Raw genomic sequence first — 70,159 nt, 5'->3', positions numbered from 1 at the left:
ATAAACCTTCCTTTTATTTTGCTTCTGCACCCTGGGCACTTGACTATTTCACTCATATCAAAACCTTCTCTGTCAATAATACATGATGAGAAAAAATGCAGGACATATATCTCTGAGGCTACTTTGCTTATGAACTAAAAACAAGCTGTAAAGATGGTTTGAGGAATTCTAGGCAAAGTTACAAGACCTACAAATATTCAAGTGTAGCCTGGGCAAGAAATTACTTCACAGGACACAATATCTGGGGTTCTCTTGCAGCAGTTTATTGCTAACTGTTGCAAGTCCTGAGTACAGTCTACCTGGCAGACAAGCACAAAAAAAAAAAAGATGAAAGAAACAATAAAAAATACAGCAGTGGACTCTCTGAGCAGTTCCTTTTTACATTCACCAGCAATCAGTTCCTATCACTACTTAGAGACCTTGGCAGTATCAGTCCAGACCACATGCAGGCCTTCTTTTTTATTGGGACAAACTTTAAATCATCAGAGGCTAGTTTCTTACTAGCAACTTCCTTTCCTTTCTAGTTAGATCAAACAGAAAGAGGGCCAAAATGTCTCTGATAAAGTGTTTGCAGAAAAGGTTTCTACTCCTGGGACATGGCCATCTGGTGGACAAGATTTACAACATGGCATCCTTTCACATCTCAAGAAATCAAAACAATGAAAACTGCAGCAGAGGATAAACAAACCATGAATGTCACAAAACACAACAAACCACACTAGAACATTTCTGAGGAAGACTTCCCATGCTTAAGAAATTATTTTAGTAATTTATTACCTGGATACACAAGCTGAAAGACAACATTCTTCTTTTTAATCGGTAGCCGTACCAAAGTAAGAAAAAAAAAGGTTTCTCACTATTTACTCATTCAAAAGCAGAAGAAACCAATCTTGGGTGGGGATGGGTTAATGGAGGAGAACCTACGGGAAACAATAAAATAGAATCTATCAATGTTGTACTCCCTGTAAATATCTACCTATAACAGACGGTTTGGAGAGGGAGTCATAACAATTATTACCATTCAAGTCCAAGATTATAACATAATTTAATCAGAAATCAAAATTTATAATTGAAATAGAAGATTTTCCTATATAAAACCTGATTTTGCACATCTACAGATAAATAATACACTTTTACGACCTAAGAAAAGACAACTTCCTTAACTGGTTGAGAGACTTTGTTTCCAAGAGAATAAACTCAAGGGATCTCACACATCAACATCCATCTGGTATGAAAATAGTTAAAACTCATTGGAGCTTCAGAATCAGAGAGAGAAAGAAAGCGAGAAGAGCAGACAACATATTTTACAGTGCTGTTCAATATTGCTGTCTACATCAACTGTGGACAGTACAGGCTTGACCATCCATTCACTATGGACTTTTTCAACTCTGCTTCTGGAAAAAATATCACCTTTGTCCGTCCTGCATATTTTATAATAAGTGGATTTATTGGTATACCCAACATGAAGTATTACTATGTCTTTCTCTTTTTGCTTTATATCGTTTCAGTACTGGGAAACACAGCTGTAATGGTTATAATATACCTGGATCATAACCTAAAAACCCCTAAATATGTTGCAGTTTTTAATCTTGCTTTTGTGGATTTGTTAGGTAGTTCTGCTCTAGTTCCAAAGGTGATAGACATCTTTTTATTTAATCACAACTACATCTCTTACAATGACTGTTTGACATTCCTTTTTTTCTGTTACACATGCCTTTCAATGCAGGCTCTTAATCTGGTTGCTCTTGCTTATGACCGACTGGTGGCCATCATCTATCCCCTGCACTATCAAATGAAGTTGACCAACAGATTTATGATCTCCTTGATTGCATTTTTCTGGATTGTTGTGATAACTGCTACACTCACAGCAGTTGGTCTTCTTACACGACTTTCCTTTTGTAAATCTTCTGTTGTTATTGACAGCTACTTCTGTGACCATGGTCAGATATTTAGACTTGCATGCAATGACTGTACTCCAAGCCTAGTCATTGGCAAATTGTTGCCAGTTCTTATTCTTTATCTTCCCTTTGCAACAATTTTGTGTAGTTATATTTTAATCGGCAAGGCTTTAGCTAAAGTAGCTACAGTTCAAGAGAGAGCAAAGGCTTTTAAAACTTGTACAGCTCATCTTTCATTAGTGGCAATCTATTTCACCCCAATAATTATCACATTTTTCATGGGTGCAAATATACATCCAAATGCCAGGATTATAAATTTGTCTTTGACCTCAGTTTTTCCTCCAATGTTAAATCCAATTATTTATGTTCTGCAGACACAGGAAATCAAAGTATCAATGAAAAAAATTTTAAAAGTCACTGGGAGACCCAAAGTGACAAATAGAAATGTACTGACAAGGTGAATGAAATAAATCAATATGGTGTAAAGAAAAAGTAAAACCATAAGTCGTTTCAATACAAGTCTGCTAAATCAAAATATGTTGTTGTCTGTGTGACATATTTTTGATTTACAAATGAACTGCCTATGTTTTTAAATGAATGAAGAGCTTTTGTTTTCTGCTACATACATCTTTCCATATGAACAACAAAACTGTGTGAGTGTTTTATCAATAAAGTAAAACAAATTGGAACATATTACATGTTAGAAATAAAAAGTGGAATAATGTTTTATTATGTTTGCTGTCACTAAAGGACATATACTTGACTTATTCAGTGTGCCTGTTTACTCTTTATTTAAATGTAATTCTGGAGTGTCTGTGGTAAGCATTAGTTTTTTCATTTAAAGTTACTCCTCTACAAACAAGTATGATTTTTTTTTGTGTCACGTCTGATAAAGCTCATACAAATTAAACTTTTAATGACATGGCATAGGTTTAAATGGATGTTAATTATAGAAATATGGACTTGAGTCTGGGACTCAGACTCCAGTCGCACTTAAGTCACGTTTCTAAAACTGGAGTGTTTTGAGACTCAGTTTGGACTTAAACTAAAATACTTGTGAGAAAGAAATCTTTTCATTGTGCTTTGTATGCTTGTGTAACCATAAATTTGCTCATGTGTTGTGGTACTAATTTTAATTTGAACAGTATGAGCTCACCTGTCAAGATATGAATGGCCCTGAAGACAGAACAGTTTCATTTTCCTCCCTCTGTGGGTAAATGTTTTTTGCACATCATCTCTATCTTTAAAACCTCACTGGCCTCTTTGAGCTTCTGTGTAACTCTTTTTGGCCAAGTTTCATTTGTTATTTTGAATAAATATTGTTGAACTTCACAGATCCAGACTTATGATCATGTCTTTACAGCAACACTTGAAACTCGACTCGGTCTTGTAATTTGAGACTCCCGAACAATCTTTCATTATTTTCTACATGATCTCCTCCCTGTCTTGATCTCGTGTCTGCTGTCATTTCCCCAGACTTAACATTGCAGCACCATTGTCACTTTTTGGTATTTAAGACTTAAAACTTAATAAAAGTGAATCAGTATGAGTGCAACAAACAGCAATGTTTGTGGTTTCCAAGATGGGTCCATCTTGATCCACCTTAAAACACACCTTGAAAGGTTGGTCACTGGATTATGAAAGCTAATGTTTCAACTGTGTTCAGAATGAGCTAAATGAAAGCATCATAACAGTAAAGTAGCTACAGTTCAAGATAGACAAAAGGTCTTTAAAACATGTACAGCTCATAATTCACTAGTGGCAGCCAAATTCATCCCAGTATTAATTACATTCACAATGAGTGCAAAAATATATCCAAATGCCAGGATTATAAATCTTTCTTAGACATCAGGCTTTCTTCCCATGTTAAAATCCAATAATTTATGTTCTACAGGCACAAAAAATTAAAGTATCAATGAAGAGAATATTAAAAATTAGGAGGCAATCCAAAATTATGGCAAAGTGAGATCTACCCTGAATTATTCCTTGAATGAATTATCTGTTTTCAGGCTGGCATTTATTATACTTTGACTGAAGTTACAATAGCTTTAGAAAGGGTTGAGTCTTTAAAGACATTTATAGATCTTTTAATTTGTCAGTCCATTTCAGTTATAATTTGGGCACAAATAAGTATTGGAACGGAGCCCAATGTGTCTGACTTCATTCATTCTCTTTTTATGTTCTACACATTCATCAAGAATATCCTAAATAGTTGCTCTAGGATCAACACAATAAAAAAGTGACTATAACTAGAGATACTCGTCTTGTTAAATATTTTATTGCACACATTGGACTTTTGTTTTAGTCACTTACACAAAATAAATAAATAAATAAATGTAAATGTAATTAAATTCAGCATGTATCTCTTACTGAAATGTTACAAATGTTACATGATTGTACACTACTTTGTAGTGTATAAACTGTTACGCTATATTACTTAGACTGTAATGTTATAACTATGTGCTAGTTTCATATGAATATAGACATGCCTCAAAATGTTGTCAATGTGTATTTGTCTTTTAAGTAATTCCACAGAATATGTTTGCTCTATTGAAACGTTCAAATCTTTTTATACAACAAATTGTACAAAGAACTTTCACACAAGATAAAATATTTTTGAGTTAAACCACACACTCAAGTTAGAAGAATTAGAAAACACACATGTAATTATACTTTCTCTTTCTCTCTCTCTCCCTCTTCTACACACAGAGAAAACACACCTCCCACCAGCACCTTGCGCTCTTTAAGAATCACATTTAATAAACATACTGTAAATACTGTCAGGAAATTTTAGAGATCACATATTTAAGAAAATTTAACAAATTAGATAAAATGTGAAGAACCGACTTGTTTATTGCCTATACTTTTAAATAACAAATAAAAAATATATTATGGTTTATGTGTCACTTTAAACACATACATTATCTGAAAAATGTGTATTCATTCAGGCAGCTGTTTCATTAACCAAACATGTCATCACCTTGCAACTATAAAGTAAAAAAAGAAATCAAAGTTTAGTAATATTAATAACTTAACCCTTGGGCTGCACGGTGGCATGGTGGTTATCACTGAGGCCTCACAGCAAGAAGGTTGCTGGTTTGATCCTCAACTGGGGCGAGGTTTGGACAGTGGCCTTTGCATGTTCTCCCTGTGTATGTGTGGGTTCTCTCAAGGTACTCCAGCTTCCTCCCACCGTCCAAAGACATGCATGTTAGGTTGATTGGTTACTATCAATTACCCTTAGGAATGAATGTGAGCATGAGTGGTTGTTTGTCTCTGTGTGGCCCTGTCGATGGACTGGCAAGCTGTCCAGGGTGTACCCTGCATTTCACCCAAAGACTGCTGGGATAGGTTCCAGTTTTCCTGCGACCCTTCATTGGATTAAGTGGTTAGGATAATGAATGACCCACGTTCTCTAACATTACCCATATAGCAGCTGGACCGTAATGTGTCACCAGGACCCACTATTTCATTTCTACATGACGAAAGAAAAAAAAAAATTGACCAAGATGCCAATAATATTGCTCCAGCAAAAACAGATACATAAATATAATCATTTTACAAACCAACATTCAACAGACACACAGTTATCAAGTAGTGCCTCTGCAAAAACCTCTGCATCCCGCAGGGAAGAGAACACCTTATCAGAATCACTCAGATTAACCTGGAGCTGCACCGGATAGAAAAAACCAAGCCTTGGGCCTCATCGAAGTCTTGGTGTTACTTCATTACCTCTGCAGGGAAATTGGGAAAGAAGTGCACTGTCTTGTCCTTGTTGATATAGGTTGACTGATGATAACACAACTGTGGTATCTTCTCCTTTACTTGAAAATGATGCATCCAGCTATCACCATACGCGACATTGGCTGTGACCCAAGACGATGCGCCTTATCCACGATCATATACTGATGAAAATAACGGCGAAGTGGCCAGTTACGAACTTGTCAAGCAACTGTTGTTGACCTTCTTATGTAAGCAAATAATTTTAGTATTCTGGCATCTGGAGTAGGCCTTGAGATGAATCACTTTCGAGTGACATACTTCATTGTCAGCATGCATTTTCACACAGGCCTGCTTAAAATGTGAAGAGAAAACTGCTGACTCAGCATAGATGCTGCGAGTGCTGCTGTAGCATGTACAGCTACTGCACATGGCAATTGAACTAATTTGATCTTTTTTCCAACTTCTTCCCACAGTCTGTCTTTGGCTTAGTCATCATAAAACTTCAAGCATAAAAGAGCCAGCAAGTATCTAGGAAAATACTGTGTAAATGACTAAATGGTTTGAAGTATGGAGAGGAGCTCAGCACACACGTCTGATGCATCACATGCTCACTACTGATTTTTTTTAAATTTTTGGTTTAATTTTGAATTTTAATAAACATGTTCCTGTTTAAGAAGGGGGACCGGAGGGTGTGTTCCAATTACAGGGGAATCACACTCCTCAGCCTCCCTGGTAAGGTCTATTCAGGGGTCCTGGAGAAGAGGGTCAGCCGGATAGTCGAATCCTGGATTGAGGAGGAGCAGTGTGGTTTTCGTCCTGGTCGCGGAACAGTGGACCAGCTCTGTACCCTCTTTGGGATCCTGGAGGGGGCATGGGAGTTTGCCCAACCAGTCTACATGTGCTTTGTGAACCTGGAGAAGGCATTCGACCATGTCCCCTGGGGGCTCCTGTCGGGGGTACTCCGGGAGTATGGGGTACCGGACCCCCTTGTACGAGCTGTCCGGTCCCTGTACGACAGGTGTCAGAGCTTGGTCTGCATTGCCAGTAGTAAGTCGGATTCGTTTCTGGTGAGGGTTGGACTCAGCCAAGGCTGCCCTTTATCACAGATTCTGTTCATAACTTATATGGACAAAATTTCTAGGCGCACCCGAGGTGTTGAGGGGATCCGACTTGGTGGCCTCAGGATTGGGTCCCTGCTTTTTGCAGATGACGTGGTCCTGTTAGCTTCATCTGGTCGTGATCTCCAGCTCTCGCTTGAGCAATTTGTGGCCGAGTGTGAAGCGGCTGGGATGAGAATCAGCACCTCCAAATCTGAGACCATGGTCCTCAGCCGGAATAGGGTGGATTGCCCTCTCCAGGTCGGGAGTGAGGTCCTACCTCAAGTGGAGGAGTTTAAATATCTCTGGCTCTTGTTCACGAGTGAGGGAAGGATGGAGCATGAGATCGACAGATGGATCGGTGCAGCGTCTGGAGTAATGCGGACTCTGCGCTGGTCTGTCGTGGTGAAGAAGGAGCTGAGCCAGAAGGCGAAGCTCTCGATTTACCAGTCGATCTACGTTCCTACCCTCACCTATGGTCATGAGCTGTGGGTCGTGACCGAAAGAACGAGATCTCGTATACAGGCGGCTGAAATGGGTTTCCTCTGCAGGGTGGCCGGGCTCACCCTTAGAGATAGGGTGAGGAGCTCGGTCATCCGGGAGGGGCTCAGAGTAGAGCCACTGCTCCTCCGCATCGAGAGGAACCAGTTGAGGTGGCATCTGGTCAGGATGCCTCCTGGACGCCTCCCTGGTGAGGTGTTCCAGGCACGTCCCTCTGGGAGGAGACCCCAGGGAAGACCCAGGACACACTGGAGGGATTATATCTCTCGGCTGGCCTGGGAACGCCTCGGGATCCCCCCCGCAGAGTTGGCAAATGTGGCTGGCGAGAGGGAAGTCTGGGCTTCCCTGCTTAGGCTGCTGCCCCCGCGACCCGACCCTGATAAGCAGCAGAAGATGAAGATGAAGAAGATGAAGTTCCTGTTTAGGGCTGCACGGTGGAATGATGGTTAGTACTGTGGCCTCACAACACGAAGGTTGCTGGTTCAATCCTCAGTTGGGGTGACGCTTGGACAGTGGCCTTTCTGTGTGGAGTTTGCATGTTCTCCGTGTGACTGGGTTCTCTCTGGGTACTCTGGCTTCCTCCCACTAGCCAAAGACATGCATGTTTGGTTAATTGGCTACTTTAAATTGCCCAAAGCAGTGAGTGTCAGCATGAGTGGTTGTTTGTCTCTGTGTGGCCCTGCAATGGACTGGCAAGCTGTCTAGGCTGTACTCTGCCTTTCTCCTGAAGACTACTGAGAAAGGCTCCAGCTTCCCCGTGACCCTTCATCGGACTGAGCGGTTAGTATAATGAATGGTTGTTGTTTGTACTGACCTGTAACCCTCAAACCAAGGTATGTACCGAACAGTGATTTCAGTGTACTGTTACTATCCTAATATGCACACATATGTAATTGCAAAAGAATGTTCATGACAACTTCTATAAATATATCTAGATACACACACACAGTGTGAATTTCTTTCAGTTTGACATACTGTGAGATTATCCTGTCTCTGAGTTATGTTTGTTATTAACTTTTTTCCACTGCTGACCTGTCCAAGACCCTGCCTCTCACTCAGCGATTGCTGGGATATTCTCAAGCTGACCCACTACATTTAATGGGACTAAGCCGTTAAGAAAATGGATTAATGAACAGATGGATGTATAGTTTTTTTCCACCATCCTCAAACACGTGAAGACTTGTTCAGTTGTTCAGGACATGTTTTTCCAGGATCAGTTGGTCATTGCAGTCTGGGTGTACTGACACAGGAGACATTCAGGTGCTTGCTGAAAACAGGCAACTGGATCCCTGTGGATTGCAGCTTAGATGGAAAAACATGCAGACTTGACTTTAGGGATCACAAACTCCAGTCCACAGGGACTACTGCAGGTACTGTATGTTTTCCTGTTGCATCACACATGAATCAAATTAATGAGTCATTAACAAACTTATGTTGAACTAGATAACGAGCAGTTAAGAGAGCTATTTTATTTTGTGCTGCAGCAGGAAAACATCTCAAACCTTCAGGACAGAAATCCTTGAGGACCAGAGTTTCTGATCCCTGCTCGTCATCAGGTTTTTCCATCATCAATGTCATCATCATGATGAAAAATGAATGCAATTCTGAACCGAACTGAATGTTTTTCTTGAAACTTCTCCAAACTCTGACACAACATGCACAATCATAGATGCATTATCAAGGTATTCAATAAAAAAAGGCAGCCCAGTAAGTGAGGTGAGGTCAGCATTGTATAAACAACCATGTAAGCGAATAATCCAACAGTTTGAGAAAAATGTTACTCAATATACAGTTTCAAGGAATTTAGGAATTAAATAATCTACAGTCCATAATATCATCAAATGATTAAGAAAGTCTGGGGAAATCTTTATATTAGTAGCAAGTAAAATCAAAATTGAATGCCCTTGACCTTTGAACCCGCAGGTGGCACTGCATTAAAGACTGACTGTGAAGAATGCTTGCCTCTGAGCCGCTGGAATCAGTAACATCCACTCAAAAGACTCCAATTCAAATGTCTTTATTTGTTTGGAGAGGTAAGTATTATGACCAGGGGCATCACCAATGGTCACCAGCAGCCCTCGCCTCCACCAGCAGCCCTGATCACCCCAATGGACTTACTTGGTTGGGCACAGTGGGTCTCCCAGCCAAAGTGGGCACTCTTATTCCCCCTCCTGGCTGATGCGAAGACTTCTGCAAGGTGAGCCGCTTCTTCTGCTGTCTTTAGATCATGTTCACGAATCCAAATCTCCAACGCTGGATGGACCATCCTCAAGAACTGCTCCAGGATTATCTGCTCAACAGTCATTTTTTCAGGCTTGATCCATCTCATAAACAAATCTTTCAATCTTACATAAAGCTCACGTGGTGTCTCTCCTTGTTCAATTCTCAACGACCGGAAGCGGCGGCGGTAGGTATCAGCAGTTATTTCATATTTAGCTAGAATTGCCTCTTTCACTTTCTCATAATCTTCAGTGTCCGCAACATCCATTAAAACATAAGCAGTGCATGCTTTACCTGTCAGCAATGGTATCAGACAAATAGCCCATTCGTCTCTGGACCACCGACAAACTTGGGCCATTCTCTCAAAGGTGGTGAGAAAATGTTCAATGTCATCCTCGGCAGTTAAGGGGAGCAGTCTGGGCTCATTCTGTGGCCTGAAACCACGGCCTACCTGGCTGGTTCTGCCATCCAACTCATCATCATAATCATCTGTTGTCCCCCTGTGGAACCGGACCCCTGACGGAGCTGGTATGTCCTCCTGTATGGTGCTGACTTGCTTCTGAATTTGCTGGAACTGATGCTGCATGCCTTTCCATCTTTGCTCCTGGCGAGACAACTCCTTATCCAGTTTCTGATCTCTCGCTGTCTGTGTCTTCAGCAGAGATTTTACCAGGTCTGTCAATTCTTCCAATCTCTCTTCTGAGGTGGATGCAGCCATGACTCCCTGGTCAGCTGTCTCTTCCACTGTATCAAACTCATCCTCTTGGCCTGACTTCTTTCTCCCTCTGGTCATCATACTGGTCACTGTGGCATGGATCCCACTTCTGATACCACTTGTGAAGAATACTTTCCTCTCCAAACAAGTAAAGACATTTGAATTGGAGTCTTTTTGAGTGGATGTCACTGATTCCAGCCGCTCAGAGGCAAGCATTCATCACACTGAAATTATTGTGTTCAGGATATGTGTAACTGTTGATGTGCTTCTCTCGCTGACAAACACCTGAAGCTGTTCTGGATGGTATTAACAGTCCTTTTATTTCCAGCATGTAGGTAGCATCTAGACCTGCATTTATGACATGAGAGGACATGAGGGGCAACAGTGATGATCTTCATCTAATGTGGACATAGTAGTTTCTGTCTCGTGGTGAATCCTCCGTTGCAGTGAGGATTACCCACAATCCTTTGCCATATTTAATAATTGGATAAACATCAAATTTTGTTGTGATTGTATAGTGGATTACAATTAAGCTATTACAAATAAACAAAAATAAAAATATAATTTTCAGCTTAAATCACAGGGTTAAGAGCTGAATATTTAAAATACTTATGTAAAACCTTGTCTGAAATAGACTGTTACTTTTTAAGTTTTTTTCTTTAGAAAGAACACTAAGATTTATTAAAATAGGTACAACATTTTAACAAAGATGACCACCACATCAACATACTGCATTTCAGAACATACCTGCGTTTATGACATGAGAGGACATGAGAGGCAACAGTGATGATCTTCATCTAATGTGGACACAGTAGTTTCTGTCTAGAGAGATGGTTACATGTTTCTGTTAGCTGGCTAAGCTACACAGTTCTACAACAGTAACAGAACATATCAAACAGAAAATAACTTGTAAAAATATTGCAAAGTTTACTAAACATATAAATAATCTAACCAGACCAACTTTACTTTTACCGTGTTTAAACATAAATTCACACATTTGTCCACACAGCTATGTCACCTCGTGGTGAATCCTCCATTGCAGTGAGGATTACCCACAATCCTTTGCCATACTTAACAGCAACGCAGGCACGTCCACAGACCGAGAGGTGGCGCCATTGCCCCATTTAGCAGGATTTTATCCTAAATCATTTTAACTCTGTTACATATGGGCACAGGAACACTTCAGTAAACCACTGTCAGTTAACACATTTCATCACTACATCTACAAGTGCAAGTTAAAACACATATAAATGACACCTAGAAACCCGCTGGGTTCTCTGGGCCCAAGATCATATGAGACTGACTGAAGTAGGACAGTATGCTGTGGTCTGAGTCCACATTTTAAATTGTTTTTAGGAATCATGAACGTTGTGTCTTTTGATCCAAAGAGAAAAAAGGACTATTCCCAGTATAATCAGTGCTGTTAGGAAATAGTGGTAGATAAAGAATGAGTAAAGAATCAGTAAACTGTTTGGATATTATAATGCAGTCTCTCAAGCAGACCAGACAGCCAGTGTTACATAGCAGATTGCTCATTGCGAAAAAAAAGTGACTTGTAAATTGACTTGAGTGATAAGACTTGAAACTTGACATGGACTTGCAAAAATTGAAACTTGTGGACATCTCTGCGTACTACTCAGAACTCAGAAGGTTGGGAAAATAAACACAGCGTAGTCGCATATATTCCAATAAAGTTAAACCTTGTAAAGTTTACTGTTCGTTGAGATCATTTTAAATATACATGTCACGCAGTAGTGTGAAGGCTCTTTAAAATACCAGAAAAAGGGAGTTCCACTGTTAAAAAAATGCCGCTGGTCAACATTTTTCACAAATCACTATTGAATTTATAAATATTACACATATTATAAATTCAGCTTGATTCAATACAGGTGCTGTAAATACAAAAGTGTATGACAAAGTGGGAATTTTTACTGTCAGTTTTTTACCGTTTATCATCCATGGTTTTATACAACTCTTGAGAACTTGCATGCTTTTAACTTTTTAATACTGGTGTGGGTTTTATGTTTGTTATTTGGTTTTAGTCTCAGGTATGTTTTAATTGTGTGATTGCTAATTTTGAATTTCCACAGCCACAGCCATCCATAACCTTACATGGTATAACCCACATAGTGATAAATGCATCAGCTTTGTAGTAGCATTACATAAAAGCAATGAAAACTTTGATTTATAACAAATAGTAATGAGAAACAAACAAGCATATGGCTCTAAACAACAAAAAATCTGTGATGCATCCAAAAGTGGGGCTGTTCCTCATCTGTTCTTATCACCGGATTCCATGAGAAAGGACAATTCTTTATAGCAATTCATGAATTGCAGTGTGTCAAGCTCTACTCTTAAGGGTCAGATTGGTAACACTGGAGCCCCAACAGCAAATGTCCCAAAAAAGAAAGATGGCTCCGATTATATATTTTGGCACTCTTCCTATTTTGTTACCTGTGGAGAACAACAACAACAAAAAAAACATTTCCCATCCACTCCTTCACTGAGCCAGACCCCTTAGTGTTAACAGGGGTTTTGTTAAATCAAAATTTACTTTATTTTCCATTGAAGCCATAAAATATATCTGGATACTTCTACATCACTGCAGAGAGTAATAAAACAGTGAAATGGGCTGATGATGTAACTAAAATACAGGGGGGGGGGGTCACAATGGTGTAGAGGAGGGAGCAGTGTTACTCTGCTTTATAACCACTTTAAGCTGACAGATCTCTCCCAAATGAACTCAGGAGTGTAGCTTAACAGCATCTTTTCAACTACATAGGACATCAATCGTTGCACTGCTTGGAAGCATAAAGGAGTTCAATTCCCATTTTAACCTCAGTTTTAAAAATGGAATTATTCAACTCTGCTCTTGGGAAAAATATCACTTTTATGCATCCTCCATTTTTCATAATTAGAGGATTTATTGGTATACCTAATGTAAAATATTATTTTGTTTTTCTCTGCTTTGTGTATATTGTTTCAGTGCTGGGAAACACAGCTGTCATGGCTGTAATATATCTGGATCACAACCTAAGAGCTGCAAAGTACATAGCAGTTTTTAACCTTGCTTTTGTGGACCTCTTTGGTAGCTCTGCTCTTGTTCCAAAGGTTCTTGATATTTTTTTGTTTAACCATAATATAATTCCCTACAATGACTGCTTGACATTCCTTTTTTTCTGCTACACATGCCTTTCGATGCAGTCTTTTAATTTGGTTGCTCTTGCCTACGATCGACTTGTAGCCATCATCTATCCTCTGCACTATCAAGTGATGGTGACCAACAGATTTATGTTCTCTTTGATTGCCTCTTTCTGGCTCTTTGCTGTAGTTGCTGTTATAATTTCAGTTGGTCTTATTACAAGACTTTCAATCTGTAAATCTGTGGTTATTAACAGCTATTTCTGTGACCATGGCCAGATTTATCGTCTAGCTTGCAATGACAATTTTCCCAATGACGTGGTAAGTTTTTTGTACCCAGTCCTTATTTTTTGGCTTCCACTGGCTTTTATTCTATTAAGTTACCTGTATATTGGCTATACTTTAGCTAAAGTAGCCACAGTTCAAGAAGGAATCAAAGCCTTTAAAACATGTACAGCTCACCTCTTATCAGTGGTGGTTTATTTCATTCCACTCTTGATTACGTTCACCTTGATGGAAAAAATACATCCAAATAGCAGGATCATAAATCTCTCACTGACCTCAGTGTTTCCTCCCATGTTAAATCCAATTATTTATGTTCTTCAGACAAAAGAAATCAAAGTATCAATGAAAAAAATTTTAAAAGTCACTGGAAGATCCAAAGTGACAAATAGGAAATGAGTGACAAGGTAAATGTAATTTGATTGATGCGGTGTAAACAAAAAGTGAAACTATTAGTTCTTTTAATACAGAAGTCTGCAAATTTAAAATATGTTGTTGTTTGCGTGAAACATTTTCTCTTTACAAACTAACCGCATATGTTTTTAAAATGATGAATAAATTAAGTTTTCTGCTACATACACCTTTCCATATAAACCACAAAGCTGTGTGAATATTTCATTTATAAAATAAAGTAAAATAGAATATATTTCATGTTATAAATAAAAAAGGGAATAATGTTTTAAGATGTTTGCAGTCCACTCAGGACACATACTTAACATATTCAGTGTGCCTGTTTACTATTGTTTTTGGTTTTCTGTGGTAAGCATTAGTTTTTACATTTAAAGTAACTCCTGTACAAACAAGTATGAACTTATTTTATGAAGCTCATTCAAATTAAATTGTGGATAACACTGTATATGTTTCAATAGATATTACATACAGAGACAAAGACTTGAGTCTGGGACTTGGACTCCAGTTAGACTTAAGTCACGATAAACTGTCTTGTCTTGACACGCAGTTTGGACTTACACCCTAATACTTGTGTGGAAGAAATCTTTTTATTATGCCTTGTATGCTTGTGTAACCATATAATTGCTTATGAAATGTGGTAGTACTTCATGTTAGGTAGGATGTGTACATGCAAATGATTTGTAAGACAGAAAGAAAGACTTTTTCGCCATTTCTTTTCACACACTTGTGAAGTGGGGTCAAAATACTATCCGCCAAGATAAGAATGGCCCAGAAAACGGCACAATTCAATATGCCTTCCTCTCCTTGTTCCAATTTCATTTGTTTTTTAAATAAACTTTGTTGAAGTTCACTGAACCAGACTCATGATTATGTTTTTCTGACAACACTTGAAACTCGACTTGGTCTTGTAATTTGAGACTCTTTAACAATCTTTAAATTTTTTCAACATGATTTCCTCCCTGTCTTGATCTCCTGCCTGCTGTCATTTCTCCAGACAAAACATTGCAGCACCATTGTAACTTTTGGGATTTAAAACTTGGTATATGAGTATATGAGGGTCGCATGTGTGGCGTTAAAACCCAGAATGCTGGGTCCACCTCCATCCACCTTAAAACATGGGAAGGTTGGCCATTGCTTTGTTATCAACTATGTTAGGTATGAGCTAAGTTAAAGCAACATCAAAGTTAGGTTGTTACTACCTTTGAATTAAAGCAATGTCAACTCCATCAGACTGCCTCCACTGACAGTGTTCAGACAAAAATGATACACCTATTGAACACAGTTTCCATAAACTGCTTCTGACTTTAACATGATGATGTTAAACAAGGACCAAACCGGGATCCAACTCACAGTAAACACTGCTGTTTTACAGTGTCTGTATATTAGAAAAGTACAACTTTTGTCAATTTAGTTTTTAAAGCAATTTACTGGACCTACAAGTATTGGATAACTTTATTTAAGTATTGAGGTTTTTTTAGATTCAGTTTTGTTGAATATTTGAAATGTTGACAATATATTTTTTGTGCTCAATTATACCATGTAATTTATAATATAAATGCAGTTTACGCATATTGAAAAGCTTTTTTTCCACGCATACAATTACAGATACACACACACACACTCACGCACACAAACACACCCATACACACACACACACACACACACATACATGAAGAGAGCACATGTTTAACCCCCTGTACACACTTGTACCTCATTCTGATTAAGCATTATTGTCTTTTAACTGAAAGAAGGTAAAAAATAAACACACTTGGCTTGACACTGTTGTGAGGAAACAATATTTTGGGGATCCTCACACCAGAAGCCAGCCCATGCATGGCCACAGAGGATACCACCCCATCAACCACTCAGGTCAGGGCTGGCCAGGGTCCACACCACAGCCACAGAGCCACAATGCAGGACCCACAGCAACCCACCTGGGCAGTAACGGTTACAACCACACAACCCGAACAGGCACTGTGTGAAGGATTCCCCTGGAGGAAATTACTGGAGCGAAAGACTAAAAACAAGATCAAATAACAACAACAAAGATAAATAAAACAGTTGAAAATAAAATGAAATTCAAAGAAAGTTCTTTAAAGACAATATTGGATTGAAAGGGTGTTTAATCCTTTTCACGATTGAATCAACAGGAAAAAGAAAATTTGAACACTCATACTGATCCTTTCGTGGTGGATGTTGTTTCAGTGCATGCTTAAACCACGTGGGGGTTATGTGACTTTATTGTGGCTGCGAAACAGAATGGGACTGTGATGGATGCAACGTTTTTTTTTTTTTTTTTTACTTTTTTTTTTTTAGGAAAGTGAAAGTTAAAGGAAGTGATAAATAAGCATTATGATGGTCAAAATATTAAAAAAAATAATTTAAAAAAACTTTTATTTGGACAAGTATGTACTGCACATGTCAAAAGTTTTACATTCATAGTAAATACAACTGATGGGATAATTTTCCATGAAAATGTAACTAATGAAATATAACTTCCATGAAATTGAGTCACTATGTTGAAACGTTAATGTAGCCAAAGAACAACAGGCAATTTTTTTGTTTCTGTAATTTCTAAATATTTGTGTGTGCATTTGAATTTACATTTGCATGTAGCCAAAGTTACACACACAATGGTTAGGGGGGTTAATTAACCATATTTTACATACACAACTGCACAAAGTTACACGCAAATTATTTTGAAAGTCACACACAGTTTGAAAATCACATATTACAAACACACAATGAGTCTAATTTCACTCCATACATGTGACTCCTATTGTGAATGTCCCATTTTGTCTGTGTTTCCTGGGTTGCCAGTACCACAGCCTTTACCCTCCTTGCTTTTTCTGTCTGCTGCTACACCTCTGTGTGCAGACATCGGATATAATGTGTTTCAGTTTCAGGACACTTTCCACCAACTTGACTGCTCGTTATCCCTGCCCCACTGAATGGCTCATCTCAGAGTATCACTACCACCCTGCACATTGCCATCTTGAACTCCTCCATCAACCATGACAGTAAAAGCTGAAGATGGCCTGATCTAATGTCAAGTCCTACAGCTGTAAAACTAAAAGGAATGCCAAACTTGCACATCTGCTTTTGAATCACTGTTTCTTTCCCATTCTTTAGTTGATCACTGGTTCATGAGCTGCATTTTCGTTACTCCTAAAATTCCACAAAACCAGAATATCTCAATAAAAACGCGATAATGGAAACATATAAATAAAAAAATACTACTATCGCCTTAGAGTTTTTGACACTCTAATCAAGTGGTTTTTCAGACATTTTCATGCCATATATATACTGCAAAAGTGTAATAAAAATGTTTATTTCTTGTTGCATTTACATGTCTCTGAATGTGATGTGAGAAGAATTAAAAAAGGAAATGTGGAATGAGGGCCTTGAAAAGCTGTGGCTGATCCTCCACAGCAGGTAAAAGCATGTGCAGAGAGACTAGAATTAGGTTAGAGCGAATAAATGTTTACATGATAGATGACATAATGAATTCAGATTAAAAATGAGAATAAACAAGCAATTCACTTATTTTACTTTTAATTGTCAGCTATTTAAAAGCAATTGACTGACAATTAAAAAAGTAACACCCAGTCACTTTTTTTTAAGTGACTGAGTCTTAAATAGTTCCTTTCTTATACCCATATATCACACGTTTTGTGGGTTTATGCCTTAATTTATTCTACCTTCTTGAGATTATATTGAGTAAAAACATTGCATTAGCTCCTTAGACACTAACAAGCTGAAGTTTGTCAGTATCTCATTAGGGAACATGTGAAACAGCATTTCTACTGTCCAACTGTGCACAAACAAATAAGTGTAACACAATGCTGGTTACTTTTAGCTGCTGTCCAATCATTGTTTGTGGTGAGTTCAATTACTACAGATTCTGTCAAGACACTGTCATTTGCTTTTTTTTTAAAGGAGTTTAACAGATATTGATTTTGAACTTGGAAAGCAAAGTTAGTATTATGTTCAACACAACATTTGTTCGACCTACATATTTCTACCTTAGTGGCTTTTCCAACATCCTCATGCCAGGTATAACTTTTTCTTCTTGTGTTTTTTTTAGAAATTAGATTAGAAATGTATTTGCTCAAAGTGATATACCAGGGTCTAGAATCTGGGCCATTCCAGTTGTTAGTAATGGTATGTTGTGCCTTGACAAAACATCAAAGATCTAATAATGTGAACATCAAACTTTATTCTAATGTCTGTAAACTATGAATTTGCCTACAGCTTACATCAGTTCGGTCCTTACTGAAATTATTGAAAAAACAGTTTTTTTGGTGAAATTTGATTGTTAATGTCTGCACTAATAGTGTTAAATATTTTAAGAAAGAAAGACCTTGTATTGTCTTCAATCTGAAAAAAACTTTGGATTTTTTTGGGGGGGACCAAAGACTATACAGTTTAAATCACATATTATTTCACATATCAGTTGTTTGCTGCTTGTACTTAGTTTCTAATTCAATTCAAAATCTTTGTCCCATTAACAATTTATTGGTCTTTTTTTTTTTTTTTTTTTTGTCTTGTCCAGCATTTAAGCTAGCAGACTGATGTTCTGGATGCTGTGTTCTGCTGAGCAAATTTATTTTGCCAAGGCAAAAAAAACACAAAAACAATTTATTGGTCTTGCAAAAATTGCAACAACATAATTCCCACTAGTATGTCACCATCCCTAGAGACCATGTGACACTGCGTCCTGAATTGCGTGAGTCCTCCTGTAAAGTGTTTCAAGTATAAATTAGTGGATTACCAGAGAGCCTTTCATTTAATTACACTGCACACTAATGTCTTTGGTGAGTTAGTTCAAATCAAGTCCGTTGTCCTTGATTGTCTTGTGTATTCTGTTATTTATAGTGACTTTCAATTCAGACAGGAAACCCATCATGGTTTTTAACATGACATTTGTTCGTCCTGCAAAATTTTATCTAAGTGGCTTTTCCAACAGCCCTAATAACAGGTATTACTATTTTTTCTTATGTTTTGTTTACATTGCCACTGTTCTTGGAAATGTTTTTCTCCTTCTAGTCATCTGCCTGGTGAAGTCTCTCCATTCTCCGAAATATATGATTGTATTCAATTTAGCTTTGACAGATCTGTGTTGCAGCACGGCTCTCATCCCAAAGGTCTTGGATACATTTCTGTTTGACAGGAGATACATTGTCTATGAGGAATGCTTAGCCTACATGTTCTTTGTTTTATTCTTTGGCAGTTTGCAGTCATGGACACTTGTTACTATGGCATATGACAGACTTATAGCAATTTCCCTTTAAGGTACCACAGTATTGTTACTAAAAATGCTATTAGTGCCATGTTGCTGTTTTCATGGCTGTTTTTGTTGAGTATGCTGGCCTTTACAGTCGGTATCATTGATCGCCTTTCTTTCTGTGGCTCTTTAGTGGTACAAAGTTTTTACTGTGATCATGGACCATTATATCGTCTAGCCTGTAATGACACAACATTAAATAACATAATGGCATATGTTTCCTTTATAGTCGTCCTTTGCTTTCCTCTCATATTAATAACAATCACTTATGTTTGCATTTCCGTAGCCCTGAGCAGGATTGCATCAAGAGAGGAACGACTCAGAGCACTGAAAACTTGCACATCTCATCTGATTCTTGTGGTAATTTTCTACTTACCACTGGTGGTCACCAACATAGCTGCAGTAGCCTCATACATCCATCCGAATACCAGAATCCTAAATTCATCTTTGACACACACTCTACCAGCTTTGCTTAATCCTATTGTGTACTCTATAAAGACGGAAGAAGTATTGAATGCTATTAAAAAACTTTGCAAGAGAAATAAGCTTATCATCATCATTACAAAATGGTGTCTTTATCACTCCTAGAATGAAGCAAAGAATTAAAGAAGTAATGAAGAAATACACTTTTGTATTTAACCTTTAAAATTAGAATACATCATTTTCATGAAAGATGCAACACGTAATTTCATATACATCATTGTTAAATCATAGAAATTCCAGTTATTTTATATTTTTGTTTTAAGGTTTGCAGTTTAACTACTTTTATATTAATATCTGCAGTTTGAGTCTTGTTTTGATTTTTAACAGACTGACAATAATTACATTATTTTATTGATTTGATCACTGGAAAATTAATGAGATTATTTTCTTTTCCAATTGTAATCCAATTCAGGGTCGCAGGGGAGCTGGAGCCTATCCCAGCAGTCTCACAATATAAGACAAATATAGGAAATCTTTATCCTACCAACACAACAATAAAGGATTGAAAACAGCAAAATGGTTTTATCTTGTTTATGTGTACAATGCAGCTCAAATTATTTTGGGAAAAGAAAATAATCTCATTAATTTTCCAGTGATCAAATCAATAAAATAATGTAATTATCATTGTCAGTCAGTTAAAATTCAAAACAAGACTCAAACTGCAGATATTAATATAAAAGTAGTTAAACTCAGTGTGTGTGAGAAACTGCAAACCTGAAAACAAAAATATAAAATAACTGTAACATAAATTATTATGTCAGCTGTGGTCACATTTTGTTCTGTTACACCCATGGGCAGACCCAGACAAAATTATGTTGGAGGTTGTTTCTTCTGTCTGTTTTGATGAATGCATATATAAAAGGTGTCAGGGCAGACTAAAGGAATGTCAGTTTTAAATTTAAGAGCAATTCTTGTGCATATGTTGTGAAATTACGCCATAATAAGTCTTTGTTTCTCTTTAAATAAAGCAATTATCCTATCATGGTGAACGATGGAAATCTAACTTACTCCGTATCAATCTACTTGTGGTTTTTCAATGTCAGAGAACATAAACATTTGCATGAAGAAACTATGCTACAATGACATATTAAAATCGCTGTAGAAGACTTCAAACCAAAACAGGAAACCAGAACTAAGGAGAAACACAAAATAACACGTCATGACACAAACCTTTAGTAGAACAAACCTTTAGAGTTCTACTGCATGCATAAGCCCAGTCTAATAATTTTTTATCAAATAGAAAAATCTGCCTAATCAGTATCATCTATGACATTTTGCAATTTATTTAAAAAACAGTGAAAAAAAGTGGGGGGTCATATCATATGAATGGTGTTATATCAAGGCCCAATCCTAATTTTCCCCCTTCCAAAGTGATGTGGACTCTGTGCTATTCTGTTGAAGAAGGAACTGAAGGCAAAGCTCTTGATTTACCAGTCGATCTATATTTCTACCTTCACCTGTGGTCACAAGCTTTGTTAATGACATAGAATGTAATCACACATACAGTTGGCCGAAATGAGCTTTCTTTCACAGGGTGGTTGGGCTCTCCTTTGGAGATTGGGTGAGAAGCTCGGTCATCCAAGATCTCAAAGTAGAGCTGCTGCTCATCTGCATCAAGAGGAGCCATTTGAAGTGGCTCAGGCATCTGGTTAGAATGCTTCCTGGACATGTGCCTGCAGGTGGAGACCCCGGGGAAGATCCAGGACATGCTGTCAAGATTATATCTGACCTGGGACCACCTTGGGATCCCACTTGGTGAGCTAGCCAATGTGGCTACACTGCAAAAAATCCAACTTGTATTAGTTGGCCTGAAACAGTCATTTAAGTAGGTAAAACTTGAAAAGTTGTATTGTAGTGAGTGGGAGCTGCTCTGGTGATTAGGTGAGTCGGAGCAGCTCTGTTGATTAGGCGAGTGGCAGCACCTGGGGTAGAGCAAGCAGAGGTGACAAAAGGACTAAGTCAGTGTGTGTGTGAGGTGTTCTGGGGGAGAGGAGCTTGGTGACTGCTATTGGGTGATTACCCAGCCAAGCAATTGTCTAGTGCTCAGTGGGCCTGGTGGGAGCGTGCCGATCGCAGCTGTATAGGGCTGCCGGCGGCGAAGACAGTTAGGGGGACTGTAGGGTGAGTTCACCATCCAGGTAGGGATAGGAGGAGTCAGGGGAATACATAGGAGCACGCTCTTCCACTCCCCAGCCAGAGGAGAGGTACTGCTGCCGTCAGTGGAGGCCTCATTGCATTGGGCCGGCATCTGACTGTGACAGCTAATCACGTCGGACCAGCGCCAAAACTCAGACCCTGTGGGAGGGTCTCGACCCAGGGGAAAGTTAAGTAGTCTTTTTAATTCTATAAATTGTATGAATGTGCTGTGAGTGTAGGAAAGTTTTAATGGTGTTGTTCGCACCCAGTATTGGACCATGTAGGAGTTGTTAAATTAGGAGTTGGATGCTGCCGCTGCTTGCCCCACGGTGAGACCAGGGATGGGTGGGTCCTAAGAGTTCCCTCCGTATTGGTGAGTTTGCTGTGTGGGTGTAAAAGTGGGGACCTTCTGTTGTAGTGCTGTGTTGTGGAGTGGGTGGGTTTGAGGCGTTGCCTTATGTCTCCTCCCATTGTGGCCGTGCACTAAAGGGAGCAAGTGACTGGCTCAAATACAAACTGCTATCTGACCATCGAATCCCATACAGGTCTTAGACTGGTTGCCTTATGAACTGTACAAAATAAAGGTTGTGTTCGTATTACCTTTTTGCCTCCTTATTCATTCCCCCGGGACCTCTGCCTAAGTGCAGGAATATTACAGTATTAATGGCATTTAAAGCAATAATGTTAGTAATCCCAACAAAACAAGCAAGTTGTTTGCCCCAAAACAATTAGGTGAGTCGTTAAAAATGATAACTTTAAGTTGGAGTTCAATACAAGGGACAACAGTTCTGCTAACTTTAATTTCTTTGTTGTAAAATGTGGGAAAACCAACTTTTTGAGTTTGCAATTTTCACTTGAAGTCTCACTTGGCTGTGCTGCCTCGAACTGGACTCCACGCAGGTAAGTTTTTATTTAAATTAAGTTTAAATGGTATGGGAGGTGGTGACTAGTGTTGTGTAGTATGTTGTAGATTTATGGAGGAGGCAACCTACACATTTTCAACATTTAAACACAAACAGCCTTTCACTCAGCAGCAGTTAGCAGAACTGCTGCATGAGTTAGCTGTTAGCAGCTAGCTTAAACAGGACAAGACATGTTAGCTTCTACTGGTTAGTACCATTCAAACAGGACAAGACATGTTAGCTTCTACTGGTTAGTATTCAGTTAATTCATGCACACCTACCAGCTGCAACTAAAGGAGTAGCCATTAGGGTATTAATGCTAACACATTAGCTGATATTTCATGTACGAAGTATCAGGACAACATGGAGCAGTTTGTGTAACACCTCTTTGTACCAACATTTACATCATGCTGAGTTCAATAAAACACTTCATGGTACTACCATTTACATATTAAAATGATAAGATGTAAGTCATGTCAGAGTTGATAAAATTATTACAGTGCAATGATTGGAAAGGCCAATCTACCTATTTAAAACATTGTGTTGGTCATAATATGGGCCTGCCCTGAATTACTACATTGCTTTTTATTTAACAAAAGGTTTAAATATTTGTACTATGACCCACTGTGGGTTCCCAGGCTTGGATATATTGTCCTTCTGTTTAAAAACATTGAAATGCATTTCATCGACTGCCCTGTTTTATACTGACTGCTGACTTTCTTAACCTAAACTGATGTAGGTGTTGGGTTTAGGTATAGATATAGGTTGATAACCTTAAATAATGTTATTTGTAATTATTGTTTACTGCAGCAAAATGTATTCAAAATAAAAACACTGAATGTGTACTCTTTTCAGCTCAAGGGTCTAGTCTAGTCTTTGCGTTGTCATTAAATTTATAAAATGTTATGTGCGATTGCATAGAACTGTTCAACAGTTCTTTTTTTTATGAGCACAAGTTGTCTTTCATTTTTCTTATATTGATAAAAGCACACGCTGTTTTTTATTTGCCTTTTTATTAGATTCAATGCTGCTAGTTTAAATAAAACTAAGGTTTTGAGGATGTATGTTGCATCTGTAATTATTTATGCATTTGATTAGAAGTGATTGAAATAAATTATGAAGTTGAGTTACATTAGCAGTGTGCAATTTTAAATTACTCTTAAATTATTCTGCTATACTAACTTAATCAAATTCAAGTGGATTTTGTGAAATTATTTGAGTTATTACAGTGTAAAATGATACATTATTACAACTTATGAAGAGTTAGAGCAAGTAAGGATTAAGTTATAACCATGTAGATTTTTAAATCAGTACAACTTGTGGAACAGTTACCAGAAGTAAAGATGAAAAGTTATTACAATATAAAATTATAATTTGGTGGAACTTACAATTGAGCTGTAAAAAAATCCTAATTTAGAGTTGAGCAAACTCAAAAGCAAAACTTAAAATATTTAGTTTAGCTGTTCAACTTAAAATTTTATCAAAGTTTGTTGCCTTGAAATTTTAAGTTCACCCAACTTCTTCTTTTTTACAGTGTAGGGAGAATGAAGACAGGGTTTTAATGCTTAGGTTACTACCCCCACAAACTGACCCTAGATGGGCAGCAGAAAATGAAGTTTACAAGATGTGAAAGGATATAAGTAATCATGAATGAGTTATTCTGTAACTATAGTTAAATATCAGATCTCAGCCAATTACGTATGGATTGGATTTCTGACTGGAATTTGGATGTATGGCGATTAACACCGTAGATATTTGGTCAGATTGAAATTGAGACTTTAGGCTGAAACACCAGTTTGGCCATCCAATGTTTGAAGGAGGAAGTTGGGGTCCATCAGAGGAGATGGAGAGAAAATCCAGGTGACCAGTCCTAAAATCCTCTCCAGCTGTGTGCAGTGGGTTTGACTTGTCCAGAACCACTTTGGTTTGCATTTCAAGACGTAGGCCCAATCTCTCTCTTCTGGTTGTAACAGAGGGGCATCTCGGATCAGGCTGGTCTTTTTGATCACCAGAGTTTTTTGGTACAACCATAATTTAGCCTGTTACGGTGTGAGGCTTACTTGTTAATATGTTGGTCTGTGGTTCAGTTCTGGTGGGTAAGCTTTGACTGAGGTGTTCAAAATTACCATTCAAAGAAAATTGCAAAAAGGGTCCAAAACAATCTCACATTGACTAGAGGAAGTTTACATTGGTTGCCCAATGATAGTGTGGATGCAGACAGAGACTGCTAAATAAAAAGTCACAAAACACTGAAAAATGACAAATCAAGGAAAAACAAAAAGCTCACCAAAGAAGAATACAGACAAAAGAATCCTTAGGTTCAAATGCAAAATCTTTGCATGGGCTATGTTCCCTCTGTTTTCTGATGCACTTATTTCTTTGACTTCTCTTTGAATGACTACCTTTTTCTTATAGTTTTGGCCTCTGCCTCATGTGGTATGGGCCTTACTCCCACAAATCAAATCAAATCAAACTTTATTTGTATAGCACTTTTCGTGCTTAAAAACAATACAAAGTGCTTTACATTATAAAACAATTTACATCAAAATAGATAAAACACTAACACACATACACATCCCCTTTCACCCACCCACAACCACCCTCACCCATGCCCTATTTGCCCTGTAACAGTTAAAAGAAGATGAATGAATGGCCAGGTGCATTTGCACCAGATGTGCACCAGATAAGGAAACGGTATTCTCAGGGAGCCTCTACACAAAGGGCTACCCCCAACCAAGACCACCCAGGCCATCACCATGGGGGCCACCCGGGTCCGGGCAGACAGGACCCACGCCACAACCGTAAAGCTGCAGCGCTGGATCCCGACCCACCAGACAGGGACAGCCCCCACAGCAACACCCATGCAGTCAGAGCAGGGGCAGCCCTCGGCGAAGAGGACCCCGATGAGGAGAGAGCTGGAGTGATAACTAAACAAAAATAAAATCCATTAAAATAAAATAATAAAATCTATACTATGTAAATCAATATATAAAATATATAAATAAATAAATAAAATTAACTAAAAAGAAAGATAAATATGGGTTAATATAAGAATGTTAAAACTTAGTTATAAGCTAAACTAAAAAGGTAGGTCTTGAGCTTTTTTTTAAAAACATCAACAGTCTCTGCAGCCCTGAGGCCCTCAGGCAGGCTGTTCCATAGGCGAGGCCCGTAATACTGAAATGTGGCCTCGCCATATGTTTTGGTACGAACTTTAGGAAGAACTAAAAGGCCGGTACCTGAGGACCTCAGGGTCCGCGAGGGTTCATACCTTAAAAACAGATCAGATAAATAAGAAGGCCCAAGACCATTAAGACATTTATAAACCACTAAAAGAACCTTAAAATCAATCCTGAATTGCACGGGGAGCCAATGCAGCGACTTTAAAACTGGTGTAATGTGACCAATCAGGTACAAAGATTCTTTCTAGCAGAGGTTTGTGTTTCTTAAAAACTAAAATTCATATCCAAATTAAAAAATAATAACAGAAGAATTTTCAATCAAACCTCCATCCTTTACCTTTAAAAGAGATCTGATGGAACTTCAAAAACATTGTTAGACTTTCAGTAAACTATTTAATAGTAACTCAGGTGAACAGAAAACATCATTCTGGATTTACAAAGGAGTACTTGTTTCTTATTTAAATACATTCACTGGATGGGAGCAATTTACATAATTTATCAATAAGTATATCACAACAAGGAGTAGATTGTCTTAATTATGTGTAGGTCATTGAATCCTTTCAAATTAAACTATCTTGAACCTGAAAAGTGGAGAAGCAAACAGAAAAATTGCAGTTTTATAAAGACACCAATTTGGGCTCTTTGCTTTATCAATACTTTTAAATGAACACATTGAGATGCAGTTAATACATTTATGTTTGAATCCACATTCTGTTATTAAGGTCTTCTACAGGAGAACCTCTGAAATGAGGGAGATAAGAGAAGGCATTTGGAAAAGAAAGGGTTTGTTTATTCATCAATGTGGTTTTCAGATGTGTGGTGACTCCTCCTGGAGATTTTAAGGTTGGACAGACATAAAAAACCTTTACCTTTTGGCAAAGTCCAAAATAGGTGACCTTCCACTGTGCAAAATACCCTCAGAATCCAGAGATATATTTGCCTGAATACTCTCAGATATGCCTCAATCATAGTGATGTCTGTCCTGGATATTCTCTAACCATGAGTTTCAGATTTCCTGTCAGGACCATATGAGCTCCTGGTCTGGGACCACTTTGATGGTAATAGAATCTGTAGTTAAGATTTATTCTGGATTTGAGATACAAGCCAAAGCCAATTTTAGGAGAGTGTTACCACACTAGACATATCCAGACAGGGTATTTCAAGTTATATTTAAGTCAAATCTGTTGATTTTTGCTGTTGCTATATCCATCATATCAGGGGTCAGGATTCTGTATGTGTTGCCTGCAGCCATATTTGCAGGCTGGGGTACTTGGATTAAATTCCCATTCTTGTTTGATTTTGGTAGAAACATTGGTGTCCAGCAGATGGAGCGCAAATGAGAGTCTTTATAAGAAAACAACACAAAAAATTAAATAGAATGTACACGGCTTCCTTCAGCTGACTTACAGTCCCATCCATGCAATGGCAGAATAGGCATAGGGGGACTTACCACCAGATGGGGTTTCCAGTGGCTTTAATTCAACACATCAGCCACTAAGATCATCTACAAGAGGGGACACTTGTAAGCAGGCTCCTATGCCTCTAACCCTGTGATGGGATGTGAAGAACCATCAAACAAACTGTTGGCTACATATTTTAATGTCACATCCAGTACAGGAGTGGCAAACATGTAAGTGAGTGAGTGGTCCTTGAAGGGTATTTCACTAGGAGTCTGAGGGTGACATCAAGGAGCAGGGATGCCTACAGAATTTTTTTTTTAGGGGTTTCCATGGGAAAACGTGAGTGGCCAGGAGTTATTAAATATATGATGCACAACTACAAAAGCTGATGTTGTATGTGAGCAAAAACCTAAATCTGGCCAGTTTGAGCTTATAACAAAGAGGAGCCTATACCGATCAGAAGTCATTCATTCATTTTTCTAACTGTTTAATCCAATGAAGGGTCATGGGGAAGCTGGAGCCTATCTCAGCAGTCTTTAGGCAAAAGACACCTATCAGAAGTGTTTATTTAAAAAAAAAAAAAAGACCAAATGAAATGATCTGCCATTATATAGGCAAGGTTTGATTCAGTATAACAGCATTAGTGACGTAGGTGGGGGAACAAATTTAGCTAGGGGGGTCAGGGGACATGCACCCCCCATTATAGATTAAAATGCATTTATCTGGTGCAAATACTTTGCTCCTCATTATACAAAGCCAAAAACTGAAATTTTATTTCAGAAGTCTTAAAAGTTGGATTTAGACTAAGGCTACTGCAATAGCAAAAGTAATTACAATATTGTGTCTGAATAACAGCCAATTTTCCAGCAAATATATTGGGTGGGACATTTCGAGCATATCTGAGCATTAGGCAGAACTTTCTCTTAATAAATTTCTCTTAATCTATTTGGCAATGACAATCTTGAGCTAGTTAAACAACCTTAATGGACATCAGCACATTGACTCTTCTCTCCATTAAAATGTGTATCTATTAACAAGTTGCATTCATTTACAAAACGCAGAGAGGGCTAAAACTAACTTACTCATGGATCTGCGTTAAAAAGCAGTAAACATGGAAAGTACCAAAAAATGTTCATTGACATGGAAATAAACATCTACTCTGTAGTACATAACATAGTAGCACTTAGGAGAGTTTGATGAGAGTTTATAAGTACTCCAACCATTTATGAATGGAGAACCACTTGTAACTGAAGTCCCATCTCTTGTTGTTATACAAGGTCCTGGGGTAAAACTTTAGGTGTGGCTGTTTTGGGCCATCTGGCTGAGACTGGGATATGTCTGGAATGACCGAGAAAAGCAGTGGTAATAAAAATATGATGGGACCATCTTTCAGAAATGAGCTGCTAAACATAATTTCTACCATCAGGACAAGATCACCCTCACCTATTGGTCCATGAACAGGTCCACAACTTAGAGGCCCGAGCTGGTCAGGATCCAGCTGTTATGATTCCGTTCCCGTAGGAGGGATACAAAAGAATGAAAATGAGTTATATCAGGCATCAAATGCTTTATTTGAAGGGGACTGGAGTTGTATACAGAGGTTGTATAAAATATTTTAAACCAGGTAGTGTATAGTTTCTACACTTTTATAGTTCTTTTTTTATTTGTCTTTTATTTAAAAAAAAAACAAACTCAGATTTTAGTGGTGCTGTGCTTCAGTCTAGGGACCCCCAAAAATGGGTTAAAAACGCCGAGAGGTCCACTGAGATTTGACTTCCTATCACTGGATTCAAAGTTCAAAGTGCCAACCTTTACACCAGAGTGATTGAAGGTGGGCATATTTAGATCTGTCTGAACTGGAGCTTCACAAACCAGGCCCTTCTCAAGATATAGACTCTGTGCACTTGATACACAACTTGTCATCCCCTCCAGTTTCTACATCCTCACAAAGCAATACCTAAATTCTGCAGATCTGTTAAAAAGAAATATTTTTGGTGAAGGGGAGGTTGATTAATTAATAGGTATTTCAATATAGTTTCAGGGGACCTTTTATGTCATAGTCTGAGCACGTGTCAAGTTTTCTTCTCAGCTTGTGCCAAATCCTTGTTTCAGTCATTACACATGGAAATGAACTGACTTTAACATAAAAACAAGAACTGGTTATCATAGGGTTAAAATTTTGACTTTAGTAGATAGGGACTTTAAGCCATGCCTATTTTTTGGACTGTGAAGAAAGAAAGAAATAATTTTGGTATCTTATTTCTAAAGTTCAATAGTTTTTTGTGCCATTAACGATTTATTGGTCTTGTGACGATATCAACAATGTGATTCTCACTAACACTGTGTAGTTGGCAGCATCCCGAGACACCATGTGACACAGCCTCCTGGATTTCTTGTGTCCTCCTGTGAAGCATTTCAGCTATAAATTAGTGGATAAACAGAGAGTCCTTAATTTAGTTACACTGTACACAGATGTTGTTTTCGGTGAGTTTGTTCTCAGCAAGTCTGCCATCTCATTGTATTGTGTATTCTGTTATTTGTTGCTTTTGTATCCAAACAGGTATTGGCTTTTAATTGAGACTGAAAAGCCATTATGCTTTATAACATGACATTTGTTCGCCCTGCATATTTCTATCTGAGTGGCTTTTCCAACATCCCTAATACCAGGTATTACTATGTTTTCTTATGTTTTCTTTACATTTTTACTGTTATTGGAAATGTATTTCTCCTTTTAGTCATCTGCCTGGTGAAGTCTCTCCATACTCCTAAATACATGATTGTGTTCAATTTAGCTTTGACAGATCTGTGTTGCAGCACGGCTGTCATCCCAAAGGTCTTGGATACATTTCTGTTTGACAGGAGATACATTGTCTATGAGGAATGCTTAGCCTACATGTTCTTTGTTTTTTTCTTTGGGAGTTTGCTGTCATGGACACTTGTTACTATGGCATATGACAGACTTATAGCAATTTGTGTTCCTTTAAGGTACCACAGTATTGTTACTAAAAATGCTATTAGTGCCATGTTGCTGTTTTCATGGCTGTTTTTGTTGAGTATGCTGGCCTTTACAGTCGGTATCATTGATCGCCTTTCTTTCTGTGGTTCTTTAGTGGTACAAAGTTTTTATTGTGATCATGGACCATTATATCGTCTAGCCTGTAATGACAAATCATTGAATAAAATAATGGCGTATGTTGTTTTTTATTGTAATCCTTTGCATCCCTCTTATACTGATAACAATCACTTATGTTTGCATTTCCGTAGCCCTGAGCAGGATTGCATCAAGAGAGGAACGACTCAGAGCACTGAAAACTTGCACATCTCATCTGATTCTTGTGGTAATTTTCTACTTACCACTGGTGGTCACCAACATAGCTGCAGTAGCCTCATCCATCCATCCGAATACCAGAATCCTAAATTCATCTTTGACACACACTGTTCCAGCTTTGCTTAATCCTATTGTGTACTCTATAAAGACAGAAGAAGTATTGAATGCTATGAAGAAGATTTTTTAAAAGAAATAAGTTTCACACAATACCTGCAAAATGTTGAATTAAAGATTCCTTTATACATTATTATGCATGAAGATGCAGTACCTCCTTTAATTAAATTGTGAAATTTCTGAATATTTTCATTATTGGCTTCTCATGTTGGCACTGTGACATAGAAACATTTAGTTTGCCGAGTGATATCCCAATTTTGAGCCTGGTTTTCAACATACTGTCAATAATTAATCTATCATTTAGGAAAGTTAATTTACATATACATGTTGTTCTACTTGTAACTTATAAACATGTTTTAAAAAAATTATTCATAAAATAAGAACATAACTTAAAAATAAAGTGTCATGCACTGAATGTTTGCATGGGTACTTATTTTCTTTTCAACTGTGTTTATGCATAAAAAGCTGGAAGCTTTCTGTTGTGTTTTAAAGTCTTCATTAAAATGTGTTTGTTTATATTTCTTTGTGATACGCTGTGAGCTAAATGGTTATATTCTTAAGTTTATGTCCAAACAAGTACTTTTGTACTGTCTTGAAACAAAAATTGTAGCATGTGTGGCAGCCATCATGTTTGGTAGAGCAACTGTTGTCTGGCATTTCACACCTCAAGATTTAGCTCTGAAAGACAACAAAACAGGTTGTAAAGATGGAAACAGATTTTGTCTGAGGACTTCCAATCATTTCCGAGGGTAATGACTTTGGGACAGCATTTCTGAGATTATTTTGTTCTACCATGTTACTCTTTATTTATTTATTTTTGTATCTATTTATCTTTTTTGTGAGACATTCATGTTTGAATGGTTAGGAAGGGAATGAAATCTTAACTGTAATCAGGTAATAAATGATTAAGATTGTGGATCATCCAACATTGTTGCTGTTTTACAATATCCCCATGTGGTCAAAGAAAGCTCAGTAACAGTTGTTAAAAAGCCACTACAGGCCGGCCAAGCAATTAGTGCCGACTAACATAGGACTAGTTGGACTGTAATATAATGGTATCTTAGCAGGTAAAGATGTGAGATTACAAGTGATTTCCTCTGTTAAAAAAACAGAAACAGAGTGGAGTCTAAAATTTTGCTGACAGTAAAATAATGAAAGGAATAAAGGGGAAAACATGGGCTCTCTGTGTGGGTTCTCTCAGGGTACTCCAGCTTCCTCCCACCGTCCAAAGACATGAATGTTAGGTTCATTGGTTACTCTAAATTGCCCATAGGAATGAGTGTGAACGTGACTGGTTGTTTGTCTCTGTGTGGCCCTGCAATGGACTGGCGAGCTGTCCAGGGTGTACCCTGCCTTTCGCCCAAAGACTGCTGGAATAGGCTCCAGCTTCCCGGTGGCCCTTCATTGGACTAAGCAGTTAGGATAATGAATGATAAGGGAAAATAAATAAATTAAGAAATGATGGTACAGTAAAACACAATAAGCACAGAGAAAACAGGTCTCACGTAAAATGTATTCACCAGCAGAGTAAACATTAAACGTTTGCCCTCCCTGTTCACTAAAGTAAATAAAATGGTTAAAAAATGACTTTAACAAATGACGGAAAATGCAGTGATGCAAATAAAAAACACGAGGTAGGGAACTAAGACATAAGAACCAACTGACCAGTGCTAAAGCTTATATCTAAAAGTGCTCAAGAGTTATTGTTCTGCTTTGTGCTCTGTGTGACCATAGTCAGTTTCAGGCCAGAAATCTAACCAGGACAATCCTCATGTGCCTCAACCCGTCATCACTGTTCCACTGTGGCAACACCCGTCTTGTCTGTTCAGAAGTATTCCATCCTCTCAGCATGTCAATGATGCTGTCACATTCTGCTTCCCATCTTATTTTTACACTGGCTTCCACTCAGTCAGAATAGATTTTAAAAGCCTACTGACTGTTTACAAACCCCAGAAAGATTTAGGCCTAAAATGCATCTGTTATATAAAGATAGAACTCTTAGATCTAAACACAGGTCAGGTCAGCTAGCCCAGGCCAGAGTCAAGTCTAAGCATCAAAAAGCAGTACTTAGTTGTTATGCTGCAAACAAGAGAAACAAACTGCCAGTGGAGATTAAACTTATCACCAAGTATGGATACCTTTTAAACCCAGGTTACAAACTTTTTTTCTCATGTGTCTATGTATGAAATCTCCACATTAGCTTTTAACTTACCTTGCTTTTAATAGTTTTAATTTATTCTTTTATTCTGAGTTCATTTAGAATTGTGCTATTTCTTGCTACATTTAACTGCTTTTAACACCTTTTTGCATCATATGTAATATTTTTAATGTAATTTATCTATCTTCATCTGGTTTAGTCAGTTTTTTTCTATCCTTGATGGAGGACACATCTTAAATTCATGTAGTTGAATTTATTCTACAGCATTTATTGGACACTTTTTGCTGGCAGTAAATCAGCTTATGGCCAAACACAATATTGGTTGAACTCATCTTTGAGTGGTTTAAAAATGTATGCTCATTAAGCCTGCACTACACAGATTCAACCACTAGAGGTCAGGCACTTATCATGGTCCTGCCATCAGGTCTTTTACTCTTTGTATCATTTAAATTACACTGTAAACTACTGACATGTCTGCACTGAGAAAATATATTTTAATAGGTATAAATGTAACCTGTCCTGTAAGCATGTTACAAAAATGTGTTTTACTGTCAAATTACACAAAACACTGTGTCATATGACAAATGGTTATCTTAGTGTAACCCTGTATTGCACACATTGTGATGGGAAAATTCAGAAAAATATAACCAAAGGTAAAGGAAGAAAGCACAAGGGTTAGAGTTTCAAATTTAAGTCTTTTCCAGTACATTACAAATGCATTTTTTACAAGATATGCTGCAGTTTATATTGTTAAAGGTTCATGTATGCATCATAATGAGACATAATAATTTGACATAATTTGTTCATATCACTAGTTATTGGGAACGGCTCATTAGACAATAGAGTTGAATCTTAAGGGATAAAGTAAAAGGAAAAGGGAAACCAGAAATCTATTCTTCGGCCAGACACAAAAGACAACTATGAAGTCTTTTCTTTGTCTTCATTTGTATTAGGAGGTAGTCATTTGTAGTTTTGTTTTTAAAAAATTCTGTTCTTGGGGATGAAGAACAACTGGCTTAAAAGTTTAACATCTCCTCTTATAACATCAGCTTCTTTGTTTTATTTTTATATATACATATACATATATATATATATATATATACACATACATACATACATACGTGTGTGTGTGTGTGTATGTATATGAAGAGAGAGCGAGAGGTTTTTTGTGAAGATGGGTAGACTGAAAATCTAAAATTTCAACAATATTAGCTACAGGAGATGAAAAGATAAGTTGAGTCATACATTTTCTTTACTAATAATAGTGAGTGAAAGTAAAAATGTTTCTTTAGGCAGGGCAAGTTTATTGTTACAAGACAGTTAAAAGTATTTTACATAAAACATTAAAAGCATTACAGAAAGTGCAAAAAAAAAAAAAAGCTGTAAAAGGCAGAAACAAAGACCAAGAGTCACAATAAAATCACATATGAAGTCAAAGTGATTTAAAATCTCTTACAGCTGGAACTTGCTGCTTCAATAATAAATGTAAGGCAAAGTTAACTTGCTTTCCTTTATTTTAACATCCACAAGACACCTGTTAGCCACTGTGTAGAACAGAGTGAGTGTTTTATATCTTTATTGTGAGCTTTAGTGCTTGTTGACAGTTTTTAAACCACCATTTATATAAAACTGACATTTTTCTTTGTTAGAACACAGGCTGTAATTTTTTTTTTTAAATTTTATTTTACAGCCCCTTTGTGGAGACAAGACTGTTAGGAAAACTAGAAGGGTTGTAAAGTACTATTTTTAACCCTTTCATGCAAAGTAGTCAAAATAGTGGATGCCCATTTACAAGCTTTTTTCTTGCATATTAATGAAAGAAGATGGTATATTTTTAAAAGAACCACTTCAGTGGATGTTAGGGAGACATTCAATTCATTACCGCTTACTGACGAATAAATAAATACAATATAACTGAACACAAAAGCAAAAATAGTAATTATGAGGGTTTGCCTTTGTGATAAATAGGAAAAGAAAATGATACAGCTATATTTTTTTATAGAATATTTACATAACTATGACTATACATTATTTTATAAATATTTTATTAGTATTTTGTGGAATACTTAAAAAAAATATCACTAATAAGCAAAAAAGTACCATTGTATATTTCTGTAGAGGTAAAATACCGTATTTAAAAAATGTGGCATTTTTTTATATTAATGCATGCATGAAAGGGTTAAGTAGAGGATAATGATCCTCATGACTACAAAAAGGCAGCTGAAACCAAAAGTAGACATGTTATGTTTCAGCCTGTAAGTGAAGATTTCTTCTGATAGTAAATAAAATTGAAATAGTTTAAAACAAAAATTCCTTTATACATTAAAAAAAAAATATCTCACAGAAGTGATTATTGAGAGGTTATTATGTGAGTTTATTTTCTGATGAGTACTGGTGCACTGCTGCTGTCATAGCTGAACCAAACTGTTGAGCAGTTAGGATGAGTCCATCTACTGCCAGTACTTACTGAAACTACACGCATCTGGCTTCCCTGTTGATTCCACAAATTTGCTTTGATTATTGCTCTGCTCTCACAAAGGCTGATTTGCATTAATTTGGTCTTTTCTGAACAATTTCAGTGCTCTGACTTGAATTTCTTTGGTTTTCAAAGAATAAACAATAGGATTAATGCAAGGCGGTATGCAAGAGGACAGCGACAGACTCAAGACCCGATGGTCTGGGTTAATGGCTCCAAAATAAAACCCAATTGTGAATATGACAAAAAGAGGAATGTAAAATATAGCAACAAGGATTATATGTTCAGCACAAGTGGCCAAAGTTTTCAGTTGATGGGCCACAGACTTCATCTTATACACAGTTACCAGGATGCTGATGTAAGTCAGAACAATAAAAAAAAAGGGCACTCCAAGGAGTGAAATAGATAACAAAGAAGCTGCAAACCACTGCATTGAGTAATCATTACAAGCAAGGCGAAACACAGGTGCATAGTCGCAGAAATAACTCAAGACTCTCACAGAACTGCAAAATGAGAGTCGTGTCATTATACCTGTAGCAAATGCTGTCCCGCCAAGAGCCAGACACCACGTGATGCTGACAATACAACACATACGGCGCACTGTGTTGATTGAATTATGACGCAGAGGGAAGCAAATAGCAATCAAACGGTCGTAGGCAAGTATGGTAAGAGCATATGACTCCAAAGATATCAGCACATAATACACATACATTTGTACAAAACAGAGGTTAAACGGAATAAAGTTGTCCTTAATGAGAAATACCTTGATCATGCTGGGAATAGTGCACGTGTTAAGAAATAGATCAATGACTGCGAGGTTGATGACAGCCAAGAATTTTGGAGTGTGCAAACAGTGATTAAAAATCACTATATAGATCAGCAAACAGTTGAAAAATACTGTCACCACGTAAACAAATGAAAGAAAGATGATGTACACACTTATTAAAGGCAGTGACTCAAATGCAATGATATAGAAGCCTGGAGGATGTATGATGACAGAGCTGTTAAAAACAGTCCTAAGAAATGACATGCTTAATCTGCACAGTCTTAGCTGGAAGATGGAGGATAGTTAAAGATGTTTCTGTCAAAAGAAGCATAAAATATGAGCATCATTAGAAGTCTATTAGATGTACATGTCAAGCTTTCATGAATACTTCAAATCGAATGTTAAAACAGTCAAAGTAGCTCACCTGGTTTTCTTTCTACGTTGTTCTGCAGCAGATCTGTTTGATGCTGCAGCCAAAAGCGGCAAGCAGATAGATGTAAATCTGACCCACGTACAGTAGAAAATATATTTTCCAGCTGGTCCCTTGAGTTAAACTTAACAACTCTTATTACACAGCCATTCTGAAATACCCTATTAATTTCACTAATTTGATCCATGGAGATTAAGGCTGTGGATAACTCCAATTAACTACATTTGTGTCAAAAACAAAGATCTAATTGTTGGTTGCTGAACACTGACTTAATGAATGTAAACAGTTTGCAGGGACTTTTGCCATCTTTTCACACTAAAGAAGGTGAGAAGATGTTTGGAATATGAATTTAGGTATAATTTTGCATAAATGATTCCAAACATATTTTGCCCAAATGTTTGTACATTTAATAAAATGCATAATGGTTTACTTTTGACAATATCAAAGGATAATGTGAGGGCCAGAGAATTATGATCTTAGCTGAAAGGCAAAGACTATTTGCTCTCAACAATACAGACTAATTTTGACAATTAAATGTTGGTTAAATTGACATTTCGCTTGCTTGCCTTCGCTTTGGTGATGATGGAATTTTCTCAGTTGTACAACTATTTGTACATTGTAGTTTGCAATCTCATGGTCCAGACTCGTGAACCTGCTCATCCTGTGCATATATCTCATCAGCTCCTTTATTTGTTAACCATTTCAAGGTTTTCAAAGGGGAAGTTTTTTGCATAAATTTTACTTTCAAGTGGTGCCGAAAAGTTGCACAAGTTCTGAAACATCCAATGTACAGATTCTTTACACTCATCATTTTCTCATGACAATGTTCAGTCATCTCACAGTGAAGGTAGAATTTGTTACAAAACCTTTAAGTAATGCTTGCATAATGATGGCACAATTCTCAATTGACCAAACTGTGTTTGGCATTGTTTTTAAATGTTCTTATCAATCATCAACAAAACATAGAAATTTAAAGAAAGTTTGGGGAGATCTAAATCAGCTTATAAAACTGAATACTTGTTTAAAATCTACATTACACACTTAACAGCACAAGTTACGTAGCTTTTCACTTTATTTCAATCACAGACAATTTAATTACATAGTCCGTGCACATTAAAATCAGTTCCTGAGAACACCCCACTTTGTGTGTGTGTCAGTGTGGACTTGTGACATTAGCTGGTTGCAGACTTGGTCTCCATTTGCTGTTGCCTCTTTAGCTGTTCTTTCCGCCCATTTTGAAAATTCATCATGCAGTCTTTAAAAGTCTGAACCTGCTTCTGGCAGGATCGCCAGTCCTGATGTTCAGCCATGCATTCCTGCACAGCATAATGAAGTTCAGCACAGCCTGTGCGGGTTATCATCTGTTCAATGGGGTCATCCTCATCATCTTTTCGGCTGCGGTCATGGGGTGAAGGGGATGCCATCTTGCTTGTGTACACAACACTGACTGAGTCAGTCTGCTGAGAAGAACACATGTTGCTATAAATACCAAAGAAGAGCACAGCTTTGGAAGTGAACAACAGCTGTTCAGGCCTCTGCAGCGTCTCAAATACAACAGTAATCATGTAAACTGTAAGGAGGAGCTTGCTTTCATAACTGTCAGTTTACAAATACTTTTGCTTGGAAAAAATAATAAACCCTTTTTTTAAGTGATGTTCAGAAAATAATTCTTTTAAAGCAAACGAAACATTTTGTTTTAATCTAGAAAAATCCATTTGCTACCAAAGCACAGATCAACTTTGTATATTTTTTAAATGATTAGTAGCTTTACTAATCCCGAATCTACAGTTTTTCTTTAATGGTTAATTAAATCTAAAGGTTAAATTAAAAAAAAAAAAAAAAAAAACTATTTAGAATTTGCAAGTTTAATTGATTCAATTTATTTATTATCTCACTCATTTTTGTTTGATTTCAAATACAGCTGGTTCATTTTAATTTAGTCATTTATCTATGATCGTCTTTGTTAGCAAACACGATACGATGATTACCACATAATTTCACATGAGCATCTTTGTTTTACCTGTTTAATGATCCCCAGTTAATTGCTTTATCGTGGTGAAAATAATACTTTCATGACAATTTAACTCCACGCTTTGCGTAATCAGACACACAGCTGGTTAGATGGACGATCTATTTGAGCAACGGACCAAGGTGTTTCAGTAAAAAAAGTCCGCTGATACAGATGTTAGTTCCGCTCGGTTAAAACTGCGCCTACTTCAAGTAATGAACTACTGAGACTATGAATTCAAAGTTTCCTGACAGCGGGAGCATAGAAAACATTATTACTATTAAACACAAACATACAATTTAGCAAGGGTATCTTTATTATTCGTTTACAATTAATAATAATAAAAAAATAAAATAAAATAAAAAAAAATAAAAAAATGTAACCACTACCAAGGCAACTGCAGTTGGTAAAGTTTAAATAAATAAATAAATAAATAACTTCCAAGTTCTTTTTTCAAAAGAAAATGCAGCAGGATTCATGCAGATGCTAATGACACCATACTGGTCTGGGTAAATGGCTCCAAAATTAACACTATGAATCAAAATTGATGCATTTCCATAACACTTAGTCCTATACAGGGTCGCAGGGTAAGGTGGAACCCAGCAATTAGCATGGTACATCCTTGACAGGTCACCATTCCATTGCAGGGCTATAAATCATGATTAAAGATATATAAAATCCAGCTACATGAATTAGGTGCAATGTAGACTATTACAGCTATTACTGCATCTTTGTGATTTCACATTAAATGGTACCAATAGCATGCTTGTGTGAAAGATGAAAGCTGAAGATTTCAAAGATTTATAAACTCTCAATTTAAGTCAAGACATTTTGTACAATGTAAGATAAAATTAGAATACAACGATTTGCAAATACTTTTTACTCAATATTCAGTTGAACATACAACAAACACACCGTATTTAATAATCAAACTAACAATTGCTGCAATGGACTGGTGACCTGTCCAGGGTGTACCCTGCCTCTGGCCCAAAGACTGCAAGGATAGGCTCCAGCTCCCCTGCGACCCTTAATTGGATTAAGCAGTTTCAGAAAATGAATGAATGAATGAATGAATGAATGAATGAATGAATGAATGAAACTGACAGTTGATGGTTTTTGCCCAAATACTCACACATTACTCATAAAAAAATACCTTTTGCAGCTGACGTTTCAACCAAGTTTATCTTTTCAATCTCACTGACTGCACTTCTTCAACAATACTTTGTCTGGAACAAACAACAGTAACTACACATTTCTTTCTGGATGGCCCATTAACACATTTATTTTTCAGAAACATGACATGTTTCTCATATTTAAAAAACCCACTACACAACAAATTTTTGACAAATGATCAGAGGCTTTGACTCTTCAATCATGATACCAGGCTTGCATACTAATACACCAGTGTGTAATGTTGTTGGTCACTTATAATCAAACATGACTAATAAAAATGACTTTGACTATATGCTATTTAGTCCCAGGAAACAATTAAGTTTCAATCATTGTACACACACATAGCCAAAGACACATACGCACACATATGCAACAAACTATTATCACTAAGACAAAACAGAAAGAAAGAAAGACAAATAAGAAAAATCCATTTCCAGGCTCGCTAGATATTTTATCAACACTTTGTATAATCTTGTTCTGTAGGAAGTGACTCAATAACAAAATATAATGACATGGGCGATGTGCACAACTCCCTAAAGGGGCTTTATTGTCACCAAACAGAACTCTGTGACCTCTGATAAAAATGACTCCTGGGAGCTCTAATGAGTCCTGTTTGTGATGTCACTACCCAAGGATGTTGGTTAATGACCTTCTTTATAACAAACAAAGCTTTTACTGTTCAAGCTTAAGCCTAATTAATCTCATCCACATCCATTAAAAGGTTGTACACTCTTGCAATTAAAGCTGGAGGGTAATGGGAATGGATGCTTAATGATATTAATGAGCCACTAGTGTCCTTAAAAACTGAAAATAAATGACCAAGTTGTCAAAAAATCCCACTTTCTCTAGACAGCTTACAGGAGACAGGCCTGCCATCTCAGCTTCCTTCAACTTTTCTTGTTCACTGTGCACTTTTTTCTTTTTCTTATAATTGTTTGACTGAATGTTAGAAACAATAGATACAGTAGCTAACAATGTGGTCATGGTAACATGTTGGTTTAAGCAGTGGACACAAATTATGAACAGCTGAATTAAATGTTGTTTTCTGGATGCCGATAAGGTTTTAGACAAAAACTGAGAAGCCAGATTCTATGATCTATAATGAAATATTTGGATTACACAACATAAAACAATGCAGGATAACTGAATCTAAAAGTTACTGAAATCATATCTTTGCCAAAGAGTATTATTTTCAATATTCTGACAAACCACTTTGAAAAGCAATTGAAGCAACCTGATCTTACAACACAGCAAGTTATAACTAGAATAATCAAATCTACAAAGAAAAGATCATTCACTAAATGAGCTTTTATTGAAAGTTAGATTTTGCCCTTGATAAGTTCTTCTAAAACTGTGCTGTCGTTGCTGAAATATTTGAGTTTTCTTGTTCCCTTCCATTTTATATGAATGAGGAAGCGAGTTTAATCAGACGAAAGGTTGAGTAGCAGATTGTTTCTGCACACAATTATTTAACATTGTTCCCCAGTGTTGTCTTTCCAGATTAGATTAGATGTATTGATTAGATTAATCAATACATACATTTTTCAGGGCTGGTTTTTTTCCCATTTAGTCAGTATGTTTTTACTATTACAATAAATGTAAACAGTTTTTGTGAGTGAATAGAGGAAACAAAATAGGTGCATCTCAAGATAGGAACTAACTTTGTTTTAAAAAGGTCTGTGACTTTTTTAAAGTTTTGTTTGTATAGCAGAAGAGCGTTACTAATGGTATATTTAATGTGTACTGGAATATTGAGCCTTCAAACAACAAAGCAAAGACTGTAGAAACAAGAATCTGCAGTATGTTTTCACCCTGTACTTGTTCAGTGTGTTTATAAATAGCTTTTCAAGTTTGATTACTGCTTATACATGATTTTATGTTATTACATAAATTGATACGATGGGTTGTAGTATTATGAAGCTTTGTTGGAACACATCAGACTAAATTAGCAGACTTGTGCAGAGTTTGGCATCAAACTACATAAGTCTGCTGATTATCCATCGCTTTGAGTCAGGTGTGCAGCAGGGAAGCTTCCAACTCTAGCAGGACTGCGGCCCTTAAGGACCAGAGATACTCTATAGCACAGTAAAAATCTTATGTTGCACCATCACTACATTGTTCCCAAACCTTTTATTTACATATGCTGTCTACAGATGAAATGGGGCTCCATGCTTGTAAAAAGTGTTGCTGCTTCATGAATGTGACAGCATAAAGTATAAGCAACATGTTTGTACATCATAACATACACACAAAGATGTAAAACTTGGGACTTTGAAAGTGATAACGTACATTTACAGTCCAAGCCTACACTTAGGAGTTAAATGATAAAATTCCTTCACCTCTCTGAATGCTTTTTTTTTTTTTCCCCTTTGCTTCTTACAAGCTAAATTAAAGACTTTATTGCTTCTTTGACTGGTTTTAGTTTGAATCTTCTTAGTTTGCATCTATGACCAATCAATGAACCACAAATGAAGTGTCATGGTTAAAAATTTTGGTATGCCACATTTCTGTCCTTAGTAACTAAAGCAAATACTAATGAGACATATTTAGGTAAACTAATAACTAACATTGTGATTTAAAGCAACAAGATAAAGACGGAGTAATGGGTGAGAATGCCTAATATGTTCTATAAGGAAATCAGTTTTTAAACATGGTCAGTCATCCTCATCATCAGTTTATTTATAAAATCATTTAACAGCTACAGCAAAACAAAGTGCTGACCAATAGGTCAATTAAAACATTTAAATGATACAAACAAAAGAGAGCATTAAATAAATAAAATATAATCAAAATATTAAAATGAGGAAAATAAATAAAGGACGCAATAAAAACAAATAAAAGCAAATAAGCTCAATTCTCAAGTTGGGTTAAAGGCCAGCAAGTAGTAATGAGTTTTAAGACAGGTTTAAAAATTCATCTTTTAAAGCAAATTCATCATGAAACATCAGATATTCGGCTAAATGCATCATATCAGGAAAACATAGTTACAGATAACACTGCAAACTTACTAAAGTTTTAAATATCAGAATTTCTTCAGGTTGCATAAAAACTATGGATGTGGCTTGATGGACACAGTCACTCTTGGTTTGTGTGGTTGTAAAGCATAGCGATATAATACTTCTCCTTTTGAGTTTAACTTTAAATCTAATTGATATTTAATTATCACTGTAGGGAGTCAGTGTGTGGGAGTTAGTTGTTTAGAGTTTAGACTTTTTCAAGCTCTGATGTTGAGAGTATGCTACACAACTACTAAAGAAAGGATAGGAAACATTAACTGTAAAACATGGGACATAATGATTTGAAGGTCACTGTAGCGACACAAGTGACCCTGTTGTGACACAACTGGATCTCTGCGTCACCAGATCGTCTTTGACAGTTCACATGCTGGGTACAATTTGCTCTCACTGCTGCCCTCAGGAATATGTAGCAGGTCTATCCAAGCCTATTTATTGTCTATATGAAAAAGCTGATAAAATAAATAAAAGAACACATTTTCTGTACGCTTTATGAAGGTGCATTTCTATCAGATGGACACAAGAGGGCAGTAATTGACAATTTGATGTTTTTCACAGGAAAAGTTAAAAAAATTCCTCAACCTTTAATTGGATTAAGCAGTAGCCTAGATTATGCATGAATCAGTGAAGTCCCAAAGAAGTTTTCAGATAGATATATTGATAAATAGTGTAGATTTATGGTAATCAATACAATCAGTGTACAGTATTTAATCCACTGTAAAAAGAAACCAAGCAGTTTTGATAATTTTGACGTGCAAAATCCAGAAACGTCTGGTTTAATGTTTATTCAATCTGGGCTATAATTTATAGTCATATGATAGTTGCAAAAATGTACAAATATTTTGAGAAAGAAAAAAAGTTGATTTACAGTTGCAAGTAGCCGGTTTGGATCTGTTTTGTAATACATATAGAAGAGGTGAAATATGAAGTATTGTACAATATAAAGTATTTGACCATATTGCCAAGCTGTGTGATTACATATAGAAACTCAGAATGTAATCGTTACACTGAGACTCTGATGAAAAAGCTCTTTAGAATATTAGAAAGTGACAGACAGGTTGTCAGGGCAGATGTTGTTTCTGTCTCTATGGTTACAGAGGAATGTTATGACTGGTCAGAGGATCAGCAGCTTCTAGTGGGTGAAGGACAGCATAAAATATTCACAATGCTGAGGCTGCAATTTTTTTTTACACAGTCATTTGAATGAGAAGTGGCATTCCCTCTTTTGCACTCTACAAACACACTCACTGACAGATTATTTACACAGCTACAATGGATGTTTGCATAATGAAAGCATGATTTAATGAATTATCGTCATTTCTGAACGATTAGAACATGCAGTGGTTATTTATAAATTATAAGCCATCTAAATATTTCTTAACCAGCATCTGGTATGTAGCATCTGAATGCTAATAATAACCCTCAGACTTAGAAATATCATCTCTTCTGCTTTTCATATGTTCCAACTCAACATATTGGTTGTGTGTTGGTCTCTGAACATATAAAGTGAAGCTGTTAACTCTGGTTTGGGAACAATGCCATACTTTACCTACATCTCTAATCAACTGGGGAGCCTTCTTATACCTGCTTTATCTACTCAGCGGTTTGCATCTTGTTCTCTTGATCCTACCCTCCTTGTCCCTGTCCTAATTTGTGTTCCCTTATCCATTACCATTTCCGTCTTTCATCTTGTAACCCATCCTTACCTTCCCACATGAAGTTATTCTTTTATCCTGTCTCCCATCCATCCTGTCTGTTCCATCTTCCCTCATCCATTCATCTTTCCAACCTTTTCCCCTTCCTCATTCACTCATGCTTTCTTTTATCACTCACCCATTCATCCATACAATCTTTATTCCCATCCATCGGTCCTTCTTCTGTCTCCAGTTTACACCCCCACCCTCCATTCTCACTCCATTGTCCATCTTTATAACATTCATATGTTGATTGATTTTAATGGATTATCCTGAGAGTCCTAATTCAGCCTGAGTCACTCTTATCTAGGGACAGAACGTCCACACAGGCTCTTCCTCCCAACCTTCAAACACAAGGTTGGGACGAAGAACAATAAAGGCCAATAAAGATAATTAAGTAGTGGTCCTTCTAGTGGCCACGATAAAATAGAAGATATTCATGCACTTTTAATTTGTTCACACTTTTATGTATTCACTTTTTCTTTTCATATACGCTCTGTTTTTATTACTTTCTAAATAGTTTATTCTATAAATGACAAAGCAACGCAAGAAATGAAATTCGAAAACGGAGTTTAAAAGACTTCATATTTTGCTAACTGTGAAGAAATTACATTCTTCAGTCCCTTCTGAGACATGAAAGACAGTCCTTCTCATGTCAAATTATATAATCCAAAATGTGTATGTGTACTCTGATTAGAACATAACAAGATTGACTTTAAAATGTGTCATCTGAGGATTTAGTTTCTGACCTCCTAAAACCAATTGAGGTCAAACCTCATCCCCTCACTGCATACTGACTGTTTTTCTTAGACACAGACAGGCAGGTCTCTGGTCTTAATTAGTGTGTAGATCTTAGCTGCCTTCATAGACTGTTAAGAAAAAATCTTTTCTTTTGGGCAGAGGTGAACTGACAACTCAGCTTTGCTCATTAACAGTCTTGGGTGAATCAAGATTCAGGCAAGGACTGCAGCCATGTTCTGTAAAACCTGAAGGGGGTGAAAAGTAAAAGAAAAAAAAAAGCAGAATACTCACTGATGAATTACAGCTGAAGTGTCATTTCAGTGTCCCCTGGCATAGTAATTTTATAAGTTTTATGTAAATGTACACTTGCTGTTTGTGGGTTTTGAGTGTGAGAGGTAAAAACAAAACACAGAGGTAACAAACTAAATACACAGAATTCCTGGAGAATTCATTTAAAATCAAACAGGACACAATGACTCCGACCAAAGATTCCCTTCTGTATGCTCCAGGGAGTTCTACCTAATGAGCTTCATTTGTAATAACATTACCACCAACTGCCAGTTAATGACTTTGCCTGTAACAAACAAGTGTTCACATTAACAATTAGGATGGGGAGAAATGTGTAGAGGTGCCCATTGATAAGCTGCCATTTATTTTTACATAAACTCTGCCATTGTTAAACAGCTAAGCCTTCCCTGTATCAGACCTGAGTTTGTTTGTTTAATGACTAAATTAGTCTTTGCTGGCCTTCCATCTTCTCTTCCAACTGGGTCAATGTCTTTTTAATGCAACAAAATCTGAATCAGGTTTGAATTCTTTAAGATCAGGAAGCATGAGCAGTGACAATGAGAGTTACACTAAAATCTTTCAATAGTCCCAATACCAATACTTTACCTTGAATGGAGCAAAGGTTGTCATCAAATTACATAAATGACTAAACTTTCTCTAACTAATTTACTTTAAAAGATTAAAGAAATAAATTACATCTGACATGAACCAAAATCATTTCAAAACCCACATCAGTTATAATATCAAATCAAGCCAAACTGATGTTTTGGAAAACTGTTTTTACTTCATGTAATTTGTGTTCAGAGACAAGTTTAGGCACCACTTTGAAACATTTCTTATATTGTGAGTAGCTAAGTCGAAGATAACCTGGTTTCCAAAATGTGTGTGTGTGTGTGTGTGTGTGTGTGTGTGTGTGTGTGTGTTTAGGATCATTATCACGATAAAGAAGATACCTTCTCTTCATCTCTGATTGTTTTACAGACTGTGAAATGTTTGCTTCCAAAATTGTTGGTATTTATTTTTCAGGTTTAGGAAGTTTAGCTGAACATTTGAACATGATGACAAATGTGGAAAAAAAAAAAAATTGTATGTCTTTGTATGTAATACTTATCCAAAACCTTAAGTGGGACATCTTTCCAACATTCCAGGCTTGCAATGCTCATCCTCATTCATGAAATGACTAATGCAACTTTCACTGAATTTTCAGCAATTTGTTTCTGCATTTTGCTTCTGCACTCTGAATGCTTTAATAAGTGTGATTCTAAACCCAATATAAATATGTGGCAATGTCAGACAGTTTGGTCTTCCTGATTCAGTGCCTGAAATATTTTCATTTTAATGAACAACTACTGTCTCCTCACAGCAGAACTAGAGGTGTCTCCCACTAAGTAGGCAAAGCGCCACAGCAGATGGGCTGTGAATGTGGATGATTGGTGGAAAATAGGGACTAGAAAATAAGTTGAATAAAAGGACATTGTTCAGGAAAAATAAAGAAATAAGATTTTTTTATGCTATTGTCCCCTGACCTCAGCTTGGTTCCTTTGACCATATTTTAGCAAGTTTTTCATGTGATTTTTATCACTGTTTTGAACAGAGGCATGCTGAAAAAACTTTCTCCCATTAAAAAAGAAAACAAGCCAAAAAACAAATTAGGAGCAAAAAACATTTGTTATAACTGTCCAAGACGGTTTTAGATTAATGCATAAAATGGAAAAGGAGCATTTTGGCATTCAGAAGAAAACTTACAGTCACATGTATGATGACATGTAGGTCAGTAGAGTTTTGTATCCGCATAGATACTCAGCTGTTTGTTAAAGGTTTTTAGAAATAAAAAAAAAGGTATGGTAAATGGTAATGTTAGGTAATTTAGAGCAGTACAAAAGATCATTTCCGCTAGAAGATCGGTACGTAAATACGTTGTGGAAAGAGTAACTGTGCTTGTTTCACCTTCCTCCTACCAGCAGCAACATTGCCTCTTCTACTCTCTACAATGCCAACCTCCTTTCCCTATTTTCAAACAGCAGCAAAGTTGCATCCAGATATCTACTGCAAACAATTACCAGACTACAGATTAGTACACTCACTTACATATCACATTATTTAACCTGGGCAGGATGGGAACATTTCCTCACAGTTTGTGACATGTGACATCAACTTCGGTCTGACACTAAATGCATATGCAAAGATACCCATACCCTTCAATCCAGTGGCACGCCATGATGAAAATGTTCCACGTAAAGAAAAGATAGAAGCTGTTTCCAAAATGGACTGAGGCTCACATGCTCATACAATAAACGGGAGATCTTTGAAAGCAGAAGCAGTGCAACGGGAAAAAAAATCCAACTTGGCTTCAGACATTGTCACCCAGTTTGCAGTTTAGCTTTGTCCTCACAGACATCCACATATAGAGCATGACGGCGAGTCATCACTTTGCACGAGGAAAGGACATTTGGTGCCTGGACTAAAGAACTTTAATGAATTTTTTCTCGTCTCCCCCTTTCTTTATCTTTCTTTCTCTGTTCTCTCCTTTTGCTGGGCTCAGCTTAAATCCTCTTCCTGTATCCTTGCAAAGTCACTCAGCTGAATAAAGTCATTTACCTGGATGAAGAAGAGCAAGAGGTGAGCACATGGAAGTCTTTGACGGCTGCTGTATTTGTAAGGAGAATGTAGGAAAATGAAAGAAAATAAATGAGGAGATGTCAACAAAACACAAGCTGAAGTCTTTCTACTTATATTATTTCTTTTCAACTAACAGTAGCACATTCTGTTCTATCTGCTTCTTCCTTTATGTCCAAGAGTCTTAGAAAAACCTACACAAAAAAACGTTTTAACAGAAAAAGACAGGCATGTAAAAGATAAAATGAGTGCATTCAAAAATAAGCTTTTTAATAACTGATGGAATATATTAAAGGATTAGTCTTTGTGAAGCAAAGATGGGGTCCAGTTTGTCAGCAGAAAGTTTAAAAAAAAAGAGAAAAAAAATTATTGGATTACCTTTCCTTTTTATTTGTTTGTTCAATACATCTGGAAAGATTTCAGTGTATTGGGTAAAGCCTAAACTGGATACTTGATTTTGCAAATTCTTTGATAATTGTGATTGATTTGTACTGACATAGTGATGGGGGTATGGGGATTATTATGGAAAATCCCATCAAGCACCACACTTCACAAATATATTCACATGTGCCACTTAAAACTTTACTGCATAAAAAAGCAACCTCATATTAACTTTGATCAGAGATGGTTTCATCTTCTGTGGGCTGGAGGCATGTGAGATGGACCATCACACAATAAAAACATGCACTGTGGTCAGATGAATCCCTCTTTCATCTATGTTTTGAAAAGATTAGACAGGCTCCAAACCAGAGAAGAAAAGGGTCATGCAGCACGGACTTATTATCCAGGTTCTGTCATGGTATTGGATTGTATCAGTGCTCTTTGCAAAGCTCATTTACACTTCTGTGGTGGCATTTTAATACAGCATGCATTAATGTGAGTCTGTCAAGATTTCAGTGCAATATATGCTGCCTTCAAAACCACGTCTTTTCCAGGGATTTCCATGCATTTTTCAACAGGACAAAACAAAACCTTATCATGAAGTAAAAGATGGATCTGGGACTGTGCTGGCTAGTGCAGAACTATCTCCATCTTTCAATGTCTTCAATGCATGAGGGAATTTTAGCACTGTGACCTCACAGCAAGAAGGTCGATGGTTCGAGCCTCGGCTGGGGGGACGTTCAAATAGTGGTCTTTCTATGTGGAGTTTGCATGTTCTCCCGGTGTATGCGTGGGTTTTCTCCAGGTAGTCGGTTAAGAAAATGACTGACTAAACTCTGCATTATTGCACAATTTAAGGCTTGTTTGTAAGAAGAATTCGCCCACTTATAAAATCACCTGAAAAGCTCCATCACTTGGTATCCTCAATGCCGGGATGTCTTTCAAAATATGTAAGGCAATGTGCAGCTTCAATGTTTCATTTTCTTTTAAAATGTTTCATTATGAAATAGCCTGCAGTAATGGAGGAATACAGGGATGAATAATATTGTTACAGCTGCCACCACTTTCCTATAATAAATCCTCTCACACAGCATGGACAACCTCCACTAGCATCACCTGGCTTGGACTGGCACCTCCTCATCTCACCCCATTCATCTGTATTGCTGATTGGCTGCCTTCAGAACCAATCAAGACTCAACACATCTCCACTCCAGTATAAAGGAGCTGCAACTTATTCATTCTGGGGCAGCTGTAGTTCTGGATACAGCTTGCCCTCGCAGACTGGTTGTTGTTTCGTATGAAAATGTTAAGCCTTTTTGTGCATTTTGCTGTTGGCTTTTTGTGTAGTTTTGGTTGGTTTTGTTATTTGGGTAGCTGGTGGTGCTTGTTTGTGTTTTTGTGCTCTTTGAATGCATTGTTGTTGTTTTTTTTGTGTATAGTTTTGGGCTTAGCCTTGTGTTTTTCTGTCATGATTGTTTTGGATGGTTAACTGACAGTAGTTTGTGCTTTTTGTTTTGGGTTTGCTTTGATTACTCTTAAGCTGCACCACCTGCCCCTCCCTCTTGGGTGTATATTGTTTTTCCTTTTTGTGTGAGACAATAAAATTCTCAAAAACTCCAATTAAATCTGGCACACTTTAATTTATGTTGCGGCCTTCACCCATAGCGAGCCGGGACATAACAAATATACATTCCTATTATGGATGGAAATATACTGAATGAAAATAATTTGTTTTGACAAAATCTAAATATGTTAGGTTTTTGTCTTAAAAATAAACCCACTGACAACATCTCCCACGTGTAAAGCTGAAGCTAGTATTTAACAGTTTACCTTTAGGTGATTCTTATACTATTTAAAAAAGTATCCAAACTTGTTTCACACACAAAATAAAGTAAAATAACTCATTCCATTAAACTTCAGGCTAGGTGTTCTGTAGAAGTCCTTGTCTATATTTCTGTGCTTCGTTTAAGGGTTTACCATAAGACCAGAAGTCAGTTCATAACTCCACCAATTCAGACCATGAATGACATTTGATGACTCTTTTTCTAGATTTTTATTAAAGCTCAATGATTCAATAAATTTGCCACTCAACAGAAGCATGACATATGTCTGTCACTGAAACGGGGAAGAACAGAGCTCAACTTAATGATCCTGTATTCAGTCTTATTCTCTTCTGTACAGCAATGCAAAAACTCTTACGTGCTTTTGACACAGTGACACTTCCTTAATTTAATGTTTTTAGACCGTAGTTGGCTTTAGTTCATTTTATTTTGACAGTACAGTGGGCAGAGATAAACAAAGAGCCATGAGCCTGGACTCAGACACCAGATGACTGTTAAGAGGTGTCCTAAAACAGCAACATTTTCATCATGGTGGTCACATGTCACTGGACAGAGACCAACTATCAAAACACAACAAGCAAAACGAAGGTAGCAGCCAATATTAAGTAAATGAATTAGTGTGGGTTGAAAACTGCAAAGAAGATTAAGGACAGTCACATTGACCGGGGGAGTGTTATTCTCGAGCCCTTACATTCAGCTTAAATTGAGAGATCAATTTGTTAATTTTAAATCAACGTGTAAAGTATTCCAGATGGAAGGAGCAACATGTTTAAAAGCTCTTTTCTCAAATTCTTTTCTCACCAGTATAGCAGCCATTTATATTTATTTGTATTTATGACTACTTATTCCAATGAAGGGTTGAGGGTTGAAAGACGGTTAGAGCCTGCCAGCTGCAAGAGCGAAGAGACAGGTACACCCTGGACAGGTCACTGGTCCATCACATGTTCAACGCAGAAGCAATTCACTCATGCACACATTCTCCCAAGGTTCCAACCAGCAATACAGCCTCATGCAGACTGTGGTTTTCTTACTCAATATGATCAAATATGAAACATTGCTTCATTATTAAGGCTTGTCATTTACAAAATGTAAAAGCAAAATAAAATTATAAAAGAAAATAAATAAAAGTTGTCTAAAGTGTTGCTTTGAATGTTTCAGCAGCATTTGGAGAGTCATTGTCCCGTTTCCTTTGATAAAGGATAGTGTGCTACAGGATGTATGATAAAGGCAGCAGTGAAGCCCTTTTCCTTCACATTTACAGAGTCTTATCAGGCAGTACAAATCAACGGAGCCACTAATATGCTTTTAGGTGGTGTCCCTCAGGTAGGAGCCTCCCAAGAGAGAGAGGGGAAAAAAAAGAATAAAGAATGAAGAAAAAAGTTTCCAAACCAAATTCTTATAGTGCAGACTTGCAGATTTAACAGGCTTGGCAGTGGACTCCTGTGATATGTGACATGCGTGTACAGTACACAAATGCTTTTATCTTTTTACACAGCTGTCTGGATGATTAGCTTTATCTCTGAGGTCTTTGTGTACAACATGACAGTGATTAGTACAGTAGCATATAACTAAGTGGCAGTGTCAGATTTTGATGTCTGTTGTTACATAAAGGTGCCCCCTCCACTGTTGACAAGCTGAAATAGTTTAACCCAGAGTGTACAAATTTAAGGGGAAAACAAAGCTATATCACCTGTCTACTTATTACATATCATTTACTGAATGAATCTTTATTTATTGCCTTGAATGAACAATAGTATCTGGGGTTATTGTAATCTCAGCTCATACTGTAACTGGAGTAAGCAAGTACAGAAAAAATAATTAATAGATTAATATGATCAAATAACTCTGATTACATTTAGTTATTTCAACCCCTCTATTTCAATTACCAAGTTTGATTATTCAGTCATTCACTGCTTTCATTTAAGATAAAGAACAGTAACTTTTCTCTGAAACAAGATTGCAAATCTGATTTTCCTTTAAATTCTTGTCCTTTTATCTTTCTCTTCAGGTTGATTTACAGACATGGATTTACCCACAAATCTCTGTGCTCAGCTCATCATTTTTGACCTTGGTTCCAATGTCTTTGTGATCTTAATGTAGACCTTTAGTCAATTGAGTTGATGAGCTCTAAGCTATACTTAACAGGCCAATCCTTTATAGTTTGTAAGTCACCGTTCTCATGAGATTAACACAGCATGGCTCCTCCATCATATCTCTATAAGCAGACTTCTGTCAGCCTTTTATCCTTTACATTCAGTTAAGTTTATCTGAACTTTCTCTGGTGAACCCTGTTGACAATATGACATGTTAAGGTTGTTCAAAAGAAGTAAATACATATAGTATTTACGTTTAAACGTGGCACAATGCTGCAAAAACTCAACATTCCTTGACGAGGATGATACAAAGTACAGACATGGACACTGCTAATTCAGTACATTTATTTTGACCTTTTATTTGTGTATTAGGTGGTCTTCTATGTGTACAGTCACATGCATGGTTGGAATCTGTCTCTTTCCTTTTCACTTCTTTACTAATAAAACCCAACCTGTAGTCAAGTGTTATATATTATTTTCCAAAGAATGGAGGCTACATCTCGAAGAGGATGTTGATTTTAAAAAAAAAAAAAAAAAAACAAAAAAAAACAAAAACGTTCCTGATAGTTTTCATAACAGTTTACTGCAGTACTGCCTCTTCAAACAAACATGGCACTCCAAACTGCTTTCCTCACTTTTTCATTATTTGCTCCTCATGAAATAAAAGCCTGCGAGGAACTAATATTTCAGTAATATAACACAGAACCACCACTTCATTTCAGCTGTTCAAATAAAAAGAAAAGAGATGAAAATAGCTATTTAGGCCTACTAAGTGTTTGTCACTTGGTTTACACAGTAAATAATACTAGGGTTTTCTGACAACTTACATGATACACATAATGTATTCCTTTCTCAAGGAAATGCTTATCAACAATATGTACAAGGCTATTTAGAAGTTCCAGTGGCCCAAGATGACCCCTTTAGAGTCTCTTTTTGTTATTTAGCTATCTTTGGTTCTGTGTGGATCACAAAGTGAGAGATGCAGTTCAAAAGCCAGTTGCTGAAAATTAATTAAACTGTTTCGTCCCTGCATGTTGTCCTTCTTGCCCCGTCACTGCACAGCACTCGTCTGAGGTTTCAGTAGGTTAAACAGCCACATTAGCCAGTCTCGGGTCTGAGTCCTGCTCGTAACGGTAATGGTAGACCTCCATCTGATCTCGACAAGCCTCTCGGATGTTGTTGAGCCAACGCTTGATGCCTCCTCGGTTGAGATACAGCACCATGAGAAAAACCACTCCAATCAGGGCGAGCACAATACCGAGGAACACATATGAAACCGCCTCCAGGTTCTCGTTTAAGCAATCCACGTCCTCTCCGCGAAGCTTTTCCACGGGGACTCCCCTCTTGGCCTCCGGCTCGCTGCACAGGAGGTGCCCGGCATCTGGGCACTGGGATGAGTTCTTCAACCAGTAAAAAAACGGCTCCAGGTCACAGTTGCACCGAAACGGATTTAAATACAAGTAGACGCGTATGCGTTTATGCTGGTATAAACTGGTTATGTTTTCCCTGTCAATGTTCTCCAGAGAGTTATTTGTCAGCACCAAGGCATGGAGGTTGTAGATATCTAATCTCTCCAGGGGGATAGACTTCAGCTTGTTTCCTGCTAACTCTAATCTGTGGAGTTTGCGCAAACTTTGTGCGTTGAGGGCATTTGAGAGCTGTGCCGTGGCGGAAGGCAAAATAGAGTGATTTAGGTAAAGAGAGCGCAGCTCTGGTAATCCGTGGAAAGCCCTGGCTGAGATAGACTCCAACTGATTGTGGCTCAGATCCAGCACATGTAACTGGGGGAGTCCCAAGAAAGCATACGGTTCAATTGTCTGGATCCCGTTGTAGGACAGTGATAGCGTTATCATTTCCAATTCCGTGCCGTTGGTACTGAACGCACCACGAGGTAAAGTTGAGATGTTTCTGCCTTTTAGTATCAAAGTAGTCGTCCAGTCCGGTATTTCTCTCGGTAGCTCCGTTTTCTCCTCATCAGGTAGGCAGGTCACCGTACCAGAGTCGTTGGCACAGATGCATGAAAACGGGCAAGCGTCATCCGTCCACACGGGGGACACCAACAAACACACAACTGCGGTGCAATACAAGTACCACTGGCTCCAAATACCAAAAACACACTTTGAATAGTCGGCATTGTAAAAAATCCGCATCTTTTTTCCCCTCCTTTTTGACTTAGAGCAGAAATATTTTGAGTGGTGTTAAGGGGCGGGGAGGGGTAAAAAAAAAAGGTGACTGATTACGATCCTGTCACAGACATGTGAAGTCAAATTAGTCCAGCGTCGCTTTGTGTGACCAAGAATAGAAAAAACACTCTATCCATTGTCACCTCAGTCTCGACGTGTCGGTCCGGACGAGAAAGGAGTTGTCTTCAGGGTCTTTACGCATTGGGACGGTGGACCTCGTGCGGAAGCGCCGATCTGCGCTCCCTCACTGGTATTTTTGACACCTGTCACAGAGGGAGAGAGAGAGAGAGAAAGGCAGAGAGGGAGAGAGGGAGAGAGAGCGAGAGAGAGAGAGAGAGAGAGAGATCTAAGTACTTCCAAGTATTTGTGATCGATTATTTTTCTTTTAAAAGGAACTTGCAGGGAAGAAATCATATTATAATCTGAAAATTACATTCGTTGCCTTCATTAGTATTGTGCTAATCGACTCCTTCCATATCAACTAACGAATTAACTTTATTATGAAACTATTAACAACTCAACATTATAGTGGAGTGTAAAGGCTTTATTAATCATTATTGTATGATAACATAATTCCAAACTATTTTATATGGTAACTATACAGAGTGGAGCAGTGGAGCCATGTTTAATTGGCCCTGGTCAGTTATTTCCCATCAATTTTCCAAAGGAAAAAAAAGTGAGCGTTTCTTTCTACATCTACATTGAGGAGTTGGCAAACAAATGAATAGGTCTGATTAAATAAGCTGCTTCAGAATCAGAGCTTTGCATTGCCTTCTGATGCTGGACTACCACACGACTTAGTTGTCTATTTGTCTCATTTCTCACTCTAAAACAGGGAGCCTGGAAATCTTTGTTTTACATTTAAGCCTGTAATTAATCAGGGTAACGGTTTTATACTCCAATTAAACAAACAAAATTGGCTGGACACTTGAAACTTGAAACCACGAGGGCATGGAATACAGTATTGCCAAGGGTACAATTAACTAACAAAAAAAGGAAAAAAATTGGAAGAAGATCACACACAAAATAAATAACTAAATAACTAAATAAAAAGACAAAAGTGCTGTTCTGCAAGAATAAAAGATGCTCAATGAAAGAGGAAGCGTTTCAGCACCATGGACAGCAGCACCACAGGGCAACAGTCTGGTTCAGTGTTTCAGTCGTTCTCAAACTGGGGGTTGGGACCCTCATGTGTGTCAGTGTGCATGTGTATATGCATGTACATACATCTGTATGTTCTGGCATAAACTTTAATTCTTCAGTTTTTAATTTGTGAAGCACTTTGTGCTGCATTTAGTCGTATAAAACAATAGTTTGAACTTTAACTCCATTGATTTGTGCCCATAAAAGACCAAGAATAAAGAAAAAGGCAGAGACTGACAATGACTTTTTAAATCTGTGGTTTCAAGTGTGCAGAAATGCTTCACATCATCTGGACATAAACTTGTGGTATAGTAGTGTAGAGTTTTATATTGCAAACAATATTCTCATAACAAACCAAATGATGCCATGAAGGGATTGGAACAGATTAAAAATAGTGGGATGACTTTTTTCATCTAACTTTTAGCTCATGTATTTTTAAAGTTGCTATCTGTTCATTAAAGACATTTTGCAATCATGTTTAAAGCCTGTCCATCATGACTAAACAAACATAGTCATAGCTGGGGTGCAAATATAGATATTGGTTTAGACAAAAAGGGAGAAACTGAGAGAAACAAGGCACAGAAAGAGATTGATAGTGTTCTCCCTGCTGGTGCGTCTGATAAGCACAAGGGCCCATATTAACGTCAGTATTTATTCCTGCGGACAAACAAGGACATCTGCTCAGTCATCCTCTTCTCCTCTCTTCACCTCTCTGCTTGCTTCATAGATGTGTGCTCTATCTTCCTATGCAGAGAGCTGATTTAATGGGAGCTGCTTTTTGCAGGCTGCTGCTCATATTGTGAGGGTGCCCTCCTTAGGGCCTTCAATTTGACAGTGAACCTCGCAATTGATTTAGTCAAGGCTGCCCATCAGTATCTCCTGAGTACACTCATAGTGTGTGTGTGTTTGTGTATATTTGCATGTGCAGTAAACAGTTGGAATACTGGGTATACAGTATAGTGTTTTGCAGAGAAATAGCTGTAGTAGCACGCTCCTAGCACCTCTCTATCTGACTTTTTCACTATATATGAATAAATATAGGTAGTGACAACAGTGTAGAATCTGTATGTATCAGAAAGATGGAGACACAAAGACAAAGTTCAGAAACAGCTGAAATAGAAGATAAATAACACAGAAGGTGCATAAGAACATGCTTTAAAACAAACTCTATTTGAACAATGTGAGGGATGTGTTGCCAGGGATGAAAAAGGTCACAGGCTTCAAGGAGAGAAGAGCTCAAACTGGTGGCTGTCTGGACAGAGCCAATGAGCTGAACGTATTTTCCCATCATTTTTCATTTCAAATCATTCAGCATTCTTCTATCTGCTTCCAGCACCACAGACCTCATACCCCTCCCTGAACCCACATTTTCACTATTGTACACCTCCACAGCATAATCCTGCATCTCAAATCATTGTCACACCAACATCTCCCCTACTTCCAGACACATTAAGACTTCTTTTTCTTCCTCTCCAGCATGTTTATCTCCAGCAGTCAGATGAAGAGGCAGCTCGAGAGAAGGTGGAACCAAAGCTGGTGGTCTGGATAGTGTCAACCTTAGAGTCGGGAAGCCCTGTGTAAAAGATCTATGTGGGATTTTACTGCTTCTTTTAAATCTCAGCCTGAATCATGGCAAAATGCCAGCGCTGTTCCTGTTTATTTAAAATCTCATCCATGTGCCACAAAAAAAAAAAACTCCAGACCTGCTTCACATCCCACATCTAAAAAGTTCTTTTAACCCTAACCTATCGGCAGATATACTCAGATGACGGACTGACTTTGTGGCGAGAAAGTGTGGCAGTGTGGGAAAATTACCTAATGTTGAATGCAAACAAGAAAAAGGAGATAACTGTGGATTTTAAAAGTAGTAAGGATAAACTAGTTAAATATTTTTCTTTATTGGGAGAAGGAGTGAAGGTGGAAGACTACTGATACCTGCATATTCATAGACAATAGATTTGTCAGGAAATGCAACATTAAGGCTGTCTACAAGAAGGGACATACTGTAGAAAGTGAAAGTTTCAGTGCTTGCAGCAGAATGGTGTCTATCTTTTAAGAGTCTGAATGTAATTTGCTTTTAAGCCATCTGTTGATGCAGCAAACTCCGTCAGTGAGTCAGTTAATCAAAGTAACTGAAAAAAAAAAAAATGATGAAGAAAGTTGGTTTTGCGCTGTGGACTTCTGATGCACAAGAAGTTATTTTGCAACTCAAAATAACAGACAACTCAGCAAAACTTCTACATAACTTAATATTTAATTAATAAAATATTGGACTAATTTTATTTAGACTTCAGCTCTATTGCAACGAAAAAACATACATGAAGCCTTTTCTGCCCAATGCAGAAGCCTATTTGAAATGATTGGAGAAAGGACCCAAAAGCAGCACAAGAGATCTGGGCAGGTTAACAGTCTTTATTTTAGCCACTTGGTGAGGTTCGGTGCTGGAGTTGAACTCTGGTTCCCAATGAGCAGAGCAGAGCAACTTTCCTCTGGGCTGACAGAGTAGCCACCTAGCACAACAAGGTGAGTGAAGATCCACAACTCACGGTTGGGGGTCCTCCAGGACAGAAACCCAGTAACCACTGGGGAGCAGGCTCCAAGGGCAAGGCAGGAAGCGGAAGTCCGGGACGGATCAGGTCGGGGACGGATCAGGTCGGTAACGGGCAGGCAATTGTGGTCGGAGTGCTGGAAGGTCAGGCATGAGAGCAATGACAATCTGGCAGTGAGTGAATGGTGGAGGTTGCATATATGCGCAGGCTGAACTGATGGGGATTGTGAACAGGTGGCAGAGGCAGGTGAGAGCAGTGAACTGATTAGGGGTGTGGTAAGCAGCAATGTTTGAGGAAGCAAGGCTGATTGTGACACTATTAATTGTTTATGATTAATGGGTATTAAATTTTGTTTGTTATTTTGTTTGTTATTGAAATATTTGTTTGGTTCCATTAAGTTGCAAATAGATCTCAAAGGTCTGTAAGCCTTGGTGCAATGTTGTTAGGGTTTGGGTTATTAGAACACAACATTTATAATACAGTGTTTGTATATTCACATAATCACTACAGTCTGCTGCAGTACTCTGATTCTAGTTTTCCCCCCATCCCTGCTGTGTCATTCATTGACCTTGTTTTTGACCAGCCAGCCTCATGCTTCTATCATCCCTCTTCTAGCTACTACATGGTTGACACATGCTGGGCTCACTCACAGTAAATAAAACAGAATCCAATATATCCCAGGTTAAGGACAGACGCACACATCACCTACAGACTGTCGCATAAGTCTTCCTGAGTTCTTTCATGGTTCAACATAGTGTCTCTGATGACTGTAGAATGTACATATGTATTTCAATACAATATTTACATGGGCATAATTTAATATATGTCATGATTTCTGCTGGCAGCAGTGGGTTGTGGGTGTGGTTTTCTTTGCAGGGGAGTGTCTGTTCCAGCAGCTTGCTGTTACAGCTGAGAATTGTTTCCTCATCACCTGCTCAGCATTTAAGCTCTGATTTTATCACACACTTCTGCTGATTCGTCGTTGGGCTTAGTGTGGTAAAGTGGTTTTGAATAAGTAGTTCTCAAGTTTATTCTCCTCTGTTTGTTGATGCGAAACTAACTTATTGAAACTCTGTTCAGAAGTTGCCTGCCTGCCATGCTGCTTCCAAACTGTCTGGACACCTGCACAATCAATTTATCTAGTCAAATCTTTTGGATTTTTCAACATCTCATCTGCTTTTTGGTTCTCACAGCTTCATCTATGACAATATAATGTTTGAAGTGATATGTTATTTTTATACGTTTTTATGTATACTATACTTTGATGTTTTATTACACATAGTCATCATAGTCTTAATATACTATGATATTTTATGAAACCTGCGATGGACATAAAAGGCTCCAATTTCCCCGCGACCCTTAATTGAACGAAATGATTCAGATATTGAATGTATGAATTTCATGACACATGCTATAATTAGATTTAAGACAAATAGTATACATTGATATTTTATGATACATAGCATACTTTGATGTTTTTGACATGTACTATACTTTGATGTTAATGACACATACTATACTATGATAATATATGACACATACAATATTTTCAATTTGCTGTTTTATGGTGCAGTATACTATGACATGTTATGACACATAATATACTTTGACAATTTGTGACTCATAGTACACCATGACATTTTTTGACATACTAAACTATGACATATAATGACATATACTAAACTTTCATGTTTTAAGACACAATATACTTTAATGTTTAATGACACATACTATAAGTAAATGTTTTGACACTGTATACTGTGACATTGATATACTTCAATTGACTGTATGTCATAAAACTACAAAGTATAGCAGGTTTCATAAAACATCGAAGAGTAGTTTGTGTTATAAAACATCAAAAACTTCTATGTGTCATAAAACATTAAAGTGTAGTATGTCATAAAACATAAAAGTATAGCATGTCATAAAACATTATAGTATATGTCATGAAACATCAAAGAATAGTATGTGTCATAAAATATCAAAGGAGATTGTGTCATAAAGGATCTAAGTATAGCATGTCATAAAACATCAACGTATAGCAGGTTTCATAAAACATCGAAGAGTAGTTTGTGTCAAAAAACATCAAAATCTTCTATGTGTAAAAAAAAAATCAAAGTGTAGTATGTGATAAAACATCAACGTATAGCATGTCATAAAACATTACAGTATAGTATATGTCATGAAACATCAAAGAATAGTATTTGTCATAAAAGTATACTGTGTCATAAAACAAAGTCTTCTATGTGTCATAAAACATGAAAGTCTATTATGTGTCATAAAACATCAGTGTAGTATATCTCCTGACACCCTTACTCAATTGTCTTGGTGACGTCAAGGCCTGGTTAGCTCAAAACCTTTTGAAATTAAATGAGGAAAAGACAGATCCTGCTGTTGGGAAACTCCCCTGTTGACTTGGGACCGCTTCAAAATTTTGTGCATCCCAAGGTCACTATGGACGGTGATTTTAAGCTTGATAAACAGGTTAATGCCATTTTAAAATCAAATTTTAATCACCTTCATCTTTTATCAAAAGTGAGAACTTTTTTATCTTTTCATGTTCTGGAACAAGTTGTGCACGCTTTTATTTCTTCTCGACTGGACTACTGCAATGGTCTCTATGCAGGTATTGGCCAACACGCACTTTCACTGTTGCACTTAGTCCAGAATTCTGCTGCATGACTTTTAACTGGTACCACAAAACATGAACACATCACGCCAATTTTAGCTTCTCTCCACTGGCTGCCTGTACATTTTAGAATTGATTTTAAGATCTTATTGTTTGTTTTTAAAGCTTTAAATGGACTGGCCCCTCGATACATTACAGAATGCCTCCAAATTTACACCCTAGCTCGCACCTTGAGTTCTCAGGGCCAGTCCCAGCTTGTGGTGCCTAAGACGAGACTTAAGATTAGAGGGGACAGGGCATTCTCAGTAGTCGGTCCGAGACTTTGGAATGCTCTGCCCCTCCATGTCCGAGCTGCCTCCACAATGGAGTGCTTTAAGTCTCGTCTAAAGGCCCACTTTTATTCTTTGGCTTTTAACACTGTGTGAGTTGTGTGGTCCTCTGTGTCTTTTATTTGTTTTATTGTTCTTTTTAATTATTTTATTGGGTATTTAAATATTTTCAATTGTTTTACCTGTTTTTATTATTTTAATGACATTAATATTTCATGTTATTTTATATTGTGATATTCAACTTTGTGTAGCACTTTGGCAACATTCTGTTTTTAAAATGTGCTTCATAAGTAAAGTAGATTGGATTGGATTGTCATCATACATCAAAGTATGTAATGTGTCATAAAACTTCACATTATATTTTGTCATAACACATCCAAGGTTAACATGTCATAAAACATTAAAATGTAGCACGTGGAATAAAAAAATCACAGTATGTCATGTCATAAAACATCAAAGTCTACCGTGTGTAATAAAACATTAAAGTGTTGCATGAGATAAAACATGTAAGTGTTGTATAAGATAAAACATCAAAGTATAGCATGTGTCATAAAGCATTACAGTATAGTATGTGAATAAACATGAAAGTCTACTCTGACATAAAAGTGTAGAATGTCATCAAACATGAAAGTATAGAATGTGTAATAAAATTTCAAATTTTAGTAGGTTTCATAAAACATCAAAGTGTAGTATGAGTCTTAAACTTTTAAATTATGTCATAAAGCATCAAAGTATAGCATGTGTCATAACACATCAAAGTATATAATGCCATAAAACATCAAAGTATAGCATGTGTAATAAAACATCAAAGTGTAGCATGTCATAAAAAATCAAGATCTGCTATGTGTCAAAAACCATCAAGGTATAGCATGTCTCTTGAAATACCAAAGTGTAGTATGTTATAAGAAACATCAAAGTCTAGTATGTTATTAAACAAAGTCTATGTGGCATAAAACACCAAAGTATACATGAAAGTAACTCATGTGTCATAAAAGTGTAGTATGTGTCATAAAACATCAAAGTATAGAATGTTCCAAAAACATCAAAGTCTACTGTGTGTCATCAGACAACAAAGTATAGAATGTCTCATAAAACATCAAAAGTTTTCAAGTATAGTTTGTCATAAAAGATCAAACTATACTTGGTATCATAAATCATCAAAGTATATTCTGTCAGAAAAGATCAAAGTATAGTATGTCCTATTACATTAAAGTATAGCATCTCATTAAACCTCAAATAGTATAGTGTGTGTCATAAAACATTACAGTACAGTATGTCATCAAACATGAAAGTATAGAATGTGTCATAAAACATCAAAGTATAGCATGTGTCGTAAAAAGATCATAGTATATGTCATAAAACATCCAAGTTTAGCATGTCTCATAAAACATTAGAGTCAACAATATGTAATAAAACATCAAACTACGGTATGTGTTCTAAAACATAAATGCATATTGTGTCATAAAACATCAAGGTCTACTATATGTCATAAAACAACAACGTCTACCTTGTGTCATAAAAGGTAAAAGTATAGAAGTCGTCATAACATTTCTTAGTATATCATTTCATGAAACATTTAAGTGCAGTATGTCATCATACATCAACGTATGGAATGTGTCATAAATCTTCAAAGTATAGTATGTCAATAAACATCAAAGTATAGTATGTCATAAAACATTAAAATCTACTATGTGACTTTAGACATCCAAGTTAAATATGTCATAAAACATTAAAATCTACTATGTGACTTAAGACATCCAAGTTAAATATGTCATAAAACATTAAAAAGGATTGAATTTTTCATAAAACATGGCATGTTATAAATCAATCAAACTATGCTTGGTATCATTTAACATTAAAGTATATTGTTTCATAAAACATCAAAGTGTAGTTTGTCATACAAAATCAAAGTATTACGTGTCATAAAATATTACCTTATAGTATGTCATTAAACATAAGAGCCTACTATGTGTCAAAAAATCAAAGTGTAGTATATCACAAAACATCAAAGTATAGAATGTGTTATAAAACTTCAAATATTGAATGAGTCATAAAACATTAAAATCTCCCATGTGTAATAAAACATCATATTATATTTTGTCATAACACATTAAAAGTTAGCATGTCATAAAACATGAAGTGTAGTATGTCATATAAAATCAAAGTATAGATTGTGTTATAAAACAATTCATGTTTTAAAACTTGAAAGTATAGCAGGTTTCATAAAACACCGAAGAGTAGTTTGTGTCACAAAACATCAAAATCTTCTAAGTGTCATAAAACATAAAAGTATAGTATATGCCATGAAACATCAAAGAATAGTATGTGTCAAACATCAATGTATAGCATGTGTAATAAAACATCAAAGTGTTGTATGTGATAAAGCATTAAACTATAGAATGTCTCATAAAACATCAAAGTGTAGCATGTCATTAAACATCAAAGTAAACTTGGTGTCATAAAACATCAAAGTGTGTTGTGTCATAGAACATCAAAGTATAGCAGGTTTTATAAAACATCGATGAGTAGTTTGTGTCATAAAACATTAAAATCTTATGTGTCATAAAAAAATTCCAAGTTTAGTATGTGATAAAACATCAACGTATAGTATGTCATTACACATTAAAATATAGTATATGTCGTGAAACATCAAAGAATAGTATTTGTCAAAAAACATCCAAGTGTATTGTGTCACAAAACATCAAATTCTACTATGTCATCAACACCAAAATGTAGTATGTCAGAAAATATTACAGTATAGTATGTCATAAAACATGAATGCCTACTATGTGTCAAAAAACATCAGTGTAGTATGTCATCAAACATGAAAATATAGAATGTGTCATAAATCTTTAAATTGCAATATGTGATAAAACTTCAAGGCATAGCAGGTTTCATTAAACATCAAGGTCTAATATATCAAAGTATAGTATGTGTCGAAAAATTTTAAAGTATGTCATAAAGCATCAAAGTATAGCATGTGCCATAAAACATCAAAGTATATTGTTGTCATAAAACATCAGACTATACTTGGTGTCATAAAGTATCAAAGTATTTGTGTCATAAAACATCAGTGTAGTATATCATACAGCATCAAAGAATAGCATGTGCCATAAATAATCATATATCGTCGTAAAGCCAATCAGTAATACAGATGAAGGGTATGAGATGAGGAGGTGCCAATCCGAGCCAGGTGATGCTAGTGGAGGTTGTCCATGCTGTGTGAGAGGAATTATCAGAGGAAAGTGGTGGCAGCTGTAACACTCCCCCACTGAAGATACAAAACATTGTTTTGTAAATATACAAATGTTCACAAGAAAAAGAACAATACTCATGACCTGGACAGGGCATCGGCGAAGACATTTTCTGAACCTTTTTTGTGTTGAATGTCGAGATGGTAGTTTTGTATTAACAAAGCCCACTGCATAAGACGCTGGTTACAGTTATACATCCATGATAAGAAAACTATAGGATTGTGATCAGTGTACACAACAATTGGCGAAGGGCTTGACCCGAGGTACACTTCAAAGAGCTGCAGAGCCAGAAATAAGGCTAAGGTTTCCTGTTCAATGGTTGAGTATTTGAGTTGATGTCTGTTAAACTTCCTTGAGAAGTAACAGACAGGATGTTGTATACTTTGAGCTTTTTCCTGCAATAAAACATGGATTTCAAGAATAAAAGGACAGAATAGGTCTGGAGCAGCTAGTACAGGCGCATGACACAAAAAGGCCTTGGTGATGGCAAATGCTTGCTGGCATGGCTCAGTCCACTGAAAAGTTTTTTTGGGGGCTAAGAAGATCAGTGAGGGGTTTCACAACAGATGAAAAGTTGTGACAAAAGCTGCAGTAGTATCCAACCATGTCTAAAACCACCGAAGCTCACGTCTGGTGGCAGGGGCTGGATACTCCAAAATAGCATTGATTTTGCTTTCAAGAGGACACACTTGTCCCTGACCAATCTGTCTTCCAAGGTATGTAACAGTAGCCTGAGCAAACTCACATTTGGCCAAGTTCAAGGTGAGGGAAGCCTGTGCTAAACAATCAAACACATCTCTTAGAGATTGTAAATGAGCAGACCATGTGTCACTGAACACACAGTCATCCAAGTATGCTGAACAGTTAGGCAGACCAGAAAGCACTTTGTTAACCAACTTCTGAAAGGTTGCAGGTGCATTGCACATTCCAAAAGCCATAACTGTGTATTGCAAGAAATGGTCAGGGGTCACAAAAGCAGATATCTTAGAGGCACGATCCGTTAAAGGAACCTGCCAATATCCTTTCAGTACGTCTAGTTTGCTGACGTATGTGGCAGCACCAATACTGTCTACACAATCATCGACTCTAGGGAGGGGAAAGGAATCCATGATTGTGATAGAATTAACTTTCCTATAGTCTGTGATGAATCGAGGGGTGTCATCAGGTTTTTCTTCAACCAAACAAAGAGAACTCCTCAGACTGTGACTAGGTTTAGCTAAACCATTCTGTAGCAAGTATCCCGTTTCTTGCTTCATAAGAGCACGTTTCAAGGGATTTGCTCGGTACGGGCGTTGTTTTATCGGTTTGGAGTGTTGTACATCAATATCATGGGTCAAAACAGTGGTAGGCGTTGGTACATCTCCAAAAAGACATAAAAAGTAATTTATTAAAAGGGTCAGATCACTTTGTTGTTCCTGAGTTAAATGACTAAGTGAGCTAGGGAAGGAGTCTAGCCTCTTAGAGTTTGGAAGACATGCCGTTAAACAACAGGTTTTTTGACATGTTCAGGCCGTCGTCTGTATCACCCTTTTCAGGCATTTCCAGTACAGGTACTATGGCAGCAGAGGCTTGCTTCTCAAGATCAGGGGTTGGTCTCCGATGGTACATCTTTAACATGTTTACATGGCATATATGAGACTTGCGTCATCGGTTTGGCGTTCTAATTACATAATTGCAATCTCTTATGCGTTCCAAAACCTCAAACGGTCCTTCATATTTGGTTGATAATGCAGAGCCTACCACAGGTAGAAGCACAAGAACTTCATCCCCGATGTGGAATTCCCTGACAGCAGCTGTCCGGTCATGTATCTGCTTCATCTTAGTTTGAGATGAAGTCAGATGTTCCCTGGCCAATGCGTTGGCTCGACTTAAACGGGCATGGAAATCCTTGACATATTTACTCACCGCAACTTTCAGACTCTCTGGTAGCAAAAACTGTTCTTTTAATGCTCGAAGAGGGCCACAAGGTGTGTGCCCACAGACAAGCTCTGCAGGACTAAAACCGAGGGATTCCTGTACTGCCTCGCGAACAGCGAATACAGCGAAGGGAACACCTTCATCCCAGCTGTCCTTGGTTTCCAGACTACTTTTTTAGCATAGTTTTCAGAGTTTGGTGCCATCTTTCTAAAGTTCCTTGGAACTCTGGATGATATGTGCTAGAACTAACATGTCTTATACCTAGTGTTCTGCACACTTGGTTGAAGAACTTTGACAGAAAATTTGTTCCTTGATCAGTCTGTATTATTTTTGGAAGTCCGAATGTTGAGAAGAGCAGCATTAGGGCCTTTATTATGGACCTTGTGGTGATCTTAGGCAAAGGAATGGCTTCTGGAAAACGTGTGGTTGCACACATGATAGTTAGAAGGAACTGATGTCCACTCCTAGTTTGCGGCAAGGGCCCTACACAGTCAACAATAACCTTATCAAAAGGCTGTTCCAAAACTGGAATAGGACACAAGGGGGCAGGGGATATGGGCTGATTTGGTTTACCCACAAGCTGACAAACATGGCAACTACAGCAATATTTGGCAACATCACCTTTCATTCCAGGCCAAAAGAAATGCCGCAGTAACAACTGATAAATTTTTGTGATTCCCAGGTGTCCGGTCCATTTGCTTCCATGAGCTAGTGACAAGATTTTATGTCTGTATTGAGCCGACACCACAATCTGATTTACTGCACTCCACCCTGTCAAGCCACTATGAGGAGGGGACCATTTACGCAAAAGAACACCATTCTCAATTAAATACACTGGTGATTCTTTTTCAGTTTGTTCAGTACTTCGTACATTATCAAAACACTTTTGCAGCGTCGGATCAGCCTTCTGAGAAAGGGACAAATGCTCACGTGTTAATGGCAGAGGGTCGGGTGAAGGATTTTCTGAAACATCCTGTCCCGGCAGACTAGAGCTCTCTTCAATTTTGGTGGGAGGATTGTCTTCTCCAGAGAAGGGAAACAGGACTGAGTCAGAAATTTCAACGTCAGTGTTTTTACTGGCCTGTGTCCGAGTGCTTACGCAAGCAGGGTACAGTTTGGAGTCATGAGAAGGATCTGTGGGGATGACAGCTGAAGGTTCATCCACCACCTCTAGAGTTGGTACCAGTAATCCATCTGCTACATCATTACCCATTAGCATTGTTACACCTTTATGGGCAAACTAGAGCAGACAGCGAGCGGAAAGAAACCATTAACAAGCTCAGACTTAATGCATACACGGTGAACTGGTCTCAGGACATAACTCATCCCAACACCTTGTAAAACAGAGTTGTATCCGCAGGATGAGGTGTTTGAAAATGGTAAAGTAGTAGCGAGAATGAGAGACTGTGAACCACCAGTGTCTCTTAGTATACGGATGGGTGTATGGTCATCTGGATTACCAGTCAATGACACATAACCCTCAAAAACAAATGGCGAAAAACAGGAATCAAGTGAATCCGTTTCAGGGCAACCATAACCCAGTGTCTCTACAGTTGGTCCGAGTTTTAACCAAATCAACTCCCTTGGGTTGTTGTGATTTTGTGTGTTTTTTTACGCTTAAGGGCCAAGCAGTCTGCGATGACATGTCCAGGTTTATGGCAATAAAAACATTCTCTGTTTTCAGTACCACTAGATGTCTTGACAGTGGTAACGTGTTACAGGGTTAGTACGAGTTTTCTCATGAATAGAAAACGACGTGTTGTGTGTCAGTACAAATTCATCTGCTAAAAGAGCAGCTGAAGGAAGAGTGGAGACTTTTTTCTCATTTAAATACAGGACCACACGATCAGGAATGCATTTCTTAAATTCTTAGACCAAAACTAATTCTCTTAAGGACTCATACTCCATGCTTTTGGATGCTACACACCATTTGCCAAAGAGAATGCTTTTTTCTCTGGCAAATCCAACATAAGTTTGTCCAGCAGATTTTCTCTGAAGGTGAAATTTTTGTCTGTACGCTTCAGGAACCAATTTCTATGCTTGCATAACAGTAGCATTGACTTTGTCATAGTCCAGGCTATCCTTTAAAAGAAGTGCTGCTACTACCTCTTGTGCTTTACGAGACAGCTTGCACTGTAACAACAGGGGCCAAATATCCCGTGGCCAAAACAGAGCATTAGCGATGCGCTCAAATGCTGAAAAATAGGAATCAACCTCAGATTCCCTGAATGCCGGTACCAGAGTAATGCACTTACTTACATCAAAGGCAGTGGATACAGAAGGCCCAATGGTGGAGCTTCCACTAGAGATAGATGGTGCCTTAGCTTGTGCTTTCAGCTCCAGCTGACGCAGTTTTACCTGTGGATCTGCCTCGATTTGAAGTTTCCAGAGGTCAAACTCGAATTGGGCCTGCCAAGCCTGCTGTTTTTATTGTGCCTCCATCTCAAGTCGTGCCAGGCACAATTTCAGTCGAGCCCCACCTTGGGCATTCGAACTGCCTGGAGAGAGTGGATCAAACCGAGGGAGGATAACCGGTGTTCTACCCAAGCAGTCTCCACTATGCACATTATCCTCCACAGCATCAGCAATAGGAGGCATTACTTCCTCCTTGGGGTCACCCTCCACAGGGGTACCCTCACAAGGTACTGCAGTTACAGGAACAGGCACAAACACCTCCATCGCGACCAACTGCTCCACCAGACCAGCCTTGATGTTGCTCTGAGTAGCCTGCTTTGGGATATGAAGCTGATAGTGGTCTGCAATCTGTAGTAAATCAGATTTACGGCATCTGTCCAGCACCACCAGCTACCCAAATAACAAAACCAACCAAAACTACACAAAAGTCAACAGCAAGATGCACAAAAGGCTTAACGTTTCCACACAAAACAGCAACCAGTCTGAGAGGGCAAGCTGTATCCAGCTGCCACGGAATGAAGAAGTTGCAGCTCTTTTATACTGGAGTGGAGATGTGTTGAATCTTGATTGGTTCTGAGGGCAGCCAATAAACAATACGGATGAAGGGGGTGAGATGAGGAGGTGCCAATCCGAGCCAGGTGATGCTAGTGAAGGTTGTCCATGCTGTGTGAAAGGAATTATCAGAGGAAAGTGGTGGCAGCTGTAACAACATCAGACTATACTTGGTGTTATAAAATATCGAAGTATTTGTGTCATAAAACATCTAAGTGTAGGATGTCATAAAGCATCAATGTCATAAAGCATGTGTCATGAAACATCAATGTCAGGATCCAGTTCCTGAGTGCCTCGTCTGCCCCTCTCTTGTATGCAATCTCCTCCTCCCAGCTTCATAATTGCCTCATATGTTTCACCTGGGTTTTCTCTCCCTTGTGGGTATTTAGGTGCCTGACTGTTTCTGTTTCTTTGCCAGATCGTTTTGTGTCCTTACCTCACCTTTTCTCAGGCCTTTTCTCTGATTTTTTTCTCCAGAGTCCTTGTTTTGTCATGAACCTTGGGTTTCTTTATTATTAAAGAACTATTGGAGCTAATTTCCTGTCCAGCGTGTGTCCACCTCCAGACCTGACACCACAATCTGGCCAAACATGGACACAGCGGACATGGCTTCAGTCCAGTCGACCCTAGTCTCCCAGGGGCAGCAGATTTGCCTTCAGGAAGAGCAGCTAAGTTGATTGATTAACATG

The 70,159-nt window shown here is 37.5% G+C and overlaps 7 protein-coding genes across 8 annotated transcripts; 4 read left to right on the top strand and 3 right to left on the bottom strand.

Moving 5' to 3' along the window:
• Positions 1 to 1,372: 1,372 nt before the first annotated feature.
• On the top strand, positions 1,373 to 2,359 carry LOC306761252 (olfactory receptor 1E16-like; the record flags this gene model as incomplete). Its single annotated transcript, XM_079247375.1, has 1 exon — positions 1,373 to 2,359. The coding sequence occupies one exon, from the start codon at positions 1,373 to 1,375 to the stop codon at positions 2,357 to 2,359; it is 987 nt and encodes a 328-aa protein (XP_079103501.1).
• A 10,645-nt stretch (positions 2,360 to 13,004) lies between these two features.
• Positions 13,005 to 13,976, top strand: LOC306761251 (olfactory receptor 5H19-like; the record flags this gene model as incomplete). The annotated part of the gene is made up of 1 exon (XM_079247374.1): positions 13,005 to 13,976. The coding sequence occupies one exon, from the start codon at positions 13,005 to 13,007 to the stop codon at positions 13,974 to 13,976; it is 972 nt and encodes a 323-aa protein (XP_079103500.1).
• A 4,919-nt stretch (positions 13,977 to 18,895) lies between these two features.
• Positions 18,896 to 19,863, top strand: LOC306761250 (olfactory receptor 5K16-like; the record flags this gene model as incomplete). Its single annotated transcript, XM_079247373.1, is given in 2 exon segments — positions 18,896 to 19,268; positions 19,271 to 19,863. Coding segments are annotated over 2 exon segments (966 nt in total).
• Positions 19,864 to 29,983: 10,120 nt separating this feature from the next.
• Positions 29,984 to 30,893, top strand: LOC306761249 (olfactory receptor 5K4-like; the record flags this gene model as incomplete). Its single annotated transcript, XM_079247372.1, is given in 2 exon segments — positions 29,984 to 30,577; positions 30,579 to 30,893. Coding segments are annotated over 2 exon segments (909 nt in total).
• A 4,616-nt stretch (positions 30,894 to 35,509) lies between these two features.
• On the bottom strand, positions 35,510 to 36,484 carry LOC306761248 (olfactory receptor 1496-like; the record flags this gene model as incomplete). Its single annotated transcript, XM_079247371.1, has 1 exon — positions 35,510 to 36,484. One exon carries the CDS (start codon positions 36,482 to 36,484, stop codon positions 35,510 to 35,512), a length of 975 nt encoding a protein of 324 aa, XP_079103497.1.
• A 1,039-nt stretch (positions 36,485 to 37,523) lies between these two features.
• On the bottom strand, positions 37,524 to 38,794 carry coa4 (cytochrome c oxidase assembly factor 4 homolog). Of its 2 annotated transcripts, none has more exons than XM_079247711.1 (2): positions 38,671 to 38,794; positions 37,524 to 38,110 (listed from the first exon to the last, which is right to left on the bottom strand). In XM_079247711.1, the coding sequence occupies exon 2, from the start codon at positions 38,072 to 38,074 to the stop codon at positions 37,823 to 37,825; it is 252 nt and encodes an 83-aa protein (XP_079103837.1). In that variant the 5' UTR covers positions 38,075 to 38,110; positions 38,671 to 38,794; the 3' UTR covers positions 37,524 to 37,822. The 2 variants fall into 2 exon arrangements, with proteins under 2 accessions (XP_079103837.1, XP_079103838.1); XM_079247712.1 differs by having other exon boundaries at positions 37,524 to 38,107; positions 38,671 to 38,781.
• Positions 38,795 to 53,584: 14,790 nt separating this feature from the next.
• tpbgl (trophoblast glycoprotein like) lies at positions 53,585 to 54,652 on the bottom strand (the record flags this gene model as incomplete). Its single annotated transcript, XM_079247710.1, has 1 exon — positions 53,585 to 54,652. The coding sequence occupies exon 1, from the start codon at positions 54,647 to 54,649 to the stop codon at positions 53,585 to 53,587; it is 1,065 nt and encodes a 354-aa protein (XP_079103836.1). The 5' UTR covers positions 54,650 to 54,652.
• Between the last annotated feature and the right edge of the window lie 15,507 nt (positions 54,653 to 70,159).

Source organism: Telmatherina bonti, assembly GCF_933228915.1.
Source record: "Telmatherina bonti genome assembly, chromosome: 10".
Lineage (NCBI taxonomy): Eukaryota > Metazoa > Chordata > Actinopteri > Atheriniformes > Telmatherinidae > Telmatherina > Telmatherina bonti.
The sequence above is the reverse complement of the archived record's forward strand: the minus strand, read 5'-3'. Positions and strand labels throughout refer to the sequence as shown.

Bases quoted from the DNA above. Each gene is read 5' to 3' on its own strand.
- coa4 (XM_079247711.1), bottom strand. From the start codon at position 38,074: ATGGCATCCCCTTCACCCCATGACCGCAGCCGAAAAGATGATGAGGAT.